Here is a 72,089-nt window from a genome sequence, read left to right on the forward strand (position 1 = left end):
ACTAGCAACAATAGTGCTCAGACTCATACTGATGTCACTGCTGAGTTATTTAATTTGACTGAATGAGATTAATGTGTTTATTTAAAACCTTGGTCAAAATGGAAAAGAAAATCTCCGGACAATACTTTTACGTGAACATGTATGTTTTCATATCTGATGATTGCAGTGTTGCATTAACTTATCAGGAGCAGTTGTTTACACACAGTAATGCCTGGGAGACCCCTCAGATAAGAAGTGTGAGCCATTTTCCTTCTCAGCCTGGAGCAGAGACTTTTGCACCACTAGTGGTCCCATGGGCTTTCATCCCAGGCTCTCCTCACTTCCTGTTGCTGCTTTCAGGGCTGATCCACAGAGATCCCAGCATTATTTCATTTCTTGCATGAGGATAGGGTTTGGTGCTGCTGAGCAATGACAGCAGTGCTGTGGTGGAGCCTCCACAGGTTCTCACCAGGTAGTGAGTGACAGACACCTCCACAGAATGCCTAGATGAGGCTGGCAGTGGGCTTTGTAGGCTAAGCCTGCTCCCACAAAGGCTGGAGACTGCCTGCCTAAATTCTATCCGTGTTATGTTTTACCAGCAGCTTGAGGGTTTTTTTCCTATGATAAATCATTCTGACCTTACTTCATTCTTACATGTACCTTCTAAGTGTTTGGAATAGACTTCAGTTTTGACTAAGCGGCATTAGTAACTACCCAGTTAAATGCTCCAGTTCATTGGATTTTTACTAATGCAGAGCGGGAGAAAAATCTGGAATCTGAAGTTTCTTTTTGCATGGTGGGACAAGTTTGGGTTATTCTGTGGAACTGATCATTGATTGCTGAATGGTACGAGTGGCGGGATTTCTGCCATGCTCTGCCAAGAGCCTCTCTTGACAGCAGAGGACAACTGCACATACACATAGATTGATAATATAGAAATTGCATAAGCCAGAGCTCGATGCCATGCTGGGTGCCTGAAGCAAGATGTACTTGCCCTTCCTTTCAGTTTTGTAGTCCCTCTGTTCATATTTTCATGTAGTGTCCTGTTCACTGGTGCTTGGAATATGAATCTCTTGGGGGAATACAGCTTCTTCAGGGGCCCGTGACGTGCCAAAGAGTCACTTTGTGCTTCCATCTCTCTGTCTCTCTGGAAGGCTTTGAGGAATTTGAGCCCCTGCCCTCATCACTGCTGCTCTCATGAAATAAGGGAAAAAGCTCCTTAGAATACATGTATCTGTATTTCTCAGGGTGCTGGATATCTTAAAGGGTAATGCAGTGGGGCAGATGAATGGGCATGAAAATGAAACAAGGGCTAGGAGAAGAACAGCTCTAGGGGGTCACTGTTCCTCAGCAAACACTGCATGTTGTCTAAGAGGGTTTGATACCCTGGGCCATATGTGCTTGCCCTGCAGCATGCTCCAGAGCTGTGTGGTGCTGAGGGTATCAGACTGCTGGGGTATCCGACTCTGACAAGGAGCCAGTCTTTGGGATTGATGTCCTGTCTTAATATGTTGTACTTTTGCCTGAACTCAGTGTCCCCACTCTTGCAACTTTACAAGTGAAATTCTGCAAGAGCTGTGCCTTAAAGGAAACTGTAGAATAATATGGTTTGTGAAGTCATGCTGCTCCCAACACCAGGCAGTATATCTGTCTCCTCAGTGGCTGCATATAAGCAGTGATGAGGACTATGTCCAGGCCTTTACTGGTGGGGGACAAGAAGAATCTAAGTCCTCCCACAAAGGTGGACTAGAACAGTCATGGAGCTGCTTACTGGAAGGCATCCATTCAGAAGCTGCCCGCACTCCAGCTTTAGGTGACCTTGTATATTTCAGATCTTTAGACTTGATATGCACAGGGGGTCCAAAGAGTATAGTTAAAGCATAAATAGCTTGACATACAAAGACGTTATTCCTCAGAGTTCCAGGCAGTGGGAATGTGTCATTTTCAGCTAAAATTAGACTGGGTCCAGCTGCATTAAAAAAAACTAAAATAAAAGAATAAGAAGAAAACCCATCAAGAACTAAACTCTTTCTTTGGACTTTTGTCAGATATAGCAAGTCCTAGCAGAAATAACACAGGAACCATCCAGCACAAACCGTGTCCAGAACTTTGTGATTTTCATCCAAAAAACCGTGCTGTTGGAGACAGCAGAACAGTCTGGCTAGGCAGACAAGGCTTTTCCCTGGCGTGTGGGAAAACGTAAATAAGCTTAGAGAATAGTGATATATCTTTAAAGGCACTAAGTGAAATCTGGGAGTAGTTGAATTTTAAATTATTTTTTCAGTTAATATTATACAGCTCTTGACAGCTGAGTGATATTGGAGAGGCAGAGAGAGAGTTGAAAACAGAAAAATATTCTACTCAGTACTTGCATAAAGTTTGATTTTACAGATGTAATTTTGTAGAGGATGCTTGAGCTGAACCTACAGCTACCAGCATTTAAAAAAAATAAAGGTACTTTTTTAATAGTAAATATAACCCCAACCCTGCAGTAATTTCCCTAGTGCATTAAACTCTAAACACAAATTGAAGTGACTGCTTTCCAAGGTCCAACTCTAAAATGAGTGTGGAGGGTAATGGGGAGGAAAGGCTTGGACCCAAAATAAACAGCAAAAACAAATATAAAACCATTGAAAGGTGAGGTTGGACAGAGTCTTGGTTGACATGGTTTAGTGTGAGGTGTCCCTGCCCATGGCAGGGGGGTTGGAACTAAATGATCTTAAGGTCCTTTCCAACCCTAACTGTTCTATGATTCTATGAAAATTAAACACGTTATGAAGAATTCCTCTTTCAAAAGATTTTATTGAAGGAACAATTAAAGAGGTGTGTGAAGCCTAACTGTGTGTTGTGTTGCTATTCCAGGCTTCATCAGAGTATCTTAATGTTTGGAAAGTTCTGAGACCCACCCTCGTGGACTACTTGTAACCAGTGCCTGAGACTACAAAAACGTATGTGTGGAAGAACCTTTCTGTGAAGGAAGCATCCATCTCAATATTGTGGAAACTCTGTGCAAGCCTTGCAAGGCGAGAGAGCAATTTGTGCTTCCGTTGACACTCGTGTGTAATCTCTGATTCTTATGCACTCCAGCACCCCTATCAGTTCCTTGTTCTCCTTTACCAGCCCTGCAGTGAAAAGGCTGCTGGGCTGGAAACAAGGAGATGAAGAGGAAAAGTGGGCAGAAAAAGCTGTTGATTCCTTGGTGAAGAAGTTAAAGAAGAAAAAAGGTGCCATGGAAGAACTGGAAAGGGCTCTGAGCTGCCCTGGTCAGCCCAGTAAATGTGTCACGATCCCACGTTCCTTGGATGGTCGGCTGCAGGTGTCTCATCGCAAGGGTCTTCCCCACGTTATATACTGCAGAGTGTGGCGCTGGCCTGATTTACAATCTCACCATGAGCTGAAACCACTGGAATGTTGTGAGTTCCCATTTGGCTCAAAACAGAAAGAAGTATGCATTAACCCCTACCATTACCGGCGGGTGGAAACCCCAGGTAATTATATCATCTGCAGATGATTCACATCTCTCTATTAGCTCTCACACTGGCAGCAGGTCTAGTCTTTGTGCATCCTATTGAGTTGTGCTGTGAAATCTGAAAAGGCAGGTTCCATTTGATTGAAGGACCCTGGGTCTTTACCTGCCTGGTGGTTATCTTTACCATCACAGCTGTGGCAGTCACGAGTAAGTGGGGAGTAAAGAGCACCTTGCCCAGCGGGTCGGTATCCAGTTGGACCCCCGAGGACGCCTGGATCTTGTCCAGGGTGCTGAAAGGTTCTTTTCCATGGACCCAGGTGCTGGCTGCCCTCTGAGCCCTCCCCCTGCAAACTGGTGTCCGCTTGCATGAATTGTGGGTTAGATTTAGCACCCTAGCTAGATTTATGTCTCATTGTTTGAAACCCAGCAGTCGACTCATTAATCCACATGAAAAATGTATCACTATCTCTCTCTTTAAAGATTACAGTTGCAGTAAAATGACTTATTTTGCGTGGATATGAAGCCAGATCAGTTGATTCTTCCTAAAATGCCTGGTGGCCTGCCTTCAGTGGGATTTACTTACCTAAATGTGTAGTTTGTGTGAAATGCCCCAAGTTCACATAAAACTTTGAATTTTTCCACCGATGAACCTCTTTAGATTGGACATGGTCAGCACTGAAAACTTATGACCTCACTTGAAGGGTCATTTAACTGGGCTTTGTGTCAGTGAAACAGCTATTAAAAAATAATGGTGTTTAGTGTTAACTTCTATAGGGATCTTGGAAAGCAGGCTGGCAGAGAGCTTGAGCAATCATCCTCTTCTCCTCTGCCCCTACTCCCAAACCAAAACTAATTACCAGGTACATTCCTGACAGATCTTTTCCTAATGAGCTCTAAAATCCCATGTGGTAGAAGCTCCACAACCTCACCAGGCAAGTGAATCTATTGCTTTGCTATCCTTACAGTCCAGAATGATTTCTAATGTCTAACCTAAGTCACCCTTGCTGCCAAAAATCACAGTAATTTAATTTACTAATGGATATGGTTGGTAAGTGTATACTTATTATTCTGTGATTATTCTTAGTCTGGCATGAACTTTACTCTGAGGTGACATTAGGAGCAGATAAGTGAACTGTGGGATGTTTCTTTTCACACATATGAAATAAGGGAAGGACATTTGTTAACATTTGTTCAACAACACGGGCTACTCCCTTTTCTGATAGTCCCTCCATGGCAGTAGAGCTGTCATTTTGAAGTTGTATCTGAACTGCTGTAAACATTGTCACAACTAAAAATTTGCAGCTGCAGTGAGTTGTCAACAGTTTTCAGTGGAAAAAGCTGATCTCCTGCCTTGCTAAAATAAACTCTTAAAAAATCTAAGAAAAGATGCGCATAAAATACCTCATTTTGTGTATCTTTCTCTTTGAAGGCTATAATTCCAGTGTTGTTAATGGAGATTCCTCAGCACAGTAGCTGACAGCACTGTGCAGGGCTGTTTTCAACCACAGCCTTCTGATCTGTTCAGTGGCAACTAACAAATGCTAGTACTGGGATAATCCAGCAGGCGCTAAATGGCTGCCAAATCTTGTTGTTGTGACCCTGAAACTCAGAAGGTTTCAGCTGTGAGCATGTCTCTGTCATTTGTCTGTGCTACAGACAGCTACATCTCTAGTAGTAAATGAGATGGGACCAAGGTGCAGGTCTGAGTATTGCTGAATTGTTGGTGTGGTCCCAGGCACAGCTTTAACCCATGTGGACTCACATGTACTAGCAGTTCTCAGGGCACAGGGGTTCACCCAAAGGAGACTTTGGGTACTTTGGATGTGACCACTTTTTTTTTTGGAGGTGAAAGAGAGCACAGCTGCGAGGATGCAAGCTGTGCTGTGCCAGTTGTCCACAGGACCCTGAGACTGTTCTTGGGCTGTTGTATTCACCCCAACTGCTCTTATGGGGACAGCTTAGAAGCTGAAGCTCACCTTCCTACTAAAGATGAGGTACAGCAAGAAAGCACAACCTACTCAGGTGTGCTGGAGCAGCAGCAGGCGAGATAACTTGCACCACTGCAAATGTCAGTATTGCAGCTCCAGGCCAGAGGCAGTTAGAAGCTGTGCTGCAAAGACGTGGTGGTGAGACAGGAGAAGAAATGAGCTTGGGGAGAAAGTGGCAGCAGTGAAATCACCACAGAAAAGGCTAGGATCTAGGGCCTGTTTAGAAAAGAGAAGTCTGAAAGGGGATCTCATTAATGTATATAAATATCAAAGGTGGATGCCGGGAGGATGGTGCCAGACTCTTTTTAGTGGTGCCCAGCACAGGACAAGGAGCAGTGGCCATAAACTAGGACACAAGAAGTTTCACTTCAACATGAGGAAGAGCTTCACACTGAGGATGGCAGAGCACTGGAACAGGCTGCCCAGGGAGGTTGTGGAGACATTCTTTCTGGAGACATTCAAAACTCGCCTGGGCATGTTCTTATGTCACAGGCTTTGGGCATAGCTAGGTTTCCAGCAAGAACTGTTGCAACTAAAGGGAATTAGAGAAAGTCTGGTGCAAGAAAGGCAGTGGCAGGACTTGAGACATGACAGTATTTACCTTCAATTGAACAAAGATTATCAACACTTGAGCATGCATAGAAGGAAGCATCCAACCCTGGCTCTCTATGGAGAATAGCAAGTAGAAAAAAAGGTCTCCACTGAGTGGACACAACACAGTTAAATTGTGAGGACAAGCAGGTCCCAGTGCACTCAGTCACTCAGTTTCGTGCCTCTGGTCACACTTCCTTCAGAGTGGTGAGCCCTGGAAGGTGACATCTGTTACCAAAAGAACAAAGAGAACAAGGCCCTCTGGGGAATTTTTATCCACAAACAAGAAAATATCTGAATTTCTTACCCACTGCAGAGGCTTTAGCCCTCTAGGCAGCCACAGAGCAGTCACTGGAAAGATTGGTGGCAAAAACTGTACAGGAGAGCAGAAATTAAGAGTACCCTGGTAAGAACTGGGAAGAAGTTCAAAGCTTGAAAATTCCTCTTGCTGACTCACTCAGGGCACGTCAAAGGCTTTCCCTGACAGGTGCTGTTCACACATTCAGATTCTCAGCTTGTATTTAGAGAAGTTGCATTGAGTTCTCACATGGCTGAGGAAAGCCACTTCCTTAGCTGTGGTACCCACAGTGAGGTGCCAACCTCACAGTGCTGCACAGCATTGCTGTAGCACAGCTATCCCATGCACAGCACCTCTGCTGAGTGCAAAGGGATCACCAGTTCCCTGTTTCTAAGGCTGCTGGTCAGAGCTGGCTGAGCAGCAGCAGGTCTGGCAAGCATCATACCAGTTTTGTGGAGTAGCAGAGGAAAACTCCAGAAGCAGCAGCTCACAGCCTGGAGCTGCTCACAGGAGCGTGGGATGGGAGGGATCCAGCTCACAAAAACCACATCTGCAGTGGTGGTAGCTGTCTTGTCCCAATATAGAGCAGATTAACTGAGCAGTAAAAGTCTGTTTCTCTCCATTGGCTATGAAGAGATCCATGGAGGACTGGGCAGTTCATCTCATGTGTGAATACATGTGAGTCCTACCTGGAGAGTCTAGGAAATCCGAAAAGCTAAAGAAGCAATAAAAAAGCAGAAATACCTTTCTCTACCAAAGGAATTAAAAGGATGGCAGCAATTCTTCATTCCACAGGTAGGGGCATATCAGAGGCAGAAGCAAAGAAAGTAGTCTCCAGAGCACCACCGCTGTGCTGGCCAGAAGCTAATTAGACATGCATTGGGCTGGATAAAGGTCTACATGTAGTCTCTTAACAGGTATCCCAGTGCCTGTATTTCCAGACAGGTAAGAAGATAACTTTTGCAGTGAACGCCTGTCATCAGTCCAATCTTTTGTATATTTTTAGGACTCAGTTCTTCAATTCATGAGTGACTTGCAAATTCCCAAATGGGATATGCCAGTGGGTAGGCAGGAGCAGGATTTAACCCTGCCCCAGCTGCAGCATAGTGCTACATCAAACAAGAGGTTGTAAACCTGCTGTTGGTACCAGGCACTGGTCCTCCTCCAGCTTAAACTGCCCCAGCTCTGAGCAGTCAGTGTGCGCTGAGGGTGCACTCCAATGAGGGTGTTCCTACAGCCTCTTCTCATGCACATGTTTTGCATTATCTGTACATTATTTGCTTTGTAGCAATTAGACCACTCTTTCATTATGTAGGATAAATGAGAGTTTGCTGTAATTAAAAGATGTTAGCTAACCTACCTAGACAGAGCTTTTGGGACCAAACAGTATGTTAAAACGCTTTCAAACCATATATTTCTGACAGCATTTATAACCTAGAGCACACACTGCTGTTTGTTTCCATAAGCTAGTAAGGATAAGACTGAAAGATAATGTGCTGCTGGGGTTTTGGCCAGAGGAACTCTGTACATGAAGTCAGTCAACCCAAGCCTTCTGAATTGTTCCTGGTGTTGGGACAATTCATCCTTGTCACAATAACTCAAATTGCCTCCTTCTGAGGTGTCTTTTAGATATGTACAATAGCAACTGGGGATTAATTCCCCCTACCTACATTTAAGGCCTTAACTAAGATAATTAGGCATTATGTGAGTTAGCAACTAATAGAGAAATCTTGGAGTGGCAAGCCTCTTTGTGTTCCAGCCTAGGGGCTGCATCTTCATAGGTAACTCACTAGTTGGGTTTCCTAAAATGTTTTGACTCAAATTCCCCTCTTTCATCTGATATGTCAGTATCCAAAATTATTTGGGTCAACCTTAGGTTCCTCAGTGCAACAATGCTGTTAACAGCACTGATGGCATGAGATATAAGTGAAGAGAGTTTATGAAGAGAGGCGATATCTTCTATTAGACCAAAGTTTACATGGATTAATTTCTATTTCAGTTTTCTGACCTGTGTTTTTCATGTCTTAACTACCAACCACTGACATTTGCCTCCTCATGCTAGATCTTTTCTAACTATATTGGAACAGCTAAATTAGTACTGCTGCAATATTTCTATTGCCATTTACATTTCCTTTTAAAGATCCCACTATCTGGCTGGCAGCCTTTCCAAGTACCTGAAGAAGTTCTAAATTAGATGTCTAGCTCCAGGTCTATGCTTCCTTTGCCCATCTGTGAAACACACTGGTAGTAAAATATACAGTGTATTGCAGGGCACTGTTAATTGTTATTAAACTTGGCTGTGGTTTTGGTGGTAGTATTTAGCAAACTTCTGACATACTCAGTCTCTCAGGACAGAAGGAACAGGTAACTGAGAAAGAGAAATGTGCCACTTGCATTTCTGAAAGAGGACTGTGTGTGCATGCCCTACCTGTGAATATCATGGTACCTTGCTCAAATCAGGAGTGAGTCTATATTTTGCATATGGAATTACTGCAACTGGCTGCAAACCTGGGAAAAAAGGTCCAAGAATCTGCTTTTGATTCTCGGTTTTGGAGAGGTTTGTTGCCCTTCGGTGACTTGTACCTAGACAGCAATATTTGGGCAGCATAGAATATTCCTCTTTTTAACTTACAGTGATGTACTTCCAAGAGTGCAATTTTAACCAGATTTTTTTCTTTTTGTTCTCGTTTTTATTTTCAGTCCTACCTCCTGTACTTGTTCCAAGACACAGCGAGTTTAACCCTCACCTCAGCCTCCTTGCCAAGTTTCGAAACACTTCTCTGCACAGTGAGCCGCTGATGCCGCACAATGCCACCTATCCTGATTCTTTCCAGCATCCTCCATGCACTCCTTTTCCATCATCACCCAGCCACATGTTCTCTCAGTCGCCTAACAGCATCAGCTATCCCAACTCACCAGGAAGCTCTTCTGGACCAGGAAGTCCCTATCAGCTCACAGGTAAGAATGAGCTTTCAGACATCCTGACTGAGGCAGCTGAGTTTCTTGCCGTGGCCTAGAGTCAGGTGCCAATTCTGTGTGCTTCCCCTATAGCTGTAGCTGAGACTGAACTGTTGGACAGGATTGATTTGGAATGTGATTTCTTCTGACTGTCTCTTAATACTGGTTCCTAGTCCTTCTGGGTGGTGCTTAAGGGACTAAGTGTTGTGGTCATCCCAGTGGATGTGATTTCGTGATTACTGTAAGGGGAAATTTGAGGAGAGGACCATGTGAGCCAGGCTACCTTGTGCCTAAAGCTGGCCATGCAAGCTTCTGATACAGTCCATGGAAAAGAACACTTGCAAGACCTACGTTAGGCACCTCTAATAAGGATTGTCAAGCTAGGGACCTTTAGAAACTCCATCAAGGAAGACAGAATAAAATCAGGAAATTGGTATGTAGAAATATTTTGAATGTATGGTGATCCCACTGACTGTATAAACTTATACAGGAAATTAAGGTGTTTAACAATCAGGATCAACACTTGCTGAAGCCACCAGGCAAATTCCTGTAATTTTGGAATGTGTTTCATTATCTCCACAGTTCTGAGGTCATCAGGATTATGTCACTCAGATTGTTTTCATTGTTAACTCCTTACTTAGTACTGCTCTAATTACCTGACATTTGACTATGCTTTTGCTGTTAAATAAACCAAGAAGGTGTCATGTACATAGCTGAGACCTGGCTTTAATATCAAAACATAGTTAAGATTCACTTCTGCACTTTGTTGTAACTCTGAAATAGTTTCAATCAATCATCTAAGCTTTTTCACAAAGATGAATTCAGGTCAGAATTTTGTAGCCTAATGTTTTAATGTCTCGACTACAAAGCATTTACATTCATGTCCTTAGTGATATGTCTATTTTGATTTTAAGTGTAAGAAATAAAGGTGTTTATTTTTACAAGGTGTTTTTAGTATTTGAACTGTCTTTTAAGCTGGACAATTTCAACACAGTCTGATGTGTTGAAAGTGTTTTTCCTTCCCTCTCCATTCATTGAAAGGACTGTCATTCATTTCTTCTCTAGGTCTGTACTTCAGATTAAATCATGTTTAGCAACACTGAAGCTTTTCCTCAAGTAGTAGGACTTGTTTGTCTTCTCCCATCTTTTCTTCTCTTTCGTGTAATCAAGCTGGATTAAGTGGAGCTGGTCCTGACAGGTATATCAGGCCCATTCCAACTATGTAATGACTGACTAGCGCATTTCACTGAACTTGGGACCTTGCGAAGTTACTTAAAAATGGAAGTGGCTCAACCTGAGCTTCAGTGTATCACAGCACACGGCATGCTGATAAACATAATTTGCCTGTGTAACAATCAGGGATGGAAGACTATCTAATGCAAACTGGAGTTACATCAAGAACCTTGAGTGGGCTTGGTTTGACCAAGTCAACAGTGCACATTTCTACATCTCATGCAATTGTTTATACTCTCTCTGTGATCAGTGGAGAAAAACAAGCACTCCTAGAACAAGATGCATTACATCTTAAGGTATATGTCTAAAGTAGCTGAGATGCACCATGTCTACAGGTGCCTCTTTTTCTTTGGTGAGTATAAAGAAAGCGTATGGTTACTGACTTAGGTGTAGGCATTCAAAATACCTGTATGACCACAGTATATTCCTTTCTCTGACTTGTACTCTTTTCCACTCTTTCTTGATTCTGTTTTACTGGATTAGCCTGTTGCATTTTCTGTGGGAGGATTATGCCATCTTATATGTTAGAAATATCATACCGTGTATGAAATGCCTAAATCCTGAACAATGGTTAAATAGAATGACATTCCTGTGCAGTACTTACTTGGAAGTTTCAACATTTGTCTTATGAGACCATCCAAATTATCCACTCTGGGTGAAGTTGCTCTGTTTTGAGGGCCAGCCAACAGACCCTGAACACAAGAGGAAATTTCAGTGATGTGGAACCAAGTTAAAAAGGCTCCTTAAAAAGACCCTCAGTCCTGCAAGTTTGTGTATGGCTATACTTTACACATAAGCCCACTGAGTTTCTGTTCAAATGAATAAATCTACATGCTATAGTGCTTATACAGTGAACGTCACTGATTGACTAGACACTGGTCTAGGCCTGATGCACTAGTTGTGACTGTCCCTCTCTCTTTGAAGTGCAGCATGTCCATCTTGACAGCCTGCCTTCCCATTCTCCCTGAACGTATAATGGTCTTAATCTGGAGACTGAAAAGAGGTCAGGTTCAGATCTGTGCTGTTTCCAGCCCTTCCGAGCTAAACAATGCTGAAGAAGTTAAGTATTCACTAGGAAAAGCCAGGGAGAATTTACCAGTGTATTGATTTAGGTGTCTTTTCTTTCTTTTCTTTCCTTCTTTCTAACAGTGGAAACTCCACCTCCACCTTACCATGCAAGAGAACCTCCAGGAACCCACAATGGGCGGTCAATGGATGCAATAGCTGAAAGTCAGCTAGCGCTGTCTTTGCCCAATGGAGGCAAATCTGCTGACGGAGAAGCTGAAAGTAAGTAACCATTTGTATTATTCTTAAAAAAATAAAACAACTGTTAAGCAAATAATTTTTTATTTGAACAAGAAGGTTCAGTGATCTGTCATAATAGGTTTCAGAGAGTTTCGCTGTACTGCTGTGTACTAGACCCACCCATGAGCCAGCAAAATAGGTTTCAAGAATTCAAGAATTTAGTGAATTATGTGTGAAGTTGCAGAGTTTAGTCCTTATTTGCATTCATGAACAATTACATTTGGAAAGTTGTTAATGAAAGCAAACACTGTTATCAGCGTTGTAAAGACAAAGATACCAAATCAAGGATAGTGAGGCAGTATAACACAAGAGCACTATAAATATCAGAACTCATTTCTTTATCACCTTCAGTTTTGGGTTTCAAGTACTTTAAAGCCTTGTGGTTAGGACCTTTCTTACTACCATCTTTGTATTAATATTATATTACTGGCTGGCTAGAAAAGGACATGTTCTAGTGAAGTACAAAGAGATTTTTATGGATGGCCAAACTCTTTGTCCTCATATGAGAATGCTTTACTGGCATGGGTCATCAGAGTAGAACGGTCTGGGATCTTCCTTGTTTCCCTCAAAGCGACTTCATGACCTCTCCAACATGGTCTGTTACTTCCAGACTAGTGCTGGCAGGTCATGCCTCCACCATTCAAAGCCCGTTGCTACAGAGCAGCAAGGGGAAATGGGAGTTTCTCAGCTACGTTTTCTTTTGGCTTCCTGCTACTGCAAAGGAAAAATCACCATTGTTCTTGTAGTCCAGCATATTGTAGTGCTAAACAGATGTCCTTTGTGGCATGAGGACTGAACACCGTGCACACACATGCACATTAAAAAAATAATGCCAGCTGTCTGAAACAGTGAGGAGCATGTATGTATCACAGAACTGGAGCTGAAGAATGATGAGGGTAACAGTGCTAATTACAGATGAATACACAGAATGGGCAGATAATAACTAGTTATCAGGCATCAGTACTTTTAAATAAGTTAATGAGATACTTTAATCTCTTTACCATAATTCATCATCCCTGATCTTTGCCCTAGTGAGCATCAGTTAGACGTTTGTTAGAGGTTGTGCTTAGAGGTGTTCTGGGGCCAGGGGGGCTCACATGCCTGTGTTGGACAGGTAGGATGGGGTTTCCCACTAACTCTTGTAGGACTAATGTGGCTCAGAGATTCTGTTACATTTTTGAGTCTTTTTCTGTCTCTGAGTTAGAAAACCTATGCAGGGGAAGATCCAAAAGCAATGATCTTGCTGACATTTCTGCTTCTGGTCTCACATGGAAGTGGAATGCCCTAAAGCATGCAAAATTTGGGGGAAAGATTGATTACTTCTGAACTTCAGAGTTTAGTATTAGGCTGAAGGCTTAGCTCAGTTTTGACTTGATTTGAGCCCATCTGTCATCCCTAGCTCCTGCTGGTGTGCAGAGCAGATATATCTCTTACTATTTTCAGTGTAGAGATTAGGCTCCAGTTCAGCAAGGAATGTCTGCATGTGCTTAATTTAATGCAGTGGAATCATCACTTTTAAGAACAAGTGGGACTCCTCAGAGGCTTAGAGTTAAGCTGGTGTACCAGTGCTTTGCATGTTTGGGGCTTCAGTCATAAAATTAAGAAGAAGCAGAAGCTGCTGTTGAGATAAAGCATGATAAGTGACTGTTTAGATGAAGAGCTGGGGAGGGGGAGAATGGGGCAGAGGGAGAGAAGGAGGAAAGAAAAGAGAGACTGATTGTTTAAAAAATAATAGGGACCTGAGCAGCTGATTAATTTTATTTCCTACAGACTTTCGGCCTGTTTGCTATGAGGAACCGCAACACTGGTGCTCAGTTGCCTATTATGAACTCAACAACCGGGTAGGAGAGACTTTCCAAGCTTCGTCTCGAAGTATCCTCATAGATGGATTTACAGATCCCTCAAATAACAAAAACAGGTTCTGCCTGGGACTGCTCTCAAATGTAAACCGCAACTCTACTATAGAGAACACCAGGAGACACATAGGAAAAGGTAAGAGAAAACACGTTCTTCTCAGGAATATTCAGAGCTTGAAAACTGCAGTGTTAACAAACCCAGCTGACTTGTCAGATGTGCTTGTCTTAAAACCAAAGCTCTGAGATTACTTCTGAAATAGAAGAAAAGCATCTGATTCTTTCCTGACTGGATAACAATTAGCAGAGTAGCTCCTTACAAAAGCTTGGCCAGCAAAGAGAAAAATGTTGTTTATAGTTGTGTGTTCTAATTTAGCAGTATGTATTTTCATTTTATTTATTATAGCTTCTGGCAACTGGGAATATTGCCATTGACATGCCACTAAAAGGATAATTGCTGGTGCCTCAGGTCTGGTTCTCCTCCCACCAAGTAACAACAGGAGATGGATGAAAGAGTAGTTGAGTTACTTGGCTGAAAAACTCTACTGGAGTTGCCTTTGTAGCTTTTTGCTCCCTATCAGTCTGATTCCCTGCCTTGTCAACTTCTTGCTGTTAAAACTAGGTCTTAGCAGTTCTTCCTGTGTGGTCTACTTCTGGTGTACATATACCCTGTGTATGTCCTGTATACTCATATACTACTGGTATATAGTAGTATATGAGTATATAGTATATATACTATATACTATATATACTGGTATATAGTAGTATATACTCATATACTACTGGAGGCAGGTACAAAGAGACCACAGCTGGATGTGTGTGGCTGCACACACTCCATCACAACTCGGTAGGGCTGTGTAGGGCCTGATATTCTCCCGGAACTTACTGTTGTTTGTGGCAGTGAGTCAGAAGTCCTGTATGGGACACTTCTCTGTGCAGATGGAGCTTTGCCCATTCTGGTATATCCAGTCTAGACTCATTATCTTGCCAACCCAGCCTCTCACCAGTAGCTGCCTGGGAATGGATTTCCCACTGGACTAATTGACTCTAATTGTTCCACTCCTATTATCTTGTCAACCTCACCTCATTTCCCAGGCCTAGAGCACTGTTTTAATTGGCTCTTGATAGTTTAGTGTTGAGTGATTGAAGCTCTGAGACAAACATGGCATCATTTTTGCAAACAACACTGAACCTGTAGGCTAGCACAGGAGATGCTATACTTAGTTTTTGTTCTTTTCTCTGGAAAGGAAACCACTTGTGTTGCAGATGCACTGTGTGAAGCCAGTATGATGCTACAAGTGTCTCATAGTAGCTTGTTGTGAGGGGTGGAAATGGGCTGTACACCTAGTTCTAACTTACTCAAAAATAAAGCAAAGCTTTTCTGTCAATATAAGCTGTCAGAGGGGTGTAGATCAAAGCTGAACCCAGCCGTAAACGAAGACTGACAAAAGATCCCAGTCAAAGCTGTCATTTGAGGATGCTACATCCTGTGACTTTCTGCCCCAAAAGAGGAAGAGACAGAACAGAAAGAAAATGAGATGAATGCTAATGGTCCTCATCCATTCAAATCTGAAGATCTGTCTTCACTGATTAAAAGTCCTTTAAAGTCTTACTCTAGGAATCTGCCCAAGGGAAGGGGGCAGGTTGCCCAGAGAGGAGCTTAGTATATCAGAGATCCTTAATTTTACTGTTCTTCCCTGGTTATGCAAATCTTAAAAAAACATGTCCAACTGGAGTAGAAGTGGCACCAGTACAGGCCTGCAGAAGAGCACAGAACAGCTCCCAAAGTATGTAGTTCAAAGGCATGCTAGACAGATGAAAGCTGCTTAAATGGATACAATTGTCACATGTTAACAGGGTAGAAAAAAGAGTGAGTAAACAAGATTAGTTGAGTAGGATAAGGATATGTGATTGAATTGTCATCTAGTGTATCAGCGTGAAACAGTTTCCTGGAAATACCACATCAAAGCTGAAAACAATCCAGAACACAATGCAACATCTACTAGCAATTGGACCTGTTTCAGCAGTCAGACTTCAAGGACAAAAAGGGGACTTCTGATCAGAGAGTCAAAAAGATGTGGATGCTGGGAGACTGATGAATTCTCAGTTTCTGCAGAAAGCAATGAAATCCCATTTAAACATATGGACCCTTGATTTGGCCTTCTACAAACATGTATTAAGCTGTTTGGCTTCCTTAAGGGTGTTTGCCTCTGGTGAATGAATACCAGAAGAATGGAAATACACACAGACATTTCATTACTGCTTTATTGCTTTTAAAAAGTCCACAAGGGAAAGGCAAATTGTAGCCTCTGCTTTCAGAGGTGACTTTGTAATTTTTCTCATTATGGGCAATGCCTTTGAAAGCATTCATCTTTTTTTTTTCAGAAGTTGGGTGACTCAGGATACTCCAAAAAAATCCAGCCTTTAAAACTTTTCACCTTAGGACCCAGAAGTGTGGTCACCCTAAATTGGTAGCTACACCTGAAGATTTGAAATGTAGTGAATATTTATGTCGTTATTCTTTCCCTACACTCTGTCCTCAGTCTTTATGTTGAAGGTGGCAGAGCACTGGAACAGGCTGCCCAGGGAGGTTGTGGAGTCTCCCTCTCTGGAGACATTCAGACACCCCCTGGACATGTTCCTGTGTAACCTGCTCTAGGTGGTCCTGCCTTGCCAGGGGGGTTGGACTACATGATCTCCAGAAGTCCTTTCCAGCCCTAACGATTCTGTGATTTCAGAAAGCGATATGGACTCCATTAAGGTCAGCTATGGCTTTTGTGTTTTCAGTCCTCCCCTTTTATCCATCTTCCACAGAAGGGAAAGGAGACCATAAGTCAAGTAATAGCAGTCAGAATGTGCAACTCCCCACGATGCCTGGTGCAGCTGGACTGGAGCTGACAGCTGGTCTAATGAGCTGTCATCTCACCCGTGTTCCCAGTGCAGTACTAGCCTGTGCTCTAAGCCACACCTCTGCCACTCACATCTAACTTGAGATCTCGTGGGTGCATAGAAGTAAAAGTCAAGTGATGGCTTGAAGACAGAGTTTAAGGTTCCCATCTGAGTCATCCTGGAAGTCTATGGGAGAGTGTATTTTTCCCAGATTCCTTTCCCACTCAACCTGCTTTTCCCCAAGTCTTTCCCACTTACGTTTAGAAGCCAGTTTTGTCCTAAGGATGTGCTGCTGCCCCTTGCTGTCTTGACCGCAGAATGATGAACAGGTTGGGAATATGTAACCAGTCTTTTTTGTATGAAAGACAAATGAATAAAACTAATTACAGCTAAATTATTAAAGCATAGTTATCACTAGCTCTGCAAGCAGGCCACTGAGACTCTGTGAACATGTGCATTTGTATGTAAGGGTTTGACTGCTGTACCTGGGAATAGAGAGGAAGATTTTATTTTCCTGTAGTGGTGGTTTTTATGAGAACAAAGATTCTCTCCCACCTCTCTTGGCCATGGGAGGGGGGCGTCTCATCTAATCTATCCATGGGAAGGGTGTCTAGGAATCTTCACAGGATGACTTGTCCTCTTTCAGGGTGTGGTTTCATGCACATGTTTTAAGCAGTCTGTGTCCCTATTGCCACGCTTGCAGTGATGAAGATCTCACTCCAAATAAATCTTCTTTTGTTTTGTTTTGTTTGTTTTTAAGTTTATTTGCTGGTTCAGTTCCCCAATCTGGATGGCTGCCCAATCCTCAGACATTGCTGCCAGCATGAAAGCTGGTGTGGGAAGAAGCAGCAGGGGCAGGGAACAAGTGAGCCTTTTCAGCACCTGCACAGACTTCCATCAGTTCAAGCTGGCTGTGAGCCTGTGCTCTGTAGTGGACTGAGTGAATCATCTGGTCACAGTGCTTCCCATCATCTATCAACTAGGGAAGGCATCTGCACAATTAGCTTACACAAGATCCCTAACTTTACAGTTGCTGAATTAGGCTAAGATAAATTCTCAATTTAGGTATATTTTCATCTATGCAGACATTCTGGAGGGACCAGAGTCTTTGATGGATAGAAATGCTTCCATTTTCATTTCCCCAAGGCACAGAAAAAAAAAGAGTTAGTTTCAGTTAGTCACTTAGTTGGGCACTGAAAGTCCAGAATCAAATCCGTCATCTTCTTGCTAAAGGTCATTTTGAACAGGATCTGATGAGTAAGTCACGTCATGTAAATGCAAATACCTGGTTCTGATGTGGTGGATAAAGCAAAATGCAGAAAAACTATTTTAAGTACACACCATGCATGAGATAGAATCCTGCAGTAGAAAATTAGCGTGCAATGAAATTGGTCTTGGTCAGCCTGCATCTGCTCAACAGTGAAAATACATTTAGATGTGTAATGCAGAACAGATTTGTCACTTCTCTTACAGTTTTGATCCATTCTTTGATACTTACGTGTGTATGTATGTGTGTGCCTTGTTATACTGTGCTGTTGGGTTAAAGAAGTAAACCAACCTTCCACTGAGAAACAAAAAAAAAACATCATATGATAAGACTTTTTTCTTTTAGACCAATACCTCAAAATAGCATTTATGACTATTTCCTCTTAATGTTGGTGGGTCCATTGTACAGTTACATGGATATGCACACAGTTTACTGTCTTTTTAAAGGCAATGTGTAGACACTGAGTGCCTGGAATGATCCTGGACTTGTATGTAAAATAGTTAAAGACTTGCTGGTGTAAAGTGTGCTGTGAACAATGGAGAAACAATACACATTATTTCTTCTTTTTCAAGGTGTTCATCTTTACTACGTTGGTGGGGAAGTTTATGCTGAATGTGTCAGTGACAGCAGTATTTTTGTGCAAAGCCGTAACTGTAACTACCAGCATGGTTTCCACCCAGCCACTGTCTGCAAGATCCCCAGTGGCTGCAGCCTCAAGATCTTCAACAACCAGCTTTTTGCCCAGCTGCTGGCCCAGTCAGTAAATCATGGTTTCGAAGTGGTGTATGAGCTGACCAAGATGTGTACTATTCGAATGAGCTTTGTTAAAGTAAGGATTCTTACTTTCTCGCATTTCTGAAAGGCAAATCCCATCACTTTGGTGCAAAACTAGATCTCATAAAATCCTTACCAAGTGGGGATTTAGACACCCAACTTGTGAAAAGCAATTCAGACTGCATGTTTTCCACTACTGCTTTAAACTTCTAGGTGCTTAAAATGAATAGCTTTTGTTGTCAACCTGGAAATTTTTTAGTTTCCAAAACCTAGGTATTTCATAGCTTTCTTTTGTGGAAAATAAGCAGAGACTGCATGGTGATGTTCCCCCATTGTTTGCATAAAAACCTCAACTTAGAGGGGCTTAGCAACATATAATAGCATGTACCTTAGGCAGTTGTGATCTCTGCTATTATTACTGATTTGCAATAGAGTTTGGTAGAGCCATAGATCTGAAAAGAATGTCCTTATGTCTCTAGACTAATTTACAGTCTCACCATTGCTATAGACAGTTAAATATGGTCTCAGTCAAGAAACACTGGGTTCTCCTTCAGCCCCCACTGAGTTTACTGGGAATTGTGACTCTTTGTCACCTGTCTCATCCCTGGCAAGAGATTGTCTTAATTTCTGATGACATTCACTCTGGCCAGCCACAGGACCAGAAGGGCTTCTTGCAAGCAAAATACAACCCCCAAAAGAAAATCTGACCTCCCTTCTGTTATTTGGAAGAGTCAGGAGACCACCTAGGCCATTACTTGTTTTGCGTCTTTCATATATGAACTTTGAAGTCTGCTTTGCGTGTGATCTATCACTCTTAAGAGTTTCTTAAATCTTTTGGATGGCCTTCTCACCAACATGAGATCTTAACTCCTTTTGGCACTTAGGATTCACTTAGGTGCCTGATGTAGCATCTAAAACCCAGGAAATGGTGAGTATTTCAAGGCTGTTTACAATTGTGCTAGACTTACTTCCTATAGTGCTGTAGGGGAGAGCTGGCAGCGATGTTCAGCCTGCAAACTAGAGAAGCTGCACCATTAGAAGCCAGTTGGTCCTGCTAGGTCCCATAAGAAGTGGCTTGAGTATGTCACTTTGCCTTGCAGGTGTGGTTTTATACAAATGACTGAATCAAGCTGATTGAATTCACATCTAAGATACGATAAGCCTTGAGGCTTGAGCCCTGTTCCCTTACGTTCTAAAAGTAGATGAGTTGAGTTGCACACAGCTTTCTGGTCTGATTCTTTCCAGTCATCCTTGGGGATGTCTCTCCTTAACTCTATGAGAGCATTAAGAGTGCTCTGTAACTTCTCCCAAGAGTCCAAGCCAAAATCTTCCTGCCCATGACCAACTTTGTTCTTGAGAAGGAACTGACATCTTGTTCACACGCAAGTGTTACAGGAAAAAAGAAAGCAAGAAACCCAACAAACAGCATTTTCTTTAATGGGAGACATGAATGGGCATGTTGTTTGTAAAGGCAATGTAGCCAGTTACACAATATTTTCATTATATCAGCAACTCAGGGGCAGTCTCTTTGATATGTTATCTGCCTCCATGCCCAGCATGGCAGCAGAAATGGTGATGTTGATGCACTAAATAATGTTGCTGCCATATTATCACCTTGCTTTTTTTAAACAATAGCAGCCACTATAGTGCCTGAGGCACCAGAAAACCAGTGCAAGGAGTCATTTGGAACCTTTTCCCATGACCTTTGGAAAATGACTATGCAAATCTCATCTTGTTTTCTTCCTGGCCTGTAAAAACTCTTTCCTGTTCTCAGTCTTCTCCAGTTATTTCTCTCCTAAGGTGTGAGCCCCAGTGTGTATTCAGTCTGGGGACAGGAATGTCCCTGGGTGTTGGGTATGCAGTGCACAGAGGCACATGTTTTTCCGTCAGAGCCACACACCAAGAGCCCCCAAGTGAACGACAGTCCTGGGGCCTCTCCTCTGATTCGTATTCAGACACTGCTGGTTACCTAGAGCCCATAGGGCAAGCCTTGCCTCCTACCCCACTGATGCTTCAGCTACTAGCTGGGAAGCAGGGATGAGCAGGGACCAAGATGTGAGAAACTTGGCAGGACGGTATCATCTTATGGAGGCAGGACATGGGACAGAGGGACATGAAGGTCCTGTCCTCTCTGATAATCTTCATGTGCCCATGAAGCAGCTGGGAGGAGGTCAGCCCTCAGGCAAATGTGAGTTTATCATCAGTGAGATCAGACAGCAGTTTCCATACACTGGCTGTTGTCCCCTCTCCATAGATGAGGCAGCTGAAACACGAAGTTTCTCTAAGGTGAGGTGTGAACCCAGCATCCTTCTTCCCACATTTCCCCAGGTCTTGGGGCTGAGAGGGCAACCCAGCAGCCTTGGCCATGCTGCACTGCATGAGGCAGCCCAGTGGCTGGAGCCTGTGCTGGAGATGGGAAGGACTGGCAGGAGCAGCAGGATTGCTTAGCACATCTTCACTGTGCCAGAAGGCGCATTTCTGGTCTCCCTGTGGGGGTAGCAGTATCCTCTTCCCACCATCTGTGTGAAACACCACCACAGCTTTGCAAGTGGTTCTCATTTTATTTCCTCATTGAATGAGCTTCACCTCCGGGATCATTTCAGCCTCGGGCATGCAGGAGGCTACCTGCAGCCCAAGAGTGAGTCACAGGGCTGCTGCCCTGCTGGCATGTCCGCTGCTCGGAGCTCCATCCGGCACCGGGATTGCCTGCCTGTAGCTGCCAGCAGAGGGAGGTGCCCAGCCGCCCGCACTGCCTGGCTCTCCAAACCGGGCAGGCTGTGCTTCCAGGCTGCTATTCCATTCCTCCGGACTTTCTGTCCTGCCAGTCACAGGGGTGCACTGACTTCTCGTGTATTTTCCCTGCAGCTGAGTGCTTCAGACTTCACAACCTCAGAAGTCTGGCCGGGCTGATTTAAGGATTTTATGCAAATATTCCCTAAGTATAGAACATTAATTTGAGGTGTCTGGAACACAGGCCCTTTCTAGCCTGATAATGCACTGCAGGTCAGAAAATGCCACCTGATTAAAAGTACTCTTTGGGCTTTGGTGGGTCCATATCTTACTCTTCTGCTTTCTTGCCCCTTCATGAAGTAGCAATGGATTTTATCCAGACTACTTATTATGGCATCTAGTTTCGGTGTTGATCCTAGTTTTGCAGGTGATTGTCTAGAGACATGGGTTCTACCAGCCTCAGTTTTCTGAGTTGTTCTGCGCTCTACAATGTACGCACCTTTGGCAGACCTCCATGTCCTTGTTTCATGACATGAATATCACCCCCCCGACTAGCCTAATGGCAGGTAAGGCTCAGTCTCTCTGATCAGTGGTCCACAAATGAAGAGGCTTATCCTGCAGTGGGACCGTGTTTTGCATATTGCCCTATGAAAATCCAAGTTCAGCTCTGGCAGTGAGATGACAACAGCCGTTGAGCTTCCAGACTTTCAGCTGTGACTTGGATGTCTTGTGTTGCTGTGAAATCAGGCTGCCTACTTCACAAGCAGACACTGTGCTTGCCTGAGGCACAGGGACTTCCCGTTTTCTTTTCTCCCTGCCAGAATCACAACCCCATCTTCTGCTAGACACTACATATCCCTTACCTTTCTAAAAGACCTGGAGAAATTACTGCAGGACTTCCTACAGCAGGCATCTGGGAAAAGAGGCATTTCCCATGGGAAAAGAGGACAGAGAATAGTTTGGGTTGAAAAGGACCTTAACGATCATCTAGCTCCAAACCCCCTGCCATGGGCCAGGACACCTTCACAGATAGAAGAACTATGGAAAATATCTACACATAGGTTACGTGTGGTACATAGGAACCTTGCCAGAAGTTTCCAGAGGTTCAGATAAATACCTAGAACTCCTAGAGGTTCAGAAAAACACCTAGAACTAGTCTCAGACTTGTAGGATGCATCTCTACCAATAAATGAAGCAGTGCCCAGGGTCATTCCCAGTTTTTATTAAAGTGTTACGCCAGGCCCTGGTCTGCTTTTTGTCCGTGCCAGACAGCAGTCTGGCAGACTCTCCTGGGCACGTCTCCAGGGTGTGAACAGCAGGGACCATTCCCCATAGGCTGTTTGCAGAGAGCTAAGCTTGGAAGCAGGCCTTTCCATGCTATGTGGTTTCAGCACCTGGAAGTGTAACATTTTCATTTAATAGCATTATTAAATTACAGCATAATAGTGTAGAGTTCCTGGTAACTATGGTAACAGTGACCTTAAAAAGGGACAAAGTTTCTAGAGAAAATGATCCCTAGGACAAGGCATTAAATCATGGTAACTTAGGTGATGGCCTGTCTGTAGCTGTGCTAGATTAAACTGCACTGCAGTTGTGATTTAATGTTTCTGTTTTAGAAAAACCCAAACATCTCACCTTTTGGTTCTTTGATGCTTTTATAGGGCTGGGGAGCAGAGTATCATCGCCAAGATGTTACAAGCACGCCCTGTTGGATTGAGATCCACCTGCATGGACCATTGCAATGGCTGGATAAGGTGCTGACACAGATGGGCTCACCTCATAACCCCATCTCCTCAGTCTCTTAAGAATCATCTCTAGAATTCCCTTAGGATGGATGCTATTGCAGGCAGTGGCTTATAGGATTTCCAGTGAACAGAAACTTCTATATGTAGATGTATGTAGATGTAAATATATCTATACATAGTCTATGCTCCTTTTTTTATTTCCATGCTATTTTGTGGTTTCTAGTTACTCCGATGCCAGTACAGTAAGTTTAGAAGTTCAGGTATAGCATATCTGTTCTCTAGTGCAAAATAAGCCAAATTTCCTGCAAAAGTGTCAAACATTTCCTGTGAGCATCTTCATTCCCCAGCCAAGCCAGTAAACGGTGCAAATTGTCAGCACTTTCATGCAGATTCAGAAACCTGGCTGTAGCTGTTCCTAGTAGGTGAAATTCACCCCTCTGCAGGCAAACAAAGTCAGATCTCTGCACCATTCATATCCATTTTTACATCCTAAGGTCTAAAAGAGGACCTTAGGTGGTGCACAGGACTTATGCATAGAGATGACTTTCATCCAGTGAACTGAAGGACTAAACTGCAATTCCAGTCTGTCTCCCTACTGCAAAGCACAATGGGACAACAGATCCTCTGAGGAGCCCTGGGGTATCCCTGTCTCCTGTAGGATTTGGCAGGAAGAGAGGGGCCTCTGGACGCGTTCAGCACTGGAGCTTTATTGGAGCATTCTGGACACATCCAAGTAGTCTGATACTTTTAACACAGTAGTGTATGGTACTGCTGCACCGAAAAGCAACAAGCTTCTAAGGAAAAAAAAAAGAAAGAAAATTTGAAATATATGCCTGTAAGTTTAAAAACCAGTTAACTTCAGTGCTTTTTTGCAAAGTACATACTTGCATATGTTTCCGGCATGTAAACTGAATCCTATCCATTATACAGTATTGATGTAGCTTGTTTTAAAGTTAGGACTGTCTGTAGTTAGACTACTGTGCTGATATCAAGTGTATGTCTGAAAGGGACTTGAACTGTGATTCAGAAAAGAGAAATGAAGTGTGCATCGAAGAACTGAGTAATTACTGTATCATTCATCTTGGGATAGTCTCTGTACTGGGAACAAGAAGCCCCACGCTCAGGATGCAATGAGGAGGAGGTGGGAGTCAGCCACCTCCACCCCAGTGCTGGGCCAGTCCTTAGGATCTGACTGCAATGCTCAGGTTTGATGGAGAGGGCTTCCCTGGCAGTCACTTCACACATCCCCATGGATGGTTCCTCCTCTTAGATACAGGCTTCAGCATTTGTAGCACTTTTGCCTCGCCGCAGAGGATGATATGGTAGTATAAGCCACAACCAAGCCAAGAGTGAATCTATGTGCAGAACCTTTCTTAAAAGGTTTATGGTCTTTCTGTAAGCAGGGAAACCTATTGCCCTCACTTGCATCCACAGAGCCCGCCTTGCAAAATGCTGTTCACTTGGTAACTGTTTCTGAGGAGGCAGGTGATACTCTTATTACGTTTTGATGGTCCTCACTACCTTGCTTAAGGGGTAGAGGGTTATTTATTTCCAGGCATAACAGTTCACTGAAAATTATTTTGCTTTAAGGGTCAGAAAGAGCGATAACTTCTCCAGTCTTATTCCTCCTTAGAACGTACCAGAAATATCCTGAGGAAAAAAAAAACCCAAACAAACGTTTTACAGAATGTTTCTTTTCTTCTCACACAATATCTGGTGCTACACATTTTACTGTATAATTACAAGAGGATGCCTGAAATCATATAATCACATAATGCAAAGGAAATATCATTCACTAGAAAGACTTCCCATATGTTTTAGATGCTTTGTAATACCTGTTACGGTGGTAATTATGAACAGAGCAGAAGAATCAGTAAACTAGCAAAGTTACTTCATTTAATGAATCTTCAGCTGCCTGCCGAATTTGTAGGGCACAGAGGATACATTATTGAGTCTGAGCAGTAATAGCAAGTTTTATAGGAAATCTGTAAATACAAAGAACCCTATTCTGTCACCATTTGAGATCACCAGTGTCACTGTGAGATAGAAAAGCTTTCCAGTCTCTTGCAGCAATGAATTCCCATAATAATGTTACACAGAAATTCCAGGTGTGCCATTTATGATTTAGCAGACTTGAAAGAGATCAGTAAGGAAAAACGATGTTTTCCTCAGCTCCCTCTGTCATCAGTGTCACTATATTGAAGTACTGGTAATACATTTTTAAGCATATTATTGCACCTTTTCTCCTGTAACTTCTCTGTGCTTTTCATGTTGCTTATCCCTTTGCTTTCTTGGCACCTAAGGACAGAGAAAATCACCTCTCCTGTCTAGGATCTAGCTCTGTCATTTATCCTAGATTCTTCCTTGCCTTTTAGGCTGAAACCTCCTTCCCTCTTAGTACAGACAGAAGCTGATGGGTTGCTTTTAGACATTCCTAGCATTGTCATCTTCCTCACAGATAGCAAAGGGAGATGTTCTGAGGCGCATCTGCTCTTGGGCAGCTCCTGCCATTGGCAGTTTCCTGCCAACGCAGAAAATTGGATGGCCAGTAAAGAGAAGCAGATTCCTGTGGGGCATCATTCATTTCATCATAAGGCAGGTATTTCAAGTAGGTGAAAAATACTTCTCTCTGGACATGCTTATGTCTTCCCCTTTGAGTGTTAGGGGAACTGAGGGTCACTCAACTCAAATGTGGACTGCTACATTGGACATAGCCACAAGCAGGTGAGTGCACCCAAGGGAAGGTGTGGTGGCTTTCTCAGCATAGTGATACTTGCTTGGTAAATGTCTGTGTTTCTTAAATGGAAGTTGGTAAATTCAGAGCATTTTTTTAATTTCCTGTATGTCTACATTTATAGTAATCCTCGCGCCAATAGGATTTGGCTTTAATGCAGTCCATACCTGCATCTTATTAAAGGTAGTCACCTTAATACTCTCTTACTAGTAAGTAAAGAGGCATTTCTGGAGCATTATTCTTCTGTCCTATTTAAAATATTTGCATTAGGATGAGATGAATTTCACCAAATTTAACTATTTGCTGGAAGTTGGACTGAAGTACCTGATTCTGGGCAATCCAGGCCAACAGCCATCTAAGAGTTGTTAGCTTTTGGGAAGGCTGATACCACTGTGTGAACTTCCCATTTTGGTGGCTTCTAGGGGCTTTGTTCACTGTATGAGATGCTGTACAAACACACAGCAGCTGACAGCTCCTTCCCAAGGGAAGGGAAGAGCTCATCACAAGGGAGAAGTGATAGCAGTAGATGAGGCAAACACGTAAATAGGAAGATGACCCCTGCCCAGATACAGTGATAAAGACTATAATCCATTTATTCCCCTTTCTTTTTGAACAAAGTTTCTGCTTCAGACTTCTCTAGTATATGTGAATTGAGCTCAGTTAAAAATTCCGGTTTCACATCATTTACAGCAGTGTAACTTTGAATCTCACTTGAATGTCTCCCCATTTTGGAAGGCAACATTTTCTGCTGAAAGGTCTTCATGAACCTATCAACCTGTAGTCAATTTAAAGCCTTTAAATGTACTCATTAATACTCAAGCTTTGGAGATAGTCTTCCTGAGAGATTTAAAACCACTTACAGGGAGACTGCTTAGTTGAAGGCAGAGGTTTTTAAATGTTTTTTGAGCCATCAGTGGTTCAAACCGTCTTGAAGGTTTCTGTGGAGAAGTACCATGCGTCAGCAGGCAGTGGTGGGAGTTTGATCAGCAGAGGCATAAAGCATGTTCATTGTGGTACAGAGACTACTTGTTTTCCTATTATCTGGTCAAGAGAAGTAGGCTGCTTAATTGCTGCCAGTTGTACAGCAGCACCAGTATTAATGTGCTATTTGCATTCAGAGGTGATGGTAGCAAATCCAGCACGCTGGCTGCGTGGAGCCATTCTGTGGCACTCCTGCTTGAATGGCTTAGCCCCATGACCTTGCACTGTAGCAGCTGATCAGGTACCGTAAGCAATGATTGTAGCATTCAGATGTGCAGCACGTGCTTTGCCTCTCCATCAGAGGCTATGCCACAAGTGTCTACACCTCATGAAAAAGTTTTGCCTTCCTGATAATGTATCAGAAACACAAAGGGGAACTGTGGCCCCAACTAGCATCAAGTGGAGTTGAGGAAATTCCTTCAATGTCTCCCTCAGGTACTGAGTCGAGACTTTCACTGCCCTGAGCAGCCTTCTCTGAGTGGTCCTGGCCTTCAGAGATCACTTCCAGTTCACATTGTTATGTGGGCTCTGCAGAGATTCAGTGATAACTGGTTGCCACAGGCAGAGATCTCTGTTAGAAGAACAGTTTCAGGATGAAGCATGTTTATCCTCAGCTATTTTTGCATGAGTTCAGTACAGGACAAAGTTATGAGGTATTAATGTTCCCTTAGCATAAAATCAACACTGCAAACATCTCCCACTGTAAATATCATCTGTACCACAGAACTCTTAAAATGGAGAAAATCAGATGTTTGTGACTGTAACTATCTAATCTGCCCTTGTTCTTTCTGGCTTACAGTGCTCACCTTTTCTTATAAGCTCTATGAATCAGTCTCCCCAGTGACAGGAATTGCACAAACGGGGATTTGCAGAGGCAGCTTGGGCAGAGAATTTGATTCTTGGGTGGATGGAAAGAATTTATAAAGAAGCTTGAATGAACCTAATAACTTCAAAGGAGTCTCAAATATAAGGCAAATTACTTGCTCTTAGAGACTTTTCTGGTGCAGCTCTAGCTTTTAGGAATACTTAAGCACTACCTGGTGCTCAACACAGGAAGGAAACATTATGTCCTCTGTACGGTTCGTTTCTTTCCCCGGCTCCCCATAAACTCATGTAGTAAAGCAAACCCGCACACAGTAAAGATTAATCAGTCATAGGGTAATTAAATACAATTTTTCAAAGTTGATCACTACTGCCCAGAATATAGATTTATATAATCAGAAATGTGCTGAATGTAACATGTCCCACCTGCTCTCCAAGCCAAAGGTGAGACCTCTGGAGAAGCCTGGAGGGATGTCAAACTTTTGACATTCACACCTAAACCTGGTTCACATCTAAATCAAGACCTGGTTTAGGGGCAGCTTGAAGTACCACAATGCTTGAGCTGGTGCTTCCTGTACACACAGTCTGGCTGAGTGTGCCAGCCTCCTGATTAAGCCATTAGATATACTGGGACAAACAGTGTCCTATGTGATTCAGGGAGCAGACTGGTTGCATCTGGAAACTGCATTTGTAAGATTACTCTGCCTCAGTGTAGAACTAATGAGGAGATCAGTTTTGAGGCAGTCATTCAAGAACACTCCAAGTACATCTACTGTGTGCATCTCAAAGAAAACTTCAGTCTGAACAGAAACTGCATGACTGAAGACATGAGTTATTAGAGCATTTACCTGGGAATTGCAGTAAGGCAACTCACTTCATGTGTAGCTGGGAAGATGGAATCAGCAGGAGCCTTCACAGGGACTCCTGGCTATAAAATCATAGCAGGAACTAAGAACAGACAAGTGTGCTTCTCTGAGAGTGACTAAGAGATCAGGTCACCATCAGAAAAAAGAGCCTAATAAAGAGTTGGTCCCAATCTTGCAGCAGGGAGAGAGATTGTATGAGAGTTCAGTTCTGTGAATAAAAAGCTTCTCAACCTGGAGTCCTAATTGCAGTCACTGAAACAAGGCTTCTTGATACATCCTACTGGTAGTATCTTCCTGTGAGGTACCAAAAGCCTGAGCGGGCATTTAGTCTTTGTTCAGCAGAGAGAAATTTCTGTGTCTCCAGTGCAGGCAAGCATTTCTCCATGCTGTGCAGCAGCACAAAATACAGGCTTTGGTTTGTACCAATCATTCACTCTTCAGAAACTCCAGAGTTGCCAGGAGCCGCCAGAACCCTGTTACCTGATCACGCCAGGACTTTCCAACCGCTTGCCCGGGTGTGCCTTATATTCCATTGCCATACTGATGCTGTGCTTCCCTGCCAGAGAGGTGAGGCATATGAGCATCTTGCCAAGGGGACACCTCCATTTGCAGCTGGGCCATACTTGCAACTTGGTGCCTGTTGCAATCTGATATGCAGGCCATGTCTCTGCAAGGCAAACAGAACCACTAAATACATCCTCCAGTCAACTTACTCTTCCGTTATAGCCAATGTGAATAGCTGCAGCTAATTGTGAACAGTTTTCAGATCTTCAGTCATAGCATTTTTATTATCCATGGATGCTGCTATTTTACATTCTGTGTTAGTATTCAAATAATATTGCATATGAATAGCATAGAAGAAACAGACCAACCAGTTAATAATTTTAAATACAGACCTCATCAGCAAAGAAAAGCTAGAAAAACTTTAGTAAACTCAGACACCTTGCACTGTCACAGTAGTGATCACTCATGTTTGAAAGTGTTTTTTGATGCTAAAGTGTGTGTTAAATCTTACTAATTCACAGTTATGTCCATGAGAAGCTTTGCAAACAAGAGAGCAAGGGAAAAAACAATGATGAGCAGAGATAATGCACATTCAGATTAGGTTTTTTTGCTTACTCAAGCAATTGGAGATTTTAATTATTTATAATAGTTTTTAAGTGCAAGTTAAAAGTACCACAGCATACTTTCAGCAGATAACTCAGTGTTAGCAATTTAATCCCTCGTTTCAGCATCACCTCTGTGATACCAATGGGCCTGAGAAGCAAGACAAGAAAATGAAGAAACAGGCCTTTTTGTGTGCATCGATGAAGCCATAAGGCTGTAACTTCTATGCAGTCAAGGGTCCAAAACGGTGGATTTGAGCAAGGTGTGGAGATTTTTGTGTTAAGTACAAGCTAGTCTGGTACAGAAAAGCACCGTGAATCATAGACAGATTTAACAGCGTCACTTCTGTCTGAACAACTCTTCACTCTCTTTTTCATCAGAATGAAAGCAAAACATCTGCACCACAACAAACTATTATTCAGTTAGTGATACTCTGTAAAACAGGGTAGTTTGCTGTATAAAGAATGCTACTTGGACTCTTGCCTCTTGGGCATGGAAAATCTCAGACATACTTTAGTTTCAGGAGCCTGAGAGAGCAGGGCATCTTAGAGTCCTCCCACCAGCCCAGCTACTCTAGCCTGTGCTCTGTCATATTGAGAAAGATATAACAACTAGTCATGAAGTGTACATTTTCCCAGCATTCCTCCTGATGCATTTGATTTGAGGCATTCTGAAGTCAACATATTTAGTCTGATGTTTGAACAATAAGCTTCATTTTCTTTGGCTGGAATTATTCTATTGTGAAAGGGATTCACGTCTTGTGTTTTACTGTTAATAAAGATATTTCGGATTTAACAGCTCTTCCCTTGTCTCACATTTTTCTCTTTGAAACGGATTGGCCCTGGAAAGCTGCAGATCCTTGTCCGATTGCTGGTGACCTTGGGAACCAGAGCATTTAGAAAAACTTTATTCATACAAGTCACTCTTGGGCGAGAGGAATCAGTGATTTCACTGAATCAGTAATAGGATGAAGCAACATTTTCTGCAGAATGGGATGGCAGATACTATAAGATTGGAAACTGATACTCCATAAAATACACATGTTATAAAGTATATGTATTCCTCACTGTCCCGTGGTAGATTTGAAAGTTCAAGGGGCTGATCATCCTAATATGGAAGGAGGCAACCTTGAGCCAACAGGCAGTTGTGAGTAGTAATACTGCCCTAGGACAGAAGCCCAGCTGTGGACCAGACAGACCTGCAGCTGTGCAGGTTCTCAAACTGCTCAAGGAATAAAAAGAAATATAGTAAGAATGTATTGTCACAGAAGTCAGGTTTTAAACCTGAGTGATTTTACTTAAAGCTAAACAATAGCCTTGGAATGCAAAAGTTTAATTCTACCTAGTCAGAGTTAGCCATTTTAGTATAGCAAAACAACTAACATGCAAATTTAGTAGACTAAGAAAAGACAGACTTTAGGTTTGTTTTTTAAAGAAAATCAAAGATTTTACTCAAGCAGTCATTGGTCCAGAATGGTTGATACAAAGTTTTTCTTTTTTAAAGAACAACTTGCACAATGCTAAATACAATAAATTGTTACTGAACAAGTTCTATACAAACACAAAGCACAGCTTGTAAAAATATATAAGACTAACAAATACTCCTGAAGATGTATCATTTAGCAGACTGAACTGCTGCAATATCAAAGTAGTACTTCAATAAGCACCTATGCCATTCAGATAACCTCTATTCAGAAATGTGGTTTAATATGAAACTTTCACTTTTGAAACAAAAGGTGGGATTCAACACTTACATAATAGTGTTTGTAGTTTCAAACCCACCACTTACAGAATAACCTGAATTGGCTGAAGACCTGGGAAGTCTAGCACTAGAGCTGATGAGATACTGGTTGTCTTAATGGGACAATTTTAACTATACTTTTTTTCAGAAGAAATGGGCTACATAAAGGAAAAAAAAAAAAAAAAGAACAATTACACAATTACATTTTAGGGTTTGGATGCACTTGCTATTCTGAGTGAAAAGCTTTAGATTTTAACTTATCACTAAAAAATGAGTGATATTCTCATCTGTAACTAAGTTATATTTCATGTATAAGAGGCTGGTCCTTGCAAAAAAATCCACAAAACAAGGTCCAACTTTCAGCTGCATACGTCCCACCTAATTCTTCTAAAGTTTTCTGCCATTTACCTTTTTGGGAACTTCTAACCACAAATTCTTTCACATGGTTTGCACAGACAATGATTTCAAACCTAGTTAACTTGTACATAATGAACATATAGCAGGAGGATGACCTGATTTACACTTCTCTGAGCCAATGGATCAACTTCTGGATGGCATCTTGTCCTTGCCTTATGTCCAGCAAAATGAATTATGCACTAAAGTTTGCCATATCCCTGAGCAATTGCTGTTAGGTCATGCCACTGGACCAGCTCAGATTCAGGACTTTATTTCACAACTTCCATAGAAAGTAACTGACTTCCTTCAATGATTGTCATCAAAGAGTGACTTGTTTAACAGTAAATCCTTATATAGAAGGATGTTGATATAGTGGAAGACTTTGGTAGGAAAAGGGTGTACAGCTAAACGTTACTGATACAAACAAATTTCTATTAAAATCCTAAACAATAAAATTAATTTTAAAAAGAAGCAAAAATAGACTCCTCCAGATTTGCTCACAAGTTTGCAGACACCTAAGCAGCTCCACACCTCAAAAGTGCGAACAAGAGACAAGTAAAACACATAACAGCAGCAACTTCCGCTTTCCCTTAAACATCAAGAGTCTTTGTATTTCTATAAAACACACATCCTATTCCTCTTTCAGCACCATTTGCAGGCATTGATCTGTTCTGATTACCCGGGTGCTCCTTGAAACTGTTGCTGCCTCTGTTCCAAAGCCTGCTGACTTAACAGCTGCTGTTGCTTCTGTAGAAACTGCACTACTTCTGGGCTTCTGAGTAGGGACTGCAAGAAAGGGAAAGCAGACTTTACTTTAAAGAACATGCACTAAATAGCTACCACAGTGATTATATGATAATATTTTTTCATTAAAACGACTTGCACATTACCTATTGCTGTGGTTTAACCTCAATAAGCCAACTAAGCTCTACAGCCTCTTGCTCATTTGCCTCTACTAGGATGAAGCACTGCTCAGCAATAGCTAAGCCATCATCGTGTCACCAACACCTTTTCCATCACAAACCCAAAACACAGCCCTGTGCAAACTACTGTTAAGAAAATGAACTGTATCCCAGCCAAAACCAGTACACCCATATAAATGGGAGTTCAAATAAATGCTGAAGAACTACAAAGCATGCTCACAAAAAGGCATCTAGGAACTGTTTCAGGACATCAGCAAGTAACCAGAAGTGGCATTAACACAGATCCTGAAAGCAAATTCAGAATGTAAAGAATACACATGACCACAGAAAACAAAAAAAAAAAACCACCAAACAAAAAAAAAACACAAAAAACACACCAACAAAACAAAAACCCAGAAATAGCAAACAAGAGTAATCTTATGACATATTGAAATAAACACTTTTCCACTGTGCTTCGTTTTGTTTTGAGTTCTACATTTCCCACTGCCGATAGCTCAAAATAATAAATAAATAACTGTAATTCTACAGCAAAGCTCATGTGTCTCTCAGAGTTCAAGCCTCTGGATGATGCTCTTAGTCACATGGTTTAGTTCTAGGTAGTCCTGCAAGAGGAGTCGCCATCACAGGTCTCTTCCAACTTGACATACTCTAACATTCAGTGTTCACTGGGCATTCAATAATTCCCCAACATTCAAAACATCAGTCCAGCCATGAGGAATGAGTTAAAAAAAATCCCTCTGCCTTCAGTCAAAAGACAACTGTATCTAAACCTATTTGCATCTGGCTCCTGGCCTGAACAGCTGCAGTCTGTGATCCTGCTGTAGCTGTTCACTCTCATTCCTGCATGGTGGTGATTCAAAGAAATCACAGTATGCACTGTAAAGCACAGACCTTTATTGGTGCCGGGAGCATGTCGGGGTTCAAACCTCCATACCCATCTTCAAAGCACAGTAGATTTCAGGATTTTTTTATACTTTACGTTCTCATCTTGATATAACTTTATCTAAAGCACCCAGACATACAATTCGGTTAAGTTATATAACTGTAGTTCTCTTAACCTACTGCACACTTGGGTTAGGGCTACAATGACAGTCTATTGGTTACCTTTTAGCTTTCAAGAACTTTGAGCTATGTGCTTAGTTCTTTGTTCAAATTGTTGTATCTTACCATTAGGGATGTCCCTGCTTAGAAACAATTCACAGAAGCAGATGCAAGCCATCTACAGTCTTAAATTCTAACGCATTATCATGCCTCACCACAAGGGCAGGTTCCCACTCTCAGAGGGGCGCTCTGTTCAGCGAATCGTCACATTCAGGTGGTAAGTCATACTCATGCTAAAAAAGTAAAGTTATTTCAGCTAAAGACTAATGACTTGGTCTCAATGGCAGCACAAGTGTTTGCAAGGCCAAAAAGTAAACCAGGTTGGGAAGGGATCCTTCCAAAATTTAATGGAGGAAAAAGGTTATTTTTCATCTGAATTAATTCCCTATACTGCTTGCTTGTTATGCATGGTCACTTCCACAACTCAACCAAGAGGTACTGCAACTCCGTAATCCAGATCGACATTCAAAAGGACCATCAGCTTCCCAGGGTCTAGAACTTTATTGCTAGTAGGAGCAATTCTTCTGAGATTATCACTGAAGACAGCCATTCTGCATACAACTCACACCTACAGCAGCACTGGACAGGATCAGCCATTGAAAGCAGTATCTAACAACAAACAAGCTCACTGACCAGAAGCTCAGCCACCTTTTCCTTACTATACATTTGCTTTACCAAGTCCCTTCACCAAACAGTAGTTCTTTATCTGGTGCAGTTTGGTGACATTAAGGTGTTTCAGGCTCTTCCATCCACAACTTGCTGCCTCTCAGCCCCTTGCCTCTTTCTACATCTTTATCCAGTGCAAGCTGCACATCCAGGCAGACACGGACCACCAAAAAAGCATCTCCTCACAGAGATTAACCACATGCAAGACACTTATGAGCAAGCACAAAGGACTTGGCACTTCTAAGTGATAAAAGTGCAGGCAGCTGCCAGTGACATTGTCGTGGTTTAAACCCAGTCAGGTATATGCTACTGCTGAACCCAGGACAGACATGCAGTAACTTTCTTGTGCAAGGATGCAAGATCTGGAACAGCCCCAGATGCAACAGACTGTCACCATGTAACCCTCAGGCATTGTGCTGTGTAGGTATGTGCAAAAACACAGAAGAAATTCTGGAAGAAATAATCCTGAATGAGAGAAACTAAACAAAGCAGAGAGAAAAACAAGAACCAGATCAAGGAGAATCTGAATCTCACTTTACGAGAATACCGCAAGGAAACCTCAATTTTTGAAAAGCCTTCACATAATTTATGCAAAAGCTCTCAACATCTATGTAAAGAGCTTCTGGATGATATATTTCTAGAAAATAATGTTTCATTAATAAAATATCTTTCAAATTTAAAGCCACATGAATAGAAACAGACAGGAAAAGGTACAATTCAGTAAGAGAGGCATGAAAAACAACACATGTAAAAAATGAAATTCCATAGTTTGTTGTATTCTTCCTGTACAAACTGAAGAGCTACAGATACTCTTCTGAACTTTAGACATAATCATTAAATAGGTGCTATTATTGAGAAAGAATTCAAAATAAATCTACGTAGGTGTATACTTAAGACGGACCCAGTTTCTTTAAAGACTTTTTACATTTCTGAACAAACACTGCAGCACTTTCATAAGACTTGTTAAATTGGTTTGCAGAGCTAACAGAGAGAATACAATCAGGCCTGTTAGCTTTTGGAGAAAAGAGACTAGAAAAAAAAAGGTACAGAAAGTTGTAATGAAGCCACCAAAGGAACACTAAATACTGACTTATTTCCCTTCATTGGGCTTAATTCTTCAAATATACTCAAAGGAACAGCATAAGTGTTTGACAACTTACAACACACACCGTTCATGCAGTCTGCAAATATTGCAAGTCATACTGCTAGCATACACAGTTTGCTTTATCAACAAATATATATCCAATTTTAAGCATGATATGATAGGCCTACAACTTTTAAAACTGTCCTGGGTAGCAGTCATGTTTTTCCTTTGTGTTAACTGGTGCAGTGCTGTGTTTTGACTTCCAGCTTGAGAACAGTGTTGGTGAAGCCGATGTTTTCGGTTGTTGCTAAGTGATGTTTACCCTGACCAAGGACTCTGTGAGGCTCATGCTCTGCCAGGGAGGAGGGGAAGCTGTGAGGAAGCAGAGATGGGGCGCCTGACCTGGGCTAGCTGGGGAGGTATTCCATACCACAGCATGTCATGCCCGGGGTGAGGGGTAACTGAGAGTTACCCGGAAGGACAGGGGCTTCCGGGTGGAACTCGCTTTCTTGGCCGGTGGTATCGTATTCTCTTCCCTTGTTATTTTCCCTTATCATTGTTTTAGCTGATAGTAGCGGTGGTGATTTGTTGCTGGACTGTTCTTGTCTCAACCCGTAGGAGTTGCACTCTCTCGATCCTCCTCCCCGTTCCTCCGGGAGCGGGGAAGGGGAGAGCCCCGGTGCGGGGAGGGGGGAGGGGGAGACGGGCACGGACCTCGATTGTTGTCAGCTCGGCACCACTCACTGGGAGTGAGTGAACAAGTTACCTGACTGGGTTTAAATCACGACAAAAACACATTACAGTAATTCAAGCTTGCATGAGACCTAAATTCCATGCATTGTGGAGCTTTACAGAAAAGCTGGTTCAACAAGTTAAAAACATTTGTTATAAGCGCTGTTTACCCTAAAGAAATAACTACATCTCTTTAGTACTACCAAAAAACTCAACTTCAGTTAACATGGCAGCAATCATTAAATTTAGTCATCTTAGTATTATTTACACAGACGCTGAGACACACACAGCTGCCCTGCAGTGTATTTCAAATTTGGAAATATGCACATGTAGTGTAGGATCATTAAACTAATTTATATCTTTACAAAAGTGACAGTTAAACATTGTTACACTGTCTTTACTTAATTTCAGTTCAAAACTGCTAAGAAAACAAAACTTACCAGTCTCTTTTTATTCAATACTTGTTCTAAAAGAGTAGGTCTTGCTGGGCGATCTCCAATGGATCCTGTTCTCTGTTTTGTAACAGAAACAGAACCTTCAACACTATCCTGTGCATGAAAGAAAAAAAAAATAAAATAGAGAACTGAGACTATAAACCCTGATATAATGCTATATTTACTTTTCACCACAGAAAGTCCCAAGAGTAAATAATGTTTGCTTCATTAATTTACAGAGGAAAACAGCAGAACAGGAATGGAAATGGATCTATTCAAGAATTAGCATCTTCTTTCACTATTTCATCAGTAACAGTGAAGCAACACAGCTGAGTTAGCCTTCTAAATTGCACAACTAACCAGGTTACCATGGGTAGTTAGTGGTTTGAATTTATTTGACTACATTTCTTAAAAATTAAGTCATTCACAACATCTCAATCTCAAGGAAGTGAATTATATGTATCACATGCAATAGGGTAGGAATGACAATAATACTTTTAATAGCAAAACTAAATGTACTTCATAACACTATTATGAATTCTTCAAAGCCACAGGCAGAGACAGTAGAATCTACATGTTTTTTTCTTTGTAAGCTTATTCTGTTCCTTCTGCAATCACCGGTCACATGAATTAGACCGTCTTCTAAACAACACAGCTCTGCAATCTGCTGTAGAGAAAATACACATAGTCTGGAAAATTTCAACCAATGTTGAATCCTACGCATATTAAATCCACAACTTACTGACCTGAAATAATTCAAGCAACAACAACAACAAAGTATCCCAGGGTCTTTCACTTCAATCCTGTCCACAGAAGTGAAAAATTAAACTTCTATCAGGAATCTGACTCTACAAGACAATGGTATCTTGGGGGGCTTTGACAGACACCACTGCAAAAAAACGCAGGAAGTTTAGCACTAAATATCCTGTTTTCTTCTGCAAGTCCAGGTTTCAATGCCATAACATTCAAAGCAACCTCCACTTGCAGAAACTGGGAGAAGCAAGCCCACTCTCTTCCAACAATAAGCACTATTTCATGTTACAGACCAAAAAGTCTTAATGCATCACTACAAAATGCAGCAATTTTACCCTTCCCTCATAAAGTCCTCTTTTCTAAATTAGCATAAGTATTTGTGTATACACATCATGAACTGAGCACAATGAGTTACAAGGAAAAGAGAGAAAGGTGAAAACCTGCCAGTATATAAATCTAGAACTCACCCACATCTTGAATATTGTGTGCGGTACCTGGTCTGTCCTCTAAAAGAGAAGTAGCTACTAGAAGTAGAGAAGGTTCACAAAACAGTAACAAGGATGATAAAAGTAATAACTTTTTACTTGGAAACAAGCACACTACAACTTTTCACTACAGGTAAGAAACAAGAGGCAAGCCTACCAAGTGTCACAAACTGAACAGGAATTAGTTGTTTACCATATTTTCTAACGTAAATGCTAACTGGCAAATTAGGTTAGTAGCCAGGTTCAAAATCAGTGAACAGTCTTTCAAACCAGGCAGCAGACCTGAAGAAACTATCAGAATGTAAGGGATGCTGAGAGTTTACAAAGGTTCAACAGGAAGTCTGAAAAAGTATATGGGACAGCCATTACCTAGAGTTACAAAATACCTTAGAAAGCCCACAGCTATATCAGCAAGTCCTCTGAGCTGAAAAAAGCAGAGAAAATATTCCCTAGCAGCATCACCTACGCTTGGCTTTTTCTTGTACACCTGCTTGATGACAGCTTTTACAGCCACACAAAAAAGCTTCTTCGGCATGACACCGAGTATGCTAATTATTATATTTACATGAAAGAAACAAACAAACCAACCAAACAACAAACAAAACAGAAAAGGGGGAATTTTTTTTGATTGCTAGTTTGCAGTTGTAACAGTTCCCAGACACGTAACTCCACAGACAGCTGTGCTGACAAAAAAGGGCTGTGTTTAGCAGGAGTGTCAGGCATGATTTTTTAATTCTAATAGTAACCACTATTTTACACTTGCCCCTTCCAGCACAAACTAACCAGCACCTTCAAAATAAAACCATTTCCCACTTTCTAGTTATCTGAATACAAAATCTTAAATGCTAACTTAGTACAAGTGACCATCAGAAACTGTTTTATCCCGGCTGAGTCCCAAACTATAGGAAAAAATACCTGAAAAGTTAACGGCTAGCATCAGTTCTCCCACTGACAATATTTCCCCATGTAAGTAATACACCTAAGCTTACCAAAGTAAGTATGACCTACCAGTGGTCTAAATATTTAACTGCAATTTTATACATATATATGTAAATCAACAAGTATCTTGAAGAACCTATAAACTGATTTTTATACACAACATAATGTAATACCAAATGGCCTTTTTGAATGTAAACCCCCATCTTTCAGTACCAACTGGGCAAGACGCCTGACATTTCTCTTAGATCTATACTTCCATCTCCCATCCAGTGAAATAAAACACACACTGAACAGCAAAGCATCTTTCGGCAAGGTCTTCTTTCCTAGAATCTTATCTAGTTGCAAGTTGCTGCAGTTTGTATCAGGTAAGAGAAAAGAACCAGTGTTGGAGAAATAGGAGCGAGCTCTAGGAGTTCACTAGATTTCTTTCCTTTCCTCTGAACGGGATGGTCCCATTTCAAACCCCCAAAGAAGCGGTAAATGGCCCATGCCTGGCAGTGTTCAAGGCGAACTTGGACAGGGTTAAGATCTAGTAGAAGGTGTCCCTGCCCATGGCAGGGGGTTGGAACTAGAAGAGCTCTAAGATCCCTTCCAACCTAAACCAATCTGTGATTCTATGACTCCGGTCATTAAAAAACGAGTTTTCCACAGGAAGCCCCATGCCGCCCACCCCACCAGCCGCCGGTGCCTCACCTCGGCCCGCGGGCCGGCCCCCGCCGCGGCCGCCCCGCCGCCCCCAAGGGCCTGGTCGCTCTTCTTGCGCTTGTACTTATCCTTGTAGATCTTGTTGCGGTGGCGCTTGCACATCCAGGGCTTGCGCTGCTTCACCACCTGCGTGGTGGTCTCGCTGCAGCCTTGGTAGGTGCAGCTCTTGCAGCCGCTGCCGCCCGCCGGTGCCGCCGCAGTTTCGCAGCTCGAAGCCACCGCCGCCGTCGCCTCCTCTTCCTCCAGCTCTTCTGGGCTGGCCGTGCTCTCGCCGCCCGCCGCCTCGGCCTCCTCCCCGGCCTCGGCCTCGCCTTCGCCAGGCACCCCCAGCTCATAGAATAACATGAGGCCGCCGCTACTGGAGGGCGGCAGCGAAGCGTCGGCGACCGGGAGAGGCAGCACCCCCCCCGCCGCTGCCTCCTCCTCGCCGCCGCACGGCTGCATCACGAGCAGCGCCAGCTGCGGCGGCGAGGAGGCGGAGGAGGAGGGCGCGACGCCGGGACTGACCCGCAGGGCGCCGACCACCGGGCCCGCTCCGCGTCCCCCGGGCGCAGGCTCCGCGCGCCGGCGCCAGCAAGCCGCGCCCACCGCGCATGTGCGTCCCCGCGCGCGCGCGCTCCATCCCGCCGGCAGCACGGCGTGCTCTGCGCGCATGCGTGGTCTGGGCGTGCCTGCGCGGGGGGAGCGGGAGGTGGGGTTGGGTGCTTGTAGGTGAGGGTGGAGCTGTGGTTGGTGGAGGAGCTGCCTCTGGGGCTTGGTTGTGGGGCCGCGTGTACGGTAGCGGTACGAAGCCTTCGTGTCTGACCTAGTGCAAAGAGCCTCCTGCGCCTATGTGACAGCCACAGTGTGGTTTAACTCAGTCAGCTGCTCATGCCCCTGTCCCGCTGCAGCCCCGTCATGGCTGTGCTAACCCAGCTGTTGGTCTGCACAAGTGCCGTCTCTGGGCTGTGCATATTCCCTCTGCACAGGCTGCAGCTGTCCAGCCACTGTCAGCTGCACAGTGGGGACACGGGGGTACAGTTTGGTTTCCTCTCACACCCTTTTATTGCCTTAAGCCTCCTCTTGCTCTCATAGCTTGCAGCTCACTGCTCTTTGCCCTTTCATCATTTGGGTGTCGGTTTTCTCCTTGGCTCACTTCTGCATAGCTCTTGGTATTTTTCTTCCGTACATCAAGGTTCATCAGAGCAGCTAAGGCCACCTTTGCCCCATTTGTGCCATACAAATACATTATTCCTAAGTAAACCTCCTTATTCTGCAATGTAAATGCGTACTGTATCCGTAATCTTAGCTATTTTTTCCCTGTTCAATGTAGTTTGTTTTTTTTTATATTTTTATTCCAAGAAAACATTACTTGTAATGCAACCATCATGCCTTTCTTCACTTTCCCTCCACTTTTCCTCCTCCTGTGTCACAGGCACTGAATTTCCTCACTCCTGCAGAGATGTACTAGTGACCTCCATCTCCTTGATCACCCACTGCTTACCCCCATTCATTTTTCTTACCTTCGTGCTCTCTCATGTGTTCTTGCCTTTCTCATGGCACACATTGGTTCATCCCATGTTAAAGAGCAGTGCTGACCCCATTTATTCTCTGGCAGTTGACACAGCTCCCTTTTCCTGTCATTCAGGTAAATGATCATGCTGTTTACAGTTGTAGCCATTCTGTTTCACCCTTGATCATATTGTAATACAGTTCCCATTTATTTGTCAAAATACACAGTGATATGGTGTAGTCCCAGACAAATCACAGTGAACTGAGTAACTGTCCTCATTGCCTTTGACCCACCGGGCAGCTTTAATATGGGCAAGATGACTCCCAGATTTACTGTTCAAACTTGTATTACAGACTGTTTCATTTCCCTCAGTGGAGACTTACTTTTCCCACACCTGCTTCAGTATTTGTTTTATCTCTGTCACAGCCTTGCTGGGATAATTTACAAAACTCTCTCTCTTTAGGACTCAGTCTTGCATCTGTGCCAGTAGTGAAACATGTAAAAATTACATGCAGCCTCATCGTTTTCGTGCGTCTTACCTCTTCAGATGTGAGATCCTTGATGCAGACCTTGTCAGTGAATGCTTGGGAGTTTTCACATTATAGTTCCATTGAAATAACTTTAATTTATTTACTAATTAATGCATATTGAAAGAATGCCTACTTAGAATTCTAGGTGCTCTTGACATGAGCTAAAATAAAAGCCAGTGTAATAATGAATCAAAAACAATAGCATTTTTCTCCAGACACATCCACACTATAACTAATTAAAATTCAAATAACAAGTAGGAGGCTGATATCCTTTAAATCTCCAGAAGAAGAGTTCCCAACCACTTCTCTGAAGCCCCGCTGAGACAGGTAGGTTTGGCACAGGCCAGTCAGACTGGCAGACTGAGGGAGTTCAAGGCTGAATGAGAAAATTATTTCTGGAGTTAAAGTTTCCAAGCAAAAGCCCTGCTGAAAACTACCTCTCTTTTTGAAGCAGTTGGATTGTACTTCAGACACCCTGGTAACACACAGGGATCTCACTGGAGCATGTGCCTGGAAATATACTTCAACTCCTTAGTTCTCATTTTGCTCATCTGAGGAAAAAAGAATAATGAACAACCCCTTACAAAGATATTGAGGGGGCTATGTCATTAACAGATCGATTTGATATTTAATGAGCCTATTACTGGACTGTAATGAAGTGATATCCTGTTCTTTTTACTCCAGAACCTTATCACCTGCTTGCTTGAGGGCACAGAAATATAAACAGGAATTAAATTAGTGACACCTAACAAATGAGGACCTCTTAAAAAGCTGCCAGTGATGTTTTTTTTTTACCCTGCCTGGTTTGCTCAGAAAAAAACAAACATTGTGATGAAAAAAAAAAATAAAAAATCAATCAAGCAAAAGTATTCACTTCCTTGGGCTGCACTTCTGGCACCCAGCACTTGGGAAAGAAGGTCATATTTGGGAAATTTTGTCACTAGTCTCTATGTCATTGCCATCTAGCCAGGAGCAGCTGCATCTTGTTTTGCCTTCCCAGGTGCAATTAAGAGGAGATGCCAGATGTGATTATTGTAATGTAATAAGTTCATTTGTCTTTAGGCTGACAGCTTGTTTAAATAGATTCTGTAATTTTCTGCTGTCTCTTTCATTTGTGTGTCTGAAATAGTTCATTTTTATGTTCTAGATTTCTGTGCCAGTTCTTCATATCCAGTTCTTAATTGTCTCAGGAAACAACATATCTTAAAAAAAACTCAACAGATGCAGGACAAGATTCAGGAAGGTAATCATCATTGGAGAAGCTAATCCATCCTACTTACAGACCAAGAGAGTACTAATGATTATAGTTGCAGTAATATTTTCAAATTTTGAAAGTTATTTCAGCATTTTCCTGTGAGTGAAGGTACAAATTCTGTTTACTCAGTGTCTGTCTACTTGTCTTTACACAGAGCTGCATTTGCCTTTATCATATGTTTTAAGAGCTCAGGCCATACTAAGAAGTTCTGTGAGAAGAGGGACTATTCATATATCCTTTGTTGTGATATCCCTAGAAAGAAAACATACTCTAAAAGCACATTGTCGTGTAGCCTTATTGCTCTGTTGTAAAATGAAAAGGTCGACTCAAGGAGAGCATTTGCATGTTTAAAGCAGCTGTGAAATATACTTGAAAGATATAGGGGAATGAAGACTGCTGGAGGAAGCTGAGAAACAGTAATTCTTAAAGTGCATCTCTTTAGAAACACATCATTTGATGATGGAATTAAAATGTGAGTATATAGTAAAGAGAGATTTTTCTACTTTATTGTACCTCTAACTGCTTAGCAGTCTCCCCATTTATTTTTCCTAAATTCAGGGTTCAAGTCAGCTTGCACAGTGATACAGCCATGGAAAGGTTAAAAGGTCAGCAGACTCAAAACAGGTCTCCTCTCAAAGGAAGGCCAAATGTAGAGAGATCAGTATGCTCACTGATACGAATTTCCAGGGAACAGTGTGTGGCTGAAGCCATATCAGAAAGAGCAAAGCAAATGACTTTAAGCTACTGGGGTCAGTTTGTTAAAATTTGGTTTTCAGATAAGTATACAACAGATTGATGCCAATCCCACCGAATTTTACAAACATTCGTTTTTACACTATTCAGGTGTTTCTGTTTCTCAGTTTGCATGGTTATCTTTGTCCTATGACAGCAGATAAATATGTCTGCTGAAAATAAGTCTCCCCTTTCATCATTACATTTCATTTACATTTAATTAGACATAAATGAATCAGCTTATAAATAAAAATAGCATCCGCAATGTAATAAAAACAATCAAAAATAGAGCTGAATGAAAGTGTGCAGGACAGGAGTTACAAGATGCCTTGAACCTCACATTGGACACTTATTAGCTACTGTGCTCCCAACAGCTTTCATTACTAGAACATTTCTAAATCTTGGAATCAAATCTCTTTGATGCCGTTTTCAGTTGCTGAAGTAGACTTTAACTGGAGCCCATTTTGTTAGTCTAAGTAATTGCTATTCATAGGAATGAGTAGGTGATTTTTGCTTTTAGCACCTGAGCAGTATTGGTGTCATTCTAGATGTCCCCCCCACCACGCAGAGCATGGTTTCCCACCATGCAGCATCCTTGAATGTGTCCTGCAATGTCTCCTATTCTGTGTGAGTCATGATGTATGCCTTTGTGGTATGGAACAGTTATCATCTTGGCAGAGGTCAGTATCTGCTAATTCTAGTTATTACTGTTTTGTAGATTGATTCCTTCTCAATCTAAATCATTCAATTCAGGCCTACTTTAAAATAACATTTCTCTCCTTATAGCCAAGAAAGCATGAATAACAGAGAATAAAATTGCTAACTGTAGCAAAAGTAGGCATAGTCACTCTGCTTAATGAAGAGATAAACATAAATAATGGGATAAATTTACAAAAATAATTTTAAAAAGTAATAGGCTGAGTTCTGGCTATGAAATATTCTCTTCCAGTAGAAATAGGCAGAGCCTTGCTTATTAAGAAAGTTAAAACTAGATGGAAGCAAAGCTCTAGATAAGGGAAGCCATCCTCTGTTGGCAGGGAAATATGTCAGATTAACTGCTCCATCTGTTGCTAACATCTGTGACTGCCAAATACAAGCCACACATACCTGTATCTGGACATCAGCATCTTTGCCTTCCTTTCTTATAACAGTTGGTAATGTTGCTCACATTTTTTGGCCTTCGTGCTGATGTTCTTTTATGATTCAAGGGAGTCATGCTTTGGGGTCGCTTCTATTGCAGAGTTACACAGGTGGTATTCTGAGTAGTCTTTTCTCTCTTTAATCAAGCAGTGAATTATTTCCTGTATGATTCTCAATAAGGATGTTTTACAGTCATTTCAAACAAAGGTTGGAAGTTTTACTCCTGGCATAGTTATCTGGACTGCAAAGTATCTGTTTTCTATTTTTGACTTAATTTCTCACATATAAGTGTCATCAAAGGTGTCTGTTTTTTCTAAAAGATGTATTTCTCACTTGAGAGCCTTTTTCATGGACGATGGCTCTAATCCATTAGCAGGAATTTCTCTCTTGTACTGCAGCTATGTTTGCACACTTTTCTATCACTTCCTCGAAGCCGTGAAATAGCAACTTTGCCAATTCTCTGCACAATCATGGAGGTTTTTATGTTTTGGTTTTCAATATGAAGTTGGGGATTTTTGTTTTGATTTGTTCTGTTTAAGCCACCATTATCTAGAAAGTAAGAGAATCACAATCCCTTTGTCTTCTTTCAAGGCCAGGCTGAATGGGGCTTTGAGCAACCTGATCTAAGTAGAAGGCGTCCCTGCCTGTGTCAGGGAGTTGGAACTAGATGACCTTTAAGGTCCCTCCCACCCCAAAACATTCTGTGATTCTGTGATTTGTACTGCAGTGATGGATTGAGCACCCATTCTTGGAGAAAGGGAAAGGCAGAGGCATAGAATGTTCCTGACACAAGAAAGTCACAAGAAAACCCTGGTTTATGAAATTGCATGTTAAGAATTGTCAATGAGTAAGATTTGTAGGCTAATCATTTCATGCTTTGCTAGCCCACCCTTCACCTTTACAGAAAGTGAGAGAAAAAGCAGTCATTTTACAATTTTTTTGCATTTTGCTCAATAACTCATCCTGTTCTGAGAAGCTTAGCAAATACAGGTACAAAGGGAATTCATATGTATAGGGATTTCAGTATGATCAGATTCAGACTGTCAGAGATCAAAAGAGACTCATTTTTGAAGGGAAGAGGGGAAGGAATTAGCACTCTGCAGGACTGAAGCATGGCTTAATAGTCAGAAAATAATGGATCTGTGCCTAAGAATATATTTCTTCTTTCTCGGACTGATGTTACAAGACTTGTATATTTAGGAACAGGAATTACATTTTCTAGACAAGTATGCTGTCTTTGTACTGTGTGCATACAGCTATTCTCTGCCTTTCATCTTGACAACCAAGAACATGGCTAATTTGGACCTGAATGCCTGCCTGCAAGAATCCAGGATTAACAGACTGCTGGAAAGCCCTTGGGGACCCACCTGTTTTCAGAGCCATTGTATTCAAGCTGTATGTTTAAACAGTTTTCTGGAGGAGTCAGGACCCAGAGTTCCAGCTGGATAAAACTGGTTCCGAATACAGGAATCTGAGACCAGCCCTCAGCTTAAAAGGAAGTCAGAGCACTGCTTGGTTATTTGCTTATATCTTTTAATTCTAATTGCCTTTATTCTGTCACAGATCTAGGGCTGGCTCCTTGGTTAGTTAGTAGATGCCCTGGGACTGCTGCTTCACAAGAAACATTTTTCTCAAACATTTCGTTTATTGGGCCTCTCATGCAGTCTCACCTCAGGCGTTCGTATTGGTTTATGGCGTTTTTACCAGATTGGCATTGTAGCTAAATACACCTGATGCAAGTATGTCTGGAGGCATTAGGGATTTTGTTGTAGAAAGCCATTTCTAGGCAAAAGAACTCCATGTATTTTTTCCCGAGGCTTTTTGTGAACACAAAAGTCCCTGTAGTTTGCCAATGCATTTTGTTGAGGCACATGTGTTTCTGCATAATTCTTCTCCATTCCAGCCAGAAGGATAATGTTGTGATTCGCAGGCTGAACTTCTCCCAGTTGGGATCAATGGCTTGTACTATTCAGTAGACACTCAGACTCTGTCCAGATCTGGGCAGAGCAGCTGTTGGCATACAGAAATCTAGAAGTTAATTTGGTCACTGCAACCTTAATGCTACTGGTTGCATATTCTGGTACAGGGAAATCAGTGAAGATGATGTTGCTTTGTACATTGGAGACAATCAGCTTCATAATTTTTTCCAGGTAGAAGCAGATATTCATAGAACTTTTTGAAGGAGTTACTGTGTTACTTAAAAATCATAGCACTCAGAGGACCACACCTCCTTGATGAAGGATAGCACAGTGTTCCCCCTTGAACACTGCCATCGTGACTGCTTCACATTTTCAGTATCTCTTTTCAGCACAGGAAAGTCAAGCTGTTTGGACTGCAGTGGTGGCTTGCTGTGTAAGGTGTTTTATGAGTTGATGATAGGTAGTAAATATTATGAATGGTATGGAGCAAGTGACTTTCATAAAAGTAGGATTCTTCAGCTCCCAAGGGCATAGGTACTGTCCTATAGGAGAAAATGAGTTGTGGGGTCTGCAAGTCTACATTACAGGTAGCGGGATTCATGGATAACTATACGGGAAACATGGGAGAAGTGCTGAGGGGTCCTGGCATATTAAATGCTGAGGGAATTAAGGACAAGTCCTTCCTAAAGACTTTGTATGTATAATTACAAAGTTTATTTAATGTTCTAAATACATGACGTCTTGTAAGATTAATGAATTGTAACATTCAACATCCATTTTTGTACTGTTTTGTGAGCAGTCTAATAAGGGTCTGTGCCACACAGTCAGACTCTACTGATCATTTGCTGTATTGTGTTTGGAAGGGGAAAATGTGCCACCTAGATTTTTCTGCCTTCCACTTTCAGTTTTCTAGACCATTTTGTCCATTTCTAGACCATTTGTGCATTAAAATTGTTGAAACCAGAGTAGGGAGCTCAGAATGCTATTTGAACATGCTCAGACCATTGAGGCATTTTGTTTAGCTCCCCATATATTAACATAAGGATAATTATGACTTACTCTATCTTCAACAGGATAGTTTGTATAAAAATAGTTTTTGTATAAAAAAATCTCACTAATTCTAAATGTTCCTTCATATAGCTGCTGTTGTACAATGCTGTGAAATAAAAAAAGTGGTTCTACTGGTATTGTTTTCTTATTACAAATTATTCTTCACACAGGAGTCTTGGTGAAGACAATTTTATTCCAAATAATGTGTGGAAATTGACTAAGGACCAGGTAATTCTTGTTCAGCTGCTTTTTCTCAAAGAATTTTAGGTCGTGTTTAGAAACATGTAAAAGTCTGAAAACTGTCCACTGTTCCTCTTTGCTTCCCTATGGCACTGGCCCTCCACCAAGAGGTGCCTCTATTCTATCCTGAAATGAGGGCCAGTAGCTTCAGACCAATGCTTTGAGAATAAAGCTATTTGACAGTCTTTAGGCTGAAGAACACGCATGCAGATTTTGAATTTCATTAGTGGAGGTGAAAAATGCTAATCCTGTGTTTTAGATAATCAACAACTTGGAAGTTTAGATCATTATGTTCTTCTGAAACTGCCTGTATTAGGATTTTTAGGTGCACAAAATCTAGATGTTATTGTCTGCCCTTCTGCCCTCTCTTTCATCTATTTTAAATAAGCACTATTGGTTTGATTGCTTTTAAAACAGTATTAATAAAGTGACCCTATGTCTATATGCTTGTCTGCTATCTAATATGAAGGACTGCTGATTGCCAAATTCAGCTCTGATTTAAAGCATAAGCAGCCACACTGAAATCCACAAGAACTAAGTCAACCCTGCTAATTCCCACATATTGATGCAAATATTACTGAAAGCAGAATTTGGACCTACAAGCCTGTTATTTGTTGATGGCCTCTTCTATGACTCAGGTCTTGCTGTCAAGGAAATCACAATGCTTTTACTTATTCAGGCAGTGTCTGGAAGATCCATCTTGCTTGTAGGAAAAAAAAGAAAAAGAAGCGTTAACACAAAAATCAGTTACCACTGCTGAGTGCAATGATATCCCTGAAGGCTAATGATTTATTTTACTGTGTTTAGCCCTCCTAGTTTACCCGTGACCTGGATCTCTTGTTGCAAGCTTGTGTCAGATGTTCACAATGACGTGACCAATTGCAGCTGTATTTGGCCTGTATCCACCAGCATAAGATGTGAGCTTGTACATAATATCCTTAACTTCCTGGTAGCTTGCTGACAGGCAAGACAGTCAGCAGTACTTAGTGTATTAATGTAATCCATGAGAGTTGCTCTTTAACCCGTCTAGCCTTGTTAGTGTTATCTGCTTCTTTACTCCCACATAATAAAGTGATTGTACTTAAAGTAATGGTCTTTCAAGCATGTCCTAGTCAGGCAGATGAACAAAACTTTTGATCTTTCAACAGCTTATTCTATAACAAATACATCATGCTATTGTGTTAAAAGTGTAGCACACCAAGGAGGGGCAGCTCAGACTACCGGTGTTGTGATACTGTAAAACTTTCTAAACAATTAATTTCCTTACATGAGAGGTGCTGCACTGTTTAGTGCCAGATTACATAGAATCATAGAATCATAGAATCGTTAGGGTTGGAAAGGACCTTAAGATCATCTAGTTCCAAGCCCCCCTGCCATGGGCAGGGACACCTTACACTAAATCATATCACCCAAGGCCTGGTCCAGCCTGGTCTTGAACACTGCCAGGGATGGAGCATTCACAACCTCCCTGGGCAACCCATTCCAGTGCCTCACCACCCTCACAGGAAAGAATTTCCTTCTTATATCCAACCTAAACTTTCCCTGTTTAAGTTTTAACCCGTTACCCCTTGTCCTGTCACTACAGTCTCTAATGAAGAGTCCCTCTCCAGCATCCCTATAGGCCCCCTTCAGATACTGGAAGGCTGCTATGAGGTCTCCACGCAGCCTTCTCTTCTCCAGGCTGAACAGCCCCAACTTCCTCAGCTTGTCTTCATATGGGAGGTGCTCCAGTCCCCTGATCATCCTCGTGGCCCTCCTCTGGACTTGTTCCAACAGTTCCATGTCCTTTTTCTGTTGAGGACACCAGAACTGCACACAATACTCCAAGTGAGGCCTCAGAAGAGCAGAGTAGAGGGGCAGGATCACCTCCTTTGACCTGCTGGTCACGCTCCTTTTGATGCAGCCCAGCATACGGTTGGCTTTCTGGGCTGCAAGCACACACTGAAGTCAGCTCATGTTCATTTTCTCATCAACCAACACCCCCAAGTCCTTCTCCACAGGGCTGCTTTGACACAAAGTGAAAGATAGGTGGACCAGTAATTACAGTCATTGTAGAAAAAAGATTACCCTAAACAGTAATTATAAAAACATGTACTACGCATAAACATGCACAGCATATGTATCAGAGTTAATTTTTAAACCAGAAAAAAATTGTGAGCAAAGTTGTGTAGCAAAATCCCCAGTTGATTTAAAAGAAGAATTTCTTAGATGGTTAAAAGGACAGTTCCAATCTATAAGAAGGGACAACTTTGACTTGGAGCCAGTCTTGGCACAGTGGTGAAGCCATGGCAGGATTTGTGGATAAAAAAATTTATGTAATGAAGAATAGGTAAGGAACCATATACAGTCATGAAATACAGAAAAATTGCTAGAGAATGTGACTATCATAAAAAAAATGAGAAGCTGAAGATTATTAGAAAAGAAATTCTTCTTGGGCCCCCTACTAAATGGAGATGATAAAGTTATTAAGGGAAAAGAATAGAAGTTTAATAAATATTTTGTTAATTAATTGGAAAATGTGGATTTTTTTTCTGTCGTAAGAGGAAATGGAAAGTATTCTCCAGTTCTATAGCAACTAGGGAGGATATTAAACATCTGCAAAAGAAAAAAATTGCAGGCCTGTATAATTTATACCCAGACACCTGAGGAGCTGGCCAGGTACAGCTCTTGTCTGTTGAAATTCAGTTTTAATAAATCTTGGAACAACACAGCTGTTCCAGGATGATTGTTAATCATAGAATCATAGAATAATTAGGGTTGGAAAGGACCTTAAGATCATCTAGTTCCAACTCCCCTGCCATGGGCAGGGGCATCTTATGCTAAATCATATCACCCAAGGCCTCATCCAGCCTGGTCTTGAACACTGCCAGGGATGGAGCATTCACAACCTCCCTGGGCAACCCATTCCAGTGCCTCACCACCCTAACAGGAAAGAATTTCCTCCTTATATCCAATCTAAACTTACCCTGTTTAAGTTTTAACCTGTTACCCCTTGTCCTGTCACTACAGTCCCTAATGAAGAGTCCCTCCCCAGCATCCCTATAGGCCCCCTTCAGATACTGGAAGGCTGCTATGAGGTCTCCACACAGCCTTCTCTTCTCCAGGCTGAACAGCCCCAACTTTCTCAGCCTGTCTTCATACGGGAGGTGCTCCAGTCCCCTGATCATCCTCGTGGCCCTTCTCTGGACTTGTTCCAACACTTCCATGTCCTGTTTATGTTGAGGACACCAGAACTGCACACAATACTCCAGGTGAGGTTTCACAAGAGCAGAGTAGAGGGGCAGGATCACCTCCTTTGACCTGCTGGTCAAGCTCCTTTTGATGCAGCCCAGGATATGGTTGGCTTTCTGGGCTGCAAGCGCACACTGAAGCCGGCTCATGTTCATTTTCTCATCAACCGACACCCCCAAGTCCTTCTCCACAGGGCTGCTCTGAATCTCTTCTCTGCCCAACCTGTAGCTGTGCCTGGGATTGCTCCGACCCAGGTGTAGGACCTTGCACTTGGCATGGTTAAACTTCATGAGGTTGGCATCAGCCAATGTTGCATCAGTATTCCAAAAATAGGAATGATGGCTCAAAGGGGTATAAACTGGTCATCCTGATGTTAAGTCACAGATATATAAATCTTCAGTAGTGAAGACTCAAAATAAATTATAGCTATTAAAGAGCTGGATATCAAACACAGAGTAAGTGCCAATGAAGATTCTTTTTCATAGGAAATAAGCCTTTTGAAGTGAAACTGATTTTTGTTTTGGTTTTAAACTGTATTTTTTAAGATAATGCATGTTTGAGAAAAGTACAAAATATAATTTATTTAGGCTTTGGTAAGAAATTTGGCAGTATACCAGTACATTCTGATAAAGATCAATATTGTATATGAACAGCAAAGGAACAGTGCGATAATAGTCTGGGAAGTGATTTTTTAAGCAGATGCCAGTGATGAATTGTCCACATAGAGTCATAACTGTATAGGAATGCCTGTAGTGTGATTTTACATAGAGTTGTACTAATCCTGATATTTTTTAAGATTTGAATCAATGATGTGGAAGTAAATACAAAGAGCTGATGAAATTTGCAGACCATATGAAGATACATAGCATGGTAAATTAGAGTAAGGCTGTGGCTGTGTCCCTAGCACTCTCAGAAAATGTAGTTTAAACCAGTGCAAAGCTAAGAACGTGAAATTCAGGCCAAGCTTACAGAGCGGTGAACTTTCACTGCAAGATCATGTTCTGAAAATGATTTAAAGGTCATAACATGCAAGCATAAAACATCACACCAAAAACTGCTGCTGTGATGCTCAGTAAAAATGTCACTTTCAGTACTCACAGTCAGGGAGACAAGTTCATTTTTGTATAGAACACTGGTGAAACTTGATTCTGATATACTACTAACAATTCCAGGTTTTCTGGTTTAAAATAAATTTATGGGAAAATGGAATAGGTGCAAAACCCCCTTCACAACAGAGATTTAAGGAAAGTGCAGGGATGGTTTTAGAGTTAGACATAAGTTCACTCAGAAAGAAGACTAAGACATGACACCATTTTAAGCACCTTTTTGAAGAGAAAATAATAGTGGGGGACTTAATTTAAATTTAATGAACTAGGGAAAACCACAACAAAAGCCAGTTTCTGGAAACTGGAGGCATACAGATTCAAATGGTACATTAGGCACAAATTTTTAACAGTGAAGCTGATTAACCACTGGATTAAGCTAATAAAGCAGTGGTAGATTTTCCAGCTCACTGTTTCTTGGATTCAAGCCTAGCTAAATTGCTGGAAAATGTGTTTAGCCAAACACAGGATAGCACAATAAAAGAGGAACTGGGTGATACAGCTGTGAAATGGTCTGTAAAATACAAGGGATTCAAACTGGATGATCTGATACTCCCTTCTCGTTTTAAACTCTGTAAACCACCTTCAGTTCAACTATGGATACCATAAATTTTACTTTTGATAATACTCAGGTTATTAATATCAGGGATCATACAACTCAGTCACACTAGCTAGAATAGTTTGCAAAGCTGTTTATTGTTGGAAGCAAACCAAGTCTAGTAGAAAGATGTTTTGCAGTTTTTTCTTTCTCTTTTCCTGTATTCTAGGGAAGGATCATTTCTCCATTATGTAGGGTTATGTCTTCCTTACTGTAGCAAAGAGAAACTTCTTTTCCACATCTTCCCTTATTACTTCTGAGTTGTTCCCTGTATTCACTTGCAGGAGTTTCCTTCAGCAAGACTGCTGCTTGTGTTATCCTTTCAAGAGCATTGAGAGAGGGAGAGCTGGGATTTGACAGTTGAGTATCTCCTTATATGTGGTGACAGGCTCAATGCTTTTGTAGCAGTAGCTACAGCAGTAGCTGTAGCACTTCTTTGCAAGTACTGGGGCCTTCTTCAGGGTTTTCAGATTTCTTCACATTGGACGCCAGATTGGGAGTTTTTACCTTCTCTTGTATTGGTCTGACAGAGCAAAGCATACCTCCTTCTGCACTTCAGGTAATGATGCTACTTTATGCTTCAGAAGAGGCTGAGCAAAGAAAGGTCTTGCAGCTTCATACACACATGAAACTACAATTCAATTCAATACAATTCAATTCAATACAATTACATATTTGAAATGGTGCCCGCAATGCTCCTACCTGAATGATCTTAGAAAGAGAAGGGCTTCCTTACAGACAAGTTGCCACTGCAGTGACTGTAGTCACACTGGTAGCCTGGACCATGGCAGTAAAATCAGGATGAGTGACAAGTCTTGCAGATCATGTGGGAAAGTAGAAGAAACAGGCAAGATTTTCTGTGTCCACCCTTCCTAAGAGTTTCAGCATTGCAAGCGGGGCAACCCCATGACACTGCCAGTTCTGGCAGCCTTAACCATGGAGGGACAAAGCAGTCCCAGAGCAAAGGTCACTTTCTGAAGATTTTTATACCTCAAGTTCCATTCCCTCCTGAAAGCAGGATTTAATTTTGCTCTTTCCATGTATATACCAACAGGAAGGCTTTCCAACAGAAGGGCTTGGCTGAGGAGTTTATAGTTGGCAGCAACCAGGAAGTATAACATACATTAACACAATTCTCTGTCCCCTGCAGCCTGTCATTTCTAACTTTCAAAGCCATCCTGAGACTTCTGATCCAGATGCAAGAAATTGGACAAAATTGTACTTCAGAAAATTCCTGACCTGAGCTTTCCAATTGGAAGTTTTGTATGAAATCTAATTATTTTTTAGTCCTATTATCTGATAAGAATCCATACTGATATTCATGTAAAGAAATGAATACATTCCAAAATTAAAGTCTGAAAGCTTCTAGTTTGAGGAAAACTTTCTACAGATCTAGCTGTGAATATTTGAGGTTATTTGTAGAAAAGACACCTGTACTTCAGAGAGAAGAGGGAGGGGATGAGAAGGGAGAGGTGAAGTATGAGCCATCAAGAAAAATTTCTTGATAAGAAAATGTGTTAAATTCTCACTTCCCATTCTCATGTGGGTGAGGTATGTTTTACCTACTGGATCATGTTCTGTCTGGTACTTACCCAGAAATGCTTGTTGCACAAAGACTGTACCTGTCATTTGCCTTGCCACACCTACCAAGAGTCCCAGAATCATCAACTGGCATTGCCAAGAATCATCTTCAGAAAAAGACATAAGCTAAAATTATCTAAATAAGCTAAAGCCAAAGATGTACAGCTGGAAACCTGTTTGTTAAATGTCTGAAGGCAAAAAACCTGTCTCATAAATCAACCTTTTTCACCCCTCCCAAAACACAGTAATAAAAGGCTCAATTAGTAAAATGGAAATGTGAGAATAACAAGGGACCATTTCCTTCTTCTCCTGAGTAGGGTATGCTTCTCTGAAAGACTGGGGGGTCAGGAAGTAAGCTACAGTGCAGTAAAGAAGGAAGGCCATGCACAACCCTATGTGACCAGAGACTGCACCAATGCTGATTTCATTCAATAGGATTAGTTTCCTTTCTTTCCCACCTCATTGTTGCAAGGTTTAGAGTGCTGTTACGTAAATAACAAACTCTCAGCTTGATCTGAAATGAACTCCTTGTTTGAAAGATAAGGGAGTTAGGTTTGTCTTCAGATAATTCCATGAGATTCTGCAGTATTTATATGGAAATGTTCCCAGTTTCTTCAGAAAAGGTGATTTTTAAACTGTGTGCTGCAGGATCCTGATGGAGCCATGATAGGTTAGTTTAGAGAGCCTAGATGTAAAGTAACATGTGATTAAGTGGATATTTTATTAAACCTTACTTTTTTCCATTTTCTCCACAATAGATCCATTCTGTAGATGAGGCCCAGGAATTTGTTTTCCTTTCAGCATCAGCATCTCTGAATAACTTTACTAAATCAAGTTTAAAATAGTACTGGCAATGTTATGGGTCAACCATACCTAGTTCTAAATTAGTCCTCTCCCCTTTGTCTTCTTTTTTCTTTACTGGTCATTCTCAAAAGACACATTTATCTCTTTTATCTCTTTATCTCATTTATAACTTCTCTTTTCACAGTTTTCTTATGTATGCTATAAAAATTCTCATAATTTCTCTCTAAAGCTCTGATAACACAACCAGGGCGGTTCTAGTTTTGCTCTCATTCAGTTGATGCGAATCTGCCTATGTTCATACTCATTTTCTTGTTTTCCTGATTAAAATTCTGCCTGTAATGACTCAAAATTCAAACCCTAATTACCTGTCAAAGCCATGAAAACTCTGGGAAGAAACCTCTTCACAGGCCTGTCCTCCTCCAAATGGTGCCATATATTTGTGTCACGTCCAACCAATCTGCTTAGAAAACACTGAGCTAAGAGAATTGCTTTAGTATTCAAAGGCCTTCTGCTGAATCAAAATTAAATCAGTCTTGATCTTTGTAATTATAAAATGTGGAAGTAGTTTGTCCCAAATGAAAACCTGGATTTGCGGAAGGAGCCTTCTAGTCTGGTAGCTAGCAGTGGCAGGTAAGTGGTCCCCTCACAAGTCCCAGCTTCCATGACAGGTAATTAAAGCTCTTTAATCAAGGAGGTTGTTCCCTTCTGAGAACTATAAAGTCTTAATCTGGATCATCTGGCCCAGTAAGTTATGAAATACTTCTCAAATGCTGGCCCTTGAAAGTGTCATAGCCCCTCCAAAGAGCAATAAATGCTGCAAGAAAAGCATGAGGTTAATCAAAGCATTGTTTTTAATAAAAGCTCTCATTTAAAACATTTCCTTAAGGTTCAGTAGGAGGCAGCATTCTTTCTATGAGTTATGATCATATGGGTGACTTCTTTGCATCTTGAGTATCTATCTTTGCTGCTCTTGCATTTGGCATGCCAAGATCAGTTCATACCTTATTGGTGCCAAGGGATAATCTAGGCTATTTCCTTGTTATTTCTCTAATATATTAAATATTTCTCTAATATTTAATCAATTATTAATTGTTCTTGTTTTTTTTTAAACAAGAAAGCAACTAGTGTATTAAAAATTATTAGGAAAGCAACAGCAAACTAAACAGAAAATAATATGCACAGTGTGTCTCTTGTAGGTGCTCAGTACAGTTCTAGTTCTTCTGTCTCAAAGGTGATAAAACTGGAAAAAATACAGACATGAGTGATAAGGACAATCAAAGATATGGAACTCTGGAGCTATGCTAAATAATAAATAGACAAGTGAGTAGACTGACAGAGATAACTGGGAGGGTAGAAAGGTCTAGGAAAGTGAGTGGCTAGAAAAGACAATTATAAATTGTTGTTAGAAGCTGTCTCATCCAGTACAAAAGCAAGGGAACTTCAAATGAAACTAACTGATGACTAGATAAAAGCAAACAAAAGAGGTGAATTTTCATACAGTATTCAGCTGAGCTGTGGAAATTTTCACTTCAGAAAGTTATGGATGCTACAAGCTTACATAATTCAAAAGGTGGCTGGACAAATCCATAAAAGAAAACTTCAACCAACATAAAATATGGATGTATTTTGTTATGTGCAATAGTAATATGTTACAGTATGCAATGTATGTTTTAAGTACCCATTCTGTACACCACAATTGTATTAAACAATTGCATAATACGGTTGCAATATACATAGTGACAATTTCTCTGACTCAGGAAGTCCTTGAATGATTATTTTTTGGATGGCTGCCATAAGAGCATTTAGAGGAAGCAGTACAGTGAGTGTGCTGTTGTTATTGCCTTTATCAAGCATGCTAAGTACTCTGTTCCTGAGGATTGTTGGTTTCTTCCTTTTTTTTTTTTAATTTTTCCTCAAATTTTATTTTATTTTCTCAAGAGAAACTAATTGTACTGATTTGAGTGCCAGAAATTGCTCTCTGGAGTGTTTTACCAAACATTCCTTAACTAGACCAGTATTACTGTCCTTTCCTGCTACCTTTGAAGTCTGGCTGCTGCCATGGGCAAAACACTCCATTGGATACGTTGCTTTTGTCAGTGGGTGGGAAAAAAGGCAATAAAAATGTGGGAGGTGCAGGGGTTTCATTGAGTCTCATCTATCACTGATTCTGTGATTTCCAGAAGCATCAGTCCTAGTATCATATGTCAGACACTGGTAATTTCTGATGGTCTATGTTTCTGCTAAATGAAAGGACGCTGCCAAAAGGAGTGTAGCTAAACTGAAACGTCTGAGGCCAAATGTGCTACACATAAAGTGATACCTCTGGCAAAGCATAAAGTAACTTCTTTTGAAGGCTGAATCCTGGGCTAGATGGATCGTTCTTCTGACGCTGTCCAGACGATTTCATATTCTTAAAAGCATGGGGAAAAGAATATTCCTCCTCATACCACAGTTTTCTCTTAAGCTAACTCTCTTATAGTAGCAGTTGTAGGAGACCTCATCAAGACTAACAGCTAATATCCTAAGACAAGTATCTTGAAAAAGACAGTAGTATTGGTTTAGAAGGGGCATTGTAGTTCTTGCAGGCAGCAGCTTGCGGCCTGTCTGGACATGAATCCATATCCATTTACATCTGGATCAATAAGTAATTGGCTCTAGACTTGTGTCTATAAACTATGCTTGATTTCACAGCTTCAGGTCCACAGCAGGAGACTTCATTGAACCCATAAGTCACAATCACACTGATTGGTGGGGTTTGCTGTAGCTATAGCAAAAATATCACTGAGTTAGTGCACTGGCCATTATGAAAGTGGTACTAGGAAACTGTGCAGTGGTGGCTTCCAGAGCTGAATGTAAACTAAAATGGGTACTTACGGCTTGTTGATACCGTCATTTGATATATAAAATTAAAAAAGTAAAAGACTTCCTTGCAATATTTTGTGTTTTGCTGAAGCATACAACTAGAAAAAAATTTGTTATTGGAATTTCTTCCATCTGCTCCCTCTGGCTACAGGTACAAGGCTGTCAATTCAAAATACACAGAAAAAAAACCTGGGGCCAAATTCTCTGTTGGCGTAATTCCATGAAAGTCTTGGACTTGACCTTTCTTCCAAATAACTGATTCTGAAAGATTCAGTGGAAAAAAAAAAAACCAACAAGAGAAAAATGGAAATATCAGTACATGACCACCTTTTTCATAGTTCATCTAATCATATAAAAGACCTCATGGCATTGTTCAGATTTCTGAAGCAAATATCTTCAAGAACAAAACACACCAGCAGAATACTGAAGCAGTAGGCCATGATTATTTCTAAATGCAGTAAGGAATGTATTCATCATATCTGTAGCAGATGCTGGGCACACTTGTCAGCATTTTAATACTTGGCCATCCCTTCTTGCAGATTGCTGCTCTTTCTATTAGGAACATTTTTGATCTCTGTTAGTCTGTGAAATGCCTTAGAATAAAAGATGAACCTGATGGTGTCCCGTGTTTGATGCCATGTCTAATATGTAAGACTTTAGAAGAGGAAAGTGTGCCCTCTATTGTCTTTTGGGCTTGAAGTCTATTGTGTTTGTCAGCTATAGTATGAGAAGATTTTCCTCTGATAAAATGATTTGAAGAGTAGGTTCTCATTGTTACAGCAAAGTCTATAGAGTGGTGCACAGCCAAGGCATAAACAGTACTTGGGCTGAGGGAAACACAAATGCCAAATGCCAGATGGGGTGCCTTAAGACCTGAGGGGTTTGCATAAAGTCAGGTCCCACTATGTCCACAGCAGGCAAAAAAAAGATTTTCCATTATGGTCAGTATTGTCTAACCTGAAAACTTTAAGCAAACCACATGGCAAATAATATTGGCATCTGAAAGAGCGTATCTGTATAAACACTGTCCCATATCATTGACCTGCTATTATCAGTTATGGTAAATACTAACAGTGTCAGAAGCATAGATGAGCCTTGAGTCTGTAAGAGGCATCTGTAAGATAAAGCAGAACATATAAAAACTCCAGGAAAACCATTCTGTGTTTGTATACTGGTATTGGGATTACAAGTGTGTACTATAAACTGCAGGTTTCTGTTCGGCTTCTAGCACCAGATCTTCCTGCACTAGAATGTACATACTTGTGAAAGGCCTATGCTGAGAAGACAGTGCCAGCTGACAGTTCAGGAAACATGAAATCTATCCCAGGAATCGTAACAGTTCTTAAGTCAGTGCAACCCTAACAGGACCAGTGTCTCTTTAAAACTGTAGAAAGGGAGTTAATTGTTCACAGCATTTGGCTTGTCATGACTCAAGAGTGACTCATAATTCTCTTGCAGATGCAACCAGCACCAGCACCAGGACAGGTGACTGGGGGTAAGAAATAAAGAATTTTGGCGTGGGATCATAGGATTAGTAATGCCTTAAAAACTGGGCATCTGGGATTATGAAGGACCTGTGATATAGGTCCCAGTAGCACTTAAATATCTGTTTTATATTGACAGAGCCTTGGGTGACATGGTTTAGTGTGAGGTGTCCCTGCCCATGGCAGGGGGGTTGGAACTAGATGATCTTAAAGACCTTTCCAACCCTAACTATTCTATGATTCTATGACATTTGTGGAAATTAGGAGTCTGCTACAGGGAGTTTGGACTGAAGTTGATTAGTGCTGTGACCAGAGCCAATGAGACTTATGTTTTGAAGATAATTTTAAAAAGATCCAAAAAATCTAGTGGCATGACTCCCATACAGTTATTACAATAGCTAGGTGGTAGCCCCCTAGCCTCAATAAATGAGCTAGAGCAGACATGAAGCACGAGGTGATGAAGGATTCTCAGCTACCACTATCATTAGAGTGAGGCAGTGGAACCCAAAAGCAGGAGAGCATCCAGAACTTTACTCTGTTTTCTGCATATAACATAAGCATGTCCCAGGGCATCTCCAAAGAGCAATCCAGAAAGCCTGGGAATTAGTCCATGGGAAAAAGAGGTAGTTGACCTTGATCTGATTCCTTTGCTACCATTAGAGATAGGAACCCATATTAAGTGCCTTCATCAGCTTGAGTGCTACATCCAGACACAACTACTTCACAGAGCAGAATTTACATCTAAGAGTCTATATTATTGAGAAAGCCTGCAAATTGGATTCAGCATCCTCATCAACCTCAGAGGATGCAAGCATACCCTTCCTCCAAACAGTGTGTTGACCTCCAGATTGTATGTGTGGGAGGGGCAGGGTACCCAACAGCACCTCCCTCCAAGCGAAGCCTCATCAGCCAGGAAGGCAAGCATGATAGGGCCAAGAGATGAATCCCCAAAGAGACCCTAAGTCAAGTCTCATAGCTAAATTTAGAAGGTGAAGACCTAGGTTCCCTCCTCTGAAGTGATAACATAGCTTGCAGAATCCTTGAATAAAACCAGAAGTTACCCTGTCATCAGGAACCAGCAACAACTCCAAGCTCGCCACACCACACAGCATACTTTGTCTGTCCCACATCCTGTGTAAAGTGATCCTTGTCAGTCAGTATCAAATTCTGGGATGGTAGCTTTCACTGTTTGGGGTTTTAAATAAAAACCTAGGCTTCTAGGTCCCCAAAAGAGGACAAGAGGACATGCTGAGAAAAAAAAAACAAAACAAAACAAACCCAACCAAAAACCATGCTCAAGTGCAGAGTCCCAGGGAAATATTGGGATAACAAGCTGTAGGGTCCTCCAGATAAGGTTACCATTGGAGTCTGGGCTTTGGGATGACCCTTTGACATAAGTTGCAAGCCCATTCACCTTTATATTCAAAAGCACGCAAGCAAGCATATGTTCCAAGATATTCTTAAAAGTGGTCGTTTTGAGCCATCTGGCCCAGATCACTAGCACTGGAGACTGTGAAGGGTCTTTGGTGGTCTGTGAGAAGAGAGAATTGTCTTAGTCCTAGAGCTTTTGTTTGCCATGTGTGTTAGCTATTTCAACAGAGAAAAAAAGAAAAATGGATTTATAAGGAGTCTTTGGTTCCATCTTGCAAATATAGATAATTTTTCCAAATTAGGAAGGAAATAGCTCAAAAAATAAGTCTAAGGAAACTTGCAGTAATTTTGATGCACCATTAATACCTGTTAATCTAGCTGCTTAAGTAAGACCACATTTCCTTATTAAGAGGCAGCAATGGTCGCTCAGGGAGATGGCTGAGATCATGGTAAGGATCAAATAGTAGTAAGATAACAACAGGAGTCCATTTCAGAGAAGATGGTGATGAGGAGGAAGCAATAGTTTTTTAACTCACTATTCTACAACAAATGTAAGGATGCAGAGAGTTTGCTCTCAACATTGCTGATCTGCCATTGCCACACCACCAGGTGCTATCATATGGGCACCTGGACCTGTTCAGTGAATGAAGCCATCATGATTACTTCTGTAACAGAGCTGCTGGCTGTTCCTTGTCAGGTTGCACACTCAAGCAGCAGCACATAGCTTGCCTCAGACACAAATCATGATGATGATGTCATCATCAGTGGGGAGAGAGCAAAATGTCCTTCAACTTCACAAAGTTTCTTGTCAGCTGAATGCAACCTTCAAGGCTTTGATTCATGACAAGCATTCTGCATGTGCAGCAGTTTTGTATGGTGCTTGGTACTGTGTGTCGGAGGCATTTTATTGGAACCCTCTTTTAGGAAATGCCAGCTGTGTGATCTAGTGCTCTGAAAAGTTCAGTGATAACACTGCTGCAGGCTTTCAAGGAACCAAGCCATCAGGAACGATTTAGAACTCAGCTCTCTCTTTGTTGCCAAGTTTTGCCCCTGATGAGATGCAGTCCCTGAGGGCCTGGTCTTACACCCTGTTAGTGAGTAAGGCTTTGAAAAATTGATGTTTTATAAAATCCATTTGACTGATAACACTACCCAGTCACCTTCCGAGCTTCCTTAACTGTCCTGCATCTCTCATTCTGATTTAGAACGGATTTTGTTCTTCAGGAGTACACACTAATTCCCAGTGGTGATTGTTACTGATAGTTTACAATAGAGCTCAGCTGTGTTGTTCCTGGATTTCTAATCAGCTTAGCGATGACAGAACTCCTGTCAGAGAATTACACTAAGCTTATTTCATATTCAAAACTAGACAAGCAAAAAACTCCACGTAAAATATTTTAATACATTTTATCACAAAAAAAAAGAAAAGGGTAAAATAAAAAGAGGTGGCCATTTTTCACTCATGGGGCACATCTGCTAATCCTTGGAATTTATCAGAACTGACTGTGCATGAACAAGTTACCATAAGGGAAGTTTACACTGCAGTAACTATATTGCTGGGAGAACCTGTGAGGATGTTTTCACCCCACAGCAAATGTGAGGTAGCTGAGCCCTTATTCACCAAGGCACAAAACACTTGACGCTTAACCACAGTTTAAAGAACAGTTGCTGCAGGGTGACTAAGACTTTGCAAAGTCACAGCCTTTCTCTTCTGTTAGTAAGTTGTGTTGCTGCATTCAAAGTCTCAGAGAGGTTATCATCAAAGTCATCTCCTCAGGGTTCCTAAATGCTGCAAGTGGAAGTCAGAAAGAGTGTTTTGTTCTAGTTGTGGATTCATATTTACCAGAATCAAGTTCCTTTTCTGCAGTGGTTGCAGACTTCCTGGTGACCTTTAGCAAATCATTTTGGCTTCCATCCTCACAGATAGTCTCACACTTCCACTGAATTAATGATTAATCGTCTTTGAGGATCTAGGATTAATCCTTCATTTCCTCAGTTGAGACAGGAAGCAATAACAGTCCTCTTTACCCTTTTTGTCTATAAAGTCTGTGGTCCTTTTTTGGATATAGGCCACAAAACTTCAGTGACAGCAATGTAATGTAGATCTACCTAGATTTGAAGTAGGTGTTTATGTGGTTTTTTTTGTTCCTCAGAGTGGTAGCTCCATGTTAGGAAAGCATGCTGTGAAGTTTTATAGACATAATGGAGTATGTTTTCCTCTGATGGCTGTCACTTTGAAACGAAACCAACTCGTTTAAAATTGGCAAAAAGTGTCGGTTACGGATTGCCACATTCACACGTTTATTTAGCTGTTTGCCTAAGGAAGGATATCTACCATTTTTGGTCAGCATGCAGTGAGAAATGAAGCTCTCTATGACACTGGTTTTGGATGTTCATGACTAAAATAATGAACTTACATCTCCTGTATGTGTAGCTACTCTGAATGAATCTAACTGTATTTTCATTCTAGGCACAGTCACACTTCGGATACCTCAGACCATTTAACATTTGTAAATCAATGAGAAGACTCATATAAAACCTGAACTGGTTGCAGGGTTTTTTTCTGTAATCTCTGTAATGAGCCACAAAACATGTCAAGTTGGTTTCATTCATGATAATTATCTATGTACGTCTGAGACTCCTTCCAGTTGGGTTTCATCTCTCTTGAAAAGGCACTAACCTTGTATAAAATAAAAGTTCTGAATTGGATGTGAAAGTCCTCACATAGGAGAGGACAGTTTCTTCACAGTTCCTTTCTAGCCCTCTGCTCTGAACGAACCTCATTCCTTTTTTCTTTTTTGTTTTCTTAGCATTTTTGTAGTGAGCACTATCCTCCAGACTGGAGACATTTGAAGAGTATCTGTCAATATGCAAGAGATAATGGTTAGGATGTTTCTATCTGTCACTTTAGTATTCCCTTTCTGTTAGCAAAGTAAGTAAGTGTAAAAAATGTAAAATAGGTATCTAAAACGTCTGACCATTGTCAGATATTGCATACCCTCACAGCATGGTGTTTCATCACCAGAAGTAAAGGCAGCCCTTGGTACTCTGAAGTAGATTCCTAGTGTACAAGGTAAGACAAGACCAACTCCACAGATTAGTGTTTTTGTTCCATCATCCCACACTGGTTTTGTTGTCTCCAAACGCTCTCATGAATTCTGGCATTACAGCTTCACTAGGCATCTAGCTATTCCTTTCTGGTACTAGCTTTTATGCTGCCCTCAACATCACTGCTTCATGGCCAGGCTCCAGTTAGCACTCTAGCTGATGAAGGGGCGAACACACTATAAGCAATTGATGCTTTTTTTGGGCCCCTTTGCTGTGGAGAGATAACCATGCTCTCTAGGTAACTCTCCTTTTACTTTAAAGGCTGAGAAAGCCATATGACCAACCACAGCAGGGAAAATGACAAATGTTTTTTCTTCTTGTAACTAAAGAAAAAGGAGAGGGAAGGCTTTTGCTGCAGGTGCATTCATTTCACTGTACTGGTATCCTGGTGCAAGGTCCTTCAGAAAAGGTTAATTTTCTAGGGGAACATGGCTACTTTCTTAAGCAAAATTAATACAAATTTTAGTTGACATAAAAATTGAAGACACTTTGAATGTAAAAACACATCATTAGGGCATCCTATTTTTTACTATTGTATAACCCAGTTACTAAACCCACAGTTTAAGATGTTATCAAGGTGACAAATTATATAATTAATCATTGGCTGAATATCAACTCAAGTAGTTAGAAGGGTGAAAAACAGAGTTGTATGTTATGGTGCAATGTGACATAGTTGTATTATCTTTCAGGTGTTTCTGGTTATAAATCTGTTAGCAGATTTGGCTTATCTTATCTGACTGCCCTTTTCAAATAGCTGCTGGCTACGCTGGGCTGTTGGATTTGCTGCAGGACCCTTCCTAAAAGGGTCCTTGACATCATCTGTGGCAGAAGCAGCTCAGGTTTGAGCTGTCCTAACACCAGCAGTGCATCTAATGCCACCACAGATATCATCCTGTTTCTTGGAACATCAGAGGAAAGCCAGGTTATGCACATGTGCGGCCATTAACTTTATGGGTTGTGTCATCAATGTTATGTGATATTCTGTGATAATAATATGCTGTAACAACAATGCTTTGCAGAGAATTGGCCTGACAAAAAGATGAATTGCTTAATGCCAGAGCAGTGAGTCCTTAGTGGGACAGGGAGCAGCAATGTGGCTGTGCCACAAGGGAAGAGGAGCCAGGATGACTACAGGGAAGAGACCCCATAGCCCTGTCCCACAGTACCTGAGGGAGGTGAGCTTAACAGACCCTGTGATGGTTGCTGCATTCAGCCAAGAGCCCAGATTACTGGACAAGTCCATGGTGTCATGCAGAGCCTGAGATGAAGCCAAGCAGTTAAGTCCTTAGACCATGGCCATGTCAGTGAGATGCATTGCCAGGCACAGGCATGGCTGTAGTGGAGCTTTGGGAAGGACCAAGGCCAAGACCATCACCTTAAAAGCCTCACCCAAGCAAAGGGCAGTTGTCTCCAAAGAGGCACTTTGCATCACTTTTTCACTTTCTCTTCAAGGCTAGTCAGCTGTCTGGTATCAAAGCTGACCAGGAGCACAGACAACCATACCCCTGGAAATGAGACCCTCACATGGGTCCTGCACACAAAAGAAGACAAAACTCCCCATTTCAGCAGCAGCAAAATGTTAGATGTACTTGGCAGTTGTATTTAATTTCACATCCAGATTTTGATGTTGACATTAAAGTGATGCTAATGGAAGAGCTGTTTTCCAAGTACTACAGCTACTTCTATCTACCAGAATTAAACAGAAATGATAAATCTTGATTCTTTCAGTATGCTGTAGTTAATAATGCTGTATTTGGCATCAAAAATATTTGTTGGATAGAGGAGTCTGGTTTTTGTCTGAGGAGCACTGGTAACTGCTTTCAATGAGGCTGACAAACTGTAGACTACTTGCAGTAGTTTCTAACTAGCTTGTACTCTTAAGTCAGTAATACAGCCAACTTACTTTTACATGACCCAGTAGTCAATTCATTGAGTTGTTTGCATATATCATCATAACTTACAGAAACAGCAGTCAAAGCTGTTAATTAAAGACCTCTCTGGGCAAAGGGCATGCGTCCGAGGCTGTGGTTCAATGATGCCTCAAGGTACTTCCCCATCCCTTCCCTACGCACTGCCAGGCAGTTCCCTCACAGTGGTGCTGGCAGGGCTGTTTGTGAGGATATGCGATGAACATGATAAGGAACTAGATCAAGCTTAATACAAATTCAGAAAGATACACCCTTGTTCATGTCTTGTCCCAGTCCACTAACTAAACTGGGAGAATGAGGCTCAGGCTGCGGGGAAGGGAGAACGTTAGGGAGAGCAGTGTTTGACTTGTGAAGTTCTTTTGAGGAAAACCCACTAAATCCTTTCTGACTGTAGAAATACTGAGTAATGGTATCAGTATTTAGCTCAGAAAACCTCTGAAAGGGACATTAAAAGGCCAAGGATGCAGAGTTGCCTTCAGGGAATTAATTCCAATAGAGGAGTTGTATTGCTTTAATCACTTTGTCCATGTAGTCTCCTTTGTAAATTATTAATATTTTAAAGTGCTAATTTATTCTGATATGAGAATAAGATAAGAGTGAGTTTGGATTTAATTTTGGTTGATGATATCCTAGGAATATTTGGATGAAAATCAGAGAACTTTGGTATCCAGCTCTGTAATTTGAATGGGATAAATACTGTGGTGCCTGTTTTGAATGGTCTTTTTAAATAAAAATGGGAGGCTGTCATGAGTATTCATGACCACTGTGTACTGAAACTTTTATTACTTTTTTTTTTTCTGAAATTGATTTAATGAAATAGGGCTTATCAGTAGGCCTCTAGTACCTGTTCCATCACTGAAGGACAGAATGTTCTTTGTCAGGATCTTGTTTTGCTCTTAGCTGTGGTAAGTCAGCATGAAACCCATGACAGGAGATAGTTTGGGCTAAAGAATTTCAAGGTATACATACTGACTTTTTTGTCTTATCCAAACTTTTTGCACAAAGAGGCATTAAAAAGCAATGAAAACTGAATGGAGCAGGACTACAGATGCCTGCCTGACAAGTGTCAATCCCAAAGTAGCTTGGACCTTTAGACATAGTGTAGTACATTGAACCGGCATTTTGTTAAATTCTGCATCACCATGTCCCCCTCAATATTTTATATTTATTTGATGTCCTTTTGTAAAGTTAGCATAGGGTTTAAAATCTTATGAAGGTAAACTAACGAACTACAAACCTACAGTCTGCCAGGCTTCAAAGCCATCTGATTAGTGTTTCAACCATTCAGTGCTCCAGATAGATCTCAGTTTTGGTTCCCAGTGAGTCAATATAGGATTTACCTTAACTGTCCGTGTATTTTCAGAAATGATTACCCCTTAACAAAACCCTCAGGGACTTAGATGGCAAAACTAAATGCTTCTCCATTTAGAAAGAAGTTTATTAACTAAGGAAGATGGAATAAACACTGCTTCCTGGATTGAGAGCATCCAACAAAAAAGGAACATTCAATTTGCGTTATTTCCAGACTTACAGTGACTAAAGTGTTGCTCACTTTTTGTGCTTTCTTGGAAGAAAACTCATTCTTGGGTTAAAAAAAACAGCCCTTAGCTGTCTGTGAAGGAGCTAAAATGACTGTGCATGGCTTGTGACTACCATCACACAGAACAAAATAGCTGGCATTTAATGAAGCAGGTCACAGCAAACAAATCAGCTTAGCAGGTATACACATACTGATTCTTTGAACAGAGTATGTCACTTTCTATGAAAGATATGCCATCTTTTAATACAGAGAAACCTTAGTAGTTTATTTTATTTTTTTTTAAATGTATAATTCATTAACCCACAAATCCTTTTTTTTTTGAAAGCCCTCGAGACTCTACTTGCACTACCAGGAGAATGGACAGTTTCTTGCTATAATGTCCCTAATTCCATAATTAACCACTCACTAAGGATTTAACAGCAAAGTGCTGCTGCTCTAATTTTACAGAACACATCAGAGTACATTAGTCTGATGTATTGTCAAGGATAATTTTAGTGTAGTTGTACCCTGGAAAATGGATATGTAAAAATTTCATCTTCTTAATCAATAGATCCCTTCCCTGTGTGTGTACAGTCATATCTGCCTATTTTGTGACAGAAATATTGTTTTGTGTTTCAGTTCTGCAAGCACCTTGTATACATAATGCCATTAAAACTGAATGTGTTGAATCACTCAAGGGTATTCTCAATATGGTAATCATCAAACGTGAGGTCATGGAGATGTGCACAAATTTTAGAAAAGCACAGCTGGAAGATCTTAGGGCTGATGACTCTTGAGTGAATTCACAACTCAACTTTCTATAGGCATTGAAGCAGACATAATGAGAAGAGAAGCTAATCTGAGTTTTAGAAGGCAGGCAGAATTTCTAGGGCTGACTGAGCACATCTCTCATTGATAAAGGGAATGTGTTGGATCTGAAAGTAACGAAGATATAACAAACATGGAATCCCAGTATGTCATTTTGTGTCAGTTTTCATTTTCAAACAACACTGTAAAATTAAGCTGCAGTTGTCCAGTGTTACATTTTATTGTGCAAGAGCCTTGTTTCACTCTTAATCATGTTGCTTCATTTCTTTATAAATACATACAATTTTCAGTCTGTCATCAGCTCAACCATGGGTACAATTCAGTCATTGTTGCTAGGCTTACAGGGTCATTTCAACTTAAAGTAATAGAAAACATGAAAGTTTGATGTTAGAACGAAAAGTGATGCTGTGATAATTTACAGACAAGTTCCCCCCCTTTCTAAGAAGTCACATACTAGACAATTTCTCATGAGCCAATAAACATTGTCACTTCAGGTGACATTATCACTGAGGATACAGAGAATAATTTGCCCACAGAAGTTGTGTCTGCCCCATCCCTGGCAGTGTTCAAGGCCAGGTTGGATGGGGCTTTAAGAAACCTGGTCTAGTGGAAGGTGTCCTTGTCCATGGCAGGGGGTTGGAACAGGATGATCTTTAAGGTCCCTTCCAACCCAAACCATTCTGTGATTCTGTGATTCCATGATTCATTTTTCATATCCTTCCCAGATAAAACCCAAAATTAAGTGCCAGCAAGTACTCTTTTCCAAAGCAGGGGGAGAAAGCAAGTTTATCTTGTTTATATACTACCCTAACCTTCTTCACACTTATCCTGCAAATTACATGCTTCAGTTCAGTTACTTCTTACAGCTCAGGCAGAACAGCAAAATGAAACCATCTATAGCTTGGATGAATGAACAGACTGCTGATCAGTTGCTGTTCTGATTTACTAGGACTGTAAGTGCTCTGTCTGGGTGTCTGAAGTTAGCTAGGATGTATCTGGGTTTCCTGAAAGAGTAAAGTCAATGTGGATTTCCTATACTGTCATCAGAGACCACTAAAGAATTGGAACACTCCTTTTGGGGCAGCAACAGGAGAGCTGAAAGTATCTTCTAGAACGTTCCTCTTTTGCAGTTACATTGCAGAAAGGGTCTTCCTTTAGCACAGTCCTTGGGCCCTTCCTGTACTACAGCCCCTGCAGAAGACATCCTACAGGGATGCCATCCTGCTGGGAACAGCAGTAAATATGATTTGTTTACTTTTTTTTCCATATTGGAGAGTGATGTTGAATGAAATGTTGCTGGGGTCAGAAAGCAGAAAATACAGCTGTATCACACTCCAAAAAATACAGTTAACATGAACATTTGCTACTGGTAGTTCCATAAAATCACACTGTGAAAGTATGATTTTCATACACAAGCATTTTTATTAGATAATCCTTATTTTCCCCTAAATATTGCACTAAGCTCAAGTGGGTTTAAAATATGAATATTGAAAATCATCTCTGTCAGCTAAGGTCATGAATGTTTTGTGCTTGTTCACAAAGTCCCAGAATTTGAGTAGCTTCAGCCTAATCTTTTGTTATATATATTCCAAAATAGGCCCTAGGGAGAATTCTGTCATGGGTAGGGCCCACCTACAGCCCACATGCCTCTGGGATATCTGTTCTGAATGATGAAAATTTACTTTGAAAAAAATTCTGCTGCAGAAAAGCAATAATTTAACTGCAGGAGGATATAGCTGAAGAGAGGATCTAATTTGCAATGCTGAGCATATCCCAGCTCTGTGTAAAATAATCTCCTTGTAGAAACAAGTCCTTATAATAACACACCTGGAACCCTATGCTGCCAAATTTACAGCATTCCCAGAAAATAATTACTGCACTGCTTGTTATAAATTTTTTAATTATCATTGCCTATTATTTTTACACCAGCTCTATACTTAAAGCTGCAGAATACATAGAATCAGAATCATAGAATAGTTAGGGTTGGAAAGGACCTTAAGATCATCTAGCTCCAACCCCTGCCATGGGCAGGGACACCTCACACTAAACCATGTCACCCAAGGCTCTGTCCAACCTGGCCTTGAACACTGCCAGGGATGGAGCATTCACAACCTCCCTGGGCAACCCATTCCAGTGCCTCACCACCCTCACAGTAAAGAACTTCCTCCTTATATCCAATCTAAACTTACATCCTGAAAGGCAGTCCTTCTTTCTTAATTTTTGTATTTTTTGGTGTCAGATTTCATTCTCAGAGCTTAAGTGGTACCAAAAATTAATTATGCTATTAAGTCTGTTTAGTTTTAGAAAGGTGAACCTGCTTTTATTTCACGTTTCCAGTAAACTGTGCTGTGCTATGCTTTGTGGTAGAGAAGTGGGAGGATGCATTCAGACTCTTTGTAGACATGTATTTTAAATTATAAACATAGAATTAATTGTATGCTTCTCTGCACCCCAGTTCTGGCTGGGTTATCATGTTGAAATATCCACTATTTCATAATCCTACTTCTCTTCATCCACCCAACAGTGTCTGAATCCTCCCTAGAACATAAATGAAAGTGATATACAAACTGCATCAGACCAGAAGTCCTTTGTGTCTAGTATCTCCAGCAGTAGCCCTAAGTAAGTACCTAGGGAAGAACATAAAATTAAGACAACTGATACAATTTCTTCTGATATTCCTCTCAACTGCCAACCATTTTCAGGCCACAGAACTCCTGAGCCAGATGCTGTTTTTTTTTTATTTAGAAATTTTAAACATTTAAAGTTTCAGCATCCACATGTTTTGTCAACTACCCTTTGCATGAGGGACCAACTTCTCTGCTTAGTCTTTTGTCTGGCTCCTACTAGCTTTATTTGCTGCTCCCTCATCCTTGCACTGCATAAAAGAATTAGCAGTTTATCCCCATACATTCTGTCCATGAACAATGATTTTATACACTTTCTCTTTTTCAGCCCAGAGATTTTTACCTACATTGGATAAATGCAATTTCATACCTTTGAATATCCTTCTGTCTTCTTTCTGCCCTACTGAAACCTTTTGGCAATGAAAGGAGCAGAGCTGCACAGTTTTCATGATACAGGTAAACCATGGATTTCTATAGTAGCATGAGGATGTCCACTGCTTTTTCCACAGTTGGTTTTCCTTCTATAATTATCAGAAGCAATAATATGCAACCTTTAATGCAGTGGCAATGCCAATTTTACTTAAACAAGAAACGAGTGCATAACGTTCAGCATCCACAAAGGTACCAAATGAAACCGTAAACTACATTAAACAATAAAAAAAATAACCAAGGAAGAGATGAATATTCACAACACTCTTAAAATAACTGTGGAGGTGCTTGGCAACCCTTGTTGAATACACAAAACTGTCTGGAGGGCATTTGTTAATGTTAACCGATCACTTTAAAGATGATGGTGATCATCAGCCCCCAGCTGTTGGTGTTGAAGGGGAAGAGAGACCATCATGGATTAAACAGTACCTGGGGAGCTTCAAAGAGAGCTTTGAAAAAAAAAGAGGAGTCAGCCTGAAAAGAAGTATGAAAGAAGTGTGAAAACTGGGGGAGAGGGGGAGAGACACGTTGAAGGGTAACCAGCAGTAGTCAAATCTGGTTTGACACTGCCAGAAGGTGCCCTGCCATCACTGCATCCTCCACATACTTCAAACGGAGTATCATCCCCATGGGACACCTCATGAAGCTTGTGCTCAGTGGGTGACATGATGGTATAGGGTGCAACAAGTGGGCATCCACACCCAGGGTATTCAT

General features: G+C 41.4%; 2 protein-coding genes across 2 annotated transcripts; one reads left to right on the forward strand and one right to left on the reverse strand.

Moving 5' to 3' along the window:
- The first annotated feature begins 2,832 nt into the window (after window positions 1-2,832).
- Window positions 2,833-27,621, forward strand: SMAD9 (SMAD family member 9). The gene is made up of 6 exons (XM_062614990.1): window positions 2,833-3,467; window positions 9,026-9,283; window positions 11,666-11,803; window positions 13,592-13,813; window positions 18,403-18,659; window positions 22,996-27,621. The coding sequence occupies exons 1-6, from the start codon at window positions 3,056-3,058 to the stop codon at window positions 23,137-23,139; spliced, it is 1,431 nt and encodes a 476-aa protein (XP_062470974.1). The 5' UTR covers window positions 2,833-3,055; the 3' UTR covers window positions 23,140-27,621.
- A 3,388-nt stretch (window positions 27,622-31,009) lies between these two features.
- RFXAP (regulatory factor X associated protein) lies at window positions 31,010-40,201 on the reverse strand. Its single transcript, XM_062615375.1, has 3 exons — window positions 39,536-40,201; window positions 36,672-36,779; window positions 31,010-32,511 (listed from the first exon to the last, which is right to left on the reverse strand). Exons 1-3 carry the CDS (start codon window positions 40,199-40,201, stop codon window positions 32,401-32,403), a joined length of 885 nt encoding a protein of 294 aa, XP_062471359.1. The 3' UTR covers window positions 31,010-32,400.
- Between the last annotated feature and the right edge of the window lie 31,888 nt (window positions 40,202-72,089).

Source organism: Pezoporus occidentalis, unplaced genomic scaffold (assembly GCF_034315485.1).
Source record: "Pezoporus occidentalis ecotype Australia unplaced genomic scaffold, CSIRO_AGI_Poc_V1 ctg18, whole genome shotgun sequence".
In the NCBI taxonomy this organism is placed as follows: Eukaryota; Metazoa; Chordata; class Aves; order Psittaciformes; family Psittacidae; genus Pezoporus; species Pezoporus occidentalis.

Excerpts from the sequence above, each read along its gene's own strand:
- SMAD9 (XM_062614990.1), top strand. The coding sequence starts at position 3,056 with ATGCACTCCAGCACCCCTATCAGTTCCTTGTTCTCCTTTACCAGCCCT. Across the intron at positions 3,468-9,025 it reads CCGGCGGGTGGAAACCCCAG|TCCTACCTCCTGTACTTGTT; the intron begins GTAATTATATCA and ends TTTTATTTTCAG. Across the intron at positions 9,284-11,665 it reads AAGTCCCTATCAGCTCACAG|TGGAAACTCCACCTCCACCT; the intron begins GTAAGAATGAGC and ends TCTTTCTAACAG.
- RFXAP (XM_062615375.1), bottom strand. The coding sequence starts at position 40,201 with ATGCGCGCAGAGCACGCCGTGCTGCCGGCGGGATGGAGCGCGCGCGCG. Across the intron at positions 36,780-39,535 it reads GGGCCGGCCCGCGGGCCGAG|GATAGTGTTGAAGGTTCTGT; the intron begins GTGAGGCACCGG and ends TTTCATGCACAG. Across the intron at positions 32,512-36,671 it reads TATTGAATAAAAAGAGACTG|TCCCTACTCAGAAGCCCAGA; the intron begins GTAAGTTTTGTT and ends CCTTTCTTGCAG.